The 72,089-nt window shown below is 40.2% G+C and overlaps 3 protein-coding genes across 6 annotated transcripts; 1 reads left to right on the top strand and 2 right to left on the bottom strand.

The window, feature by feature from the left end:
• Window positions 1–43,553: 43,553 nt before the first annotated feature.
• LOC115369235 (alpha-2B adrenergic receptor) lies at window positions 43,554–46,901 on the bottom strand. Its single transcript, XM_030065800.1, has 2 exons — window positions 46,517–46,901; window positions 43,554–46,082 (listed from the first exon to the last, which is right to left on the bottom strand). The coding sequence occupies exon 2, from the start codon at window positions 46,024–46,026 to the stop codon at window positions 44,434–44,436; it is 1,593 nt and encodes a 530-aa protein (XP_029921660.1). The 5' UTR covers window positions 46,027–46,082; window positions 46,517–46,901; the 3' UTR covers window positions 43,554–44,433.
• A 2,702-nt stretch (window positions 46,902–49,603) lies between these two features.
• LOC115369236 (low choriolytic enzyme) lies at window positions 49,604–52,883 on the bottom strand. Of its 4 annotated transcripts, XM_030065801.1 has the most exons (10): window positions 52,760–52,882; window positions 52,613–52,645; window positions 52,446–52,499; window positions 52,258–52,304; window positions 51,785–51,854; window positions 51,573–51,687; window positions 51,245–51,417; window positions 51,060–51,141; window positions 50,827–50,948; window positions 49,604–50,154 (listed from the first exon to the last, which is right to left on the bottom strand). In XM_030065801.1, the coding sequence occupies exons 1-10, from the start codon at window positions 52,821–52,823 to the stop codon at window positions 49,889–49,891; spliced, it is 1,026 nt and encodes a 341-aa protein (XP_029921661.1). In that variant the 5' UTR covers window positions 52,824–52,882; the 3' UTR covers window positions 49,604–49,888. The 4 variants fall into 4 exon arrangements, with proteins under 4 accessions (XP_029921661.1, XP_029921662.1, XP_029921664.1 ...); XM_030065802.1 differs by lacking the exon at window positions 52,258–52,304; XM_030065804.1 differs by lacking the exons at window positions 51,245–51,417; window positions 51,573–51,687 and having other exon boundaries at window positions 52,760–52,883.
• A 488-nt stretch (window positions 52,884–53,371) lies between these two features.
• zcchc9 (zinc finger, CCHC domain containing 9) lies at window positions 53,372–56,907 on the top strand. The gene is made up of 6 exons (XM_030065805.1): window positions 53,372–53,529; window positions 54,300–54,728; window positions 55,323–55,473; window positions 55,596–55,688; window positions 55,813–55,881; window positions 56,519–56,907. Exons 2-6 carry the CDS (start codon window positions 54,312–54,314, stop codon window positions 56,629–56,631), a joined length of 843 nt encoding a protein of 280 aa, XP_029921665.1. The 5' UTR covers window positions 53,372–53,529; window positions 54,300–54,311; the 3' UTR covers window positions 56,632–56,907.
• The last annotated feature ends 15,182 nt before the right edge of the window (window positions 56,908–72,089 follow it).

The raw sequence follows: 72,089 nt of genomic DNA, 5'->3' as shown, positions 1-72,089 counted from the left end.
GATGCAGATGCTGGTAAGACAGCTGGCCGGAAAAACGAATGGCTAATCTGTAAGATTAAGATTAAACATGTCAGTGTCAGCCATGCTGCTGTGTTGTTGTTGTAGCAGAATGTGTAACAGGAAATGGGCTCCACGCAGCAGCTTGCACCTCTTAGTGTTTGTTCCATCCAAATTTGATGTATTTTTTTCCAAGAATGGAGAGTAAATGGATTTAAAGCAGGTTATCTGGATTCAGGCCGACTTGTTGCTACTTGTTATCTGTGTTACTTGCTGTCAACAAACATCAGTCAGTCTCAGTCTCAGTTGTTTCAATAAACATGACAGTTTTCTGATTTCAGATTTGATTGGACACATCATCAAAATGCAGATTTAAAGTGAGTAACCTAAAGGCTGGAGTGCATCTCCGTGCCAAATGAATGCTGGAATTAGGCATCTCACGACCCTAAATAGGATAAGTGCTTGGAAATGAATGACAGCACTGTAATGAGTTACTTTTGATAGAGAATATCTCAATAAAGTAACTAATTACTTTCAAAAGTTATTCTCCCCAACACTGCTGCTGAGAAAGGATCAGGATGAAGAAACGTGAAAGAACAATTGAAACCACCGAGCAGAAAAACTGAAAAACTGACACAAACACCCATCGACTGCTTCTTTCAACGAGTCGTCAGCTTACTCAATCAGCCCTACTGCGACTACCTGGAGGTTGATATTTTTGATCAGTATTAATATATTAGTTGATCATATACCTTCCACTGTCCCTTAACACTGAATGTGAAGTCCTGTTGTACTGGAACCATGTGATTATGTCATGAATTTTACCAGTAGATTAAAAAAAAAAAAAGGAAAGAAATAAAGGCCCCGCTTCCTATAGAAGATAAATCATCTGCTTTCTAAGTGGAGTTTAGAGAAGCCCACTCGGAACATATACCCTATGCAACTGTCAGGAATATGAGTCATTTCATTATATAACATCCATTCCTACAGAATCATAATTGTGTAAATCTGGATGAATAGGGAGGGCCTGTCTGGCTTTGAAAGTTGTTAATTCTTTAGGCCTAATCTGGTGGCTGTCGGAGCAAAGCAAGGAAACCACTTGAGCTGAAGCTGAACAGAACAAACGGCAAAGCGAGAGAAAGAGAGTGGGAGGATGCTCCATTATTTTCTAAAACACAGTTTGTCGGCCTCTATGAGTCAGCCTCTCCTGCCATGTACTGTACAAAATGTTAAAGTTAAGAAACAGCTTTGTTGGGTTTTCTTTTTTCCTCCATTGAGGCGTCGTTAATTAAGATGATTAATCGATTGTTGCTTTGAGGCGAATATGAAAAACATCGCACATCTCTGCAATAGACGGCAGCTGTTTTATCAGCTTGAATATTTCGACTTTAGTGAGAAAAGAAACAATAGGTAACCATGGGTGAAAAGAAAATTGCTTTGGCAATCATGCCAGAAAAAAAGAGTAAAAAAAGATTAACAATGATTTGTAGCAATGATAAGAGCGTGGCACCAGGTTCACACCACTGCTACAGAATATTAATCTTGATGTGTGTGTGTGTGTGTGTGTGTTTGAGAAAATAGGTGAATTGTAAAACTATCTACATTAATTAGTACCTTTACAGTTTTCAGAAGTCCTTACAAGTTCCTGAATATCATGTAAATACACAATGAGATTTGACCAGGTCAGAGGGTTAATTGCGCATGACATCACAGCTTGTTGGAGCAAAGGAAAGATATGATAAGACTGTCAAATGATACTTTATACCGTAACTTAATCCTAGATTGCACCTCCTTATCAGTGCCCTTTCCCCAAGCAGCTGCGGCTCTGAAACAGGAGACTGATTGCTTCCTTCAGTGATGATCTGTATTATGCCGCGCCAAGTTTGTAAGAGAGAAATGAGAATTCTCCTTGCGTAATCAGAGATACTTTCCCAGAGCAAAACTGTCCGATAGGGAGTCGATAAGGAATATGGAGGGGGATAGCATCTTTGGAAAAAAAAAAATAGCAAAGGAAAGGATGAGATGGGGTTGGAAGCCAACAAGAGGCAGGAGGACTAATGAAATTAGACAAAAGTGGTAAGAAGAGAGGAAGAGTCGGTGGCAGTGCGTTAACAGCTATTGGTTCAAAGTTTACATGCATACGTGAACACAAGAAAGGTAATTACGGCCAAAAAATATTAAGTGGTGTTTGAAAGCACATCTTCATTTTCAAAGTGAGGAGAAATGAACAAAAACGGGAAGTCTTTTTTCTGCCGGCTAAAACCTTTCTATCTAAGGGCTGGGTTTGACAAAACTGCCTGTGACATACTGAGACAGAGGTCAAAAAATCTGAATAAAGGATGGATTCATTAAGTGGCTGGTTTTTAGCTGTCTTTTGAACATTTTTCAATTACGCAAAATTGCTGGTGGCCAGTATGCTAAACTACCCTTTGTGACTTATTCCTCTCTCCACTGAAATTGCAATTTAAAATGTGGACTGGTTCAGTGCTCCTCAGAGGTTTAGGGTGTACAGCCAGAATCTCAGAAGTTAGACACAAATGATACAATATTCATTTTGATCTCTTTTGATAGAAATTAATTCCAAAGTATCCCTGCGTGTATTTGTTCCCTTTACTAAATGGAAGATCAGACGCTTGTTAAAATGTGGCACCTAATCTGGCAGCCACTCAGTGAATTAGATTGAGAGAGGCACAGTCATATCCGCAAATGAGTTCAAGAAAGGGGTGCAATTAAAACTCATAATCCAGCTAACTCTGACAACACATGCAACTTGGAGTTTAAGGATTGATTAAGCTTGCTTTGGGGAACCAAAAATCCTGGGTGATCAAAGAAAATATGGTTTGCTATAGAAACCAGCAAAGATTGTATATATGTATGTGTGTGTGTGTGTGTATGTGTGCGCGCGCGGCTTGGAGCAAGTGATTTTAGTATTTTTAACTGGATGCTCTTGTATGTTGCACTTGAAGAATGTGCAGTTTCAGAGAAGCTTTGGATGAAGATGATGGCTGATAGCACCAGTTATACTACTAAACAAAACACTTGAATGAAATAAACAGCTGAGCTAGCAAGTTCACATAGTTTTGACTCGCGAAACCATCTGGCCTCTCTTAAACCAAAGAGTTGGTCCGACCACAAAATGGCTGGACCAATCAGCATCCTTTGAGGAACTACAGCTGTGATTTTGGTGATAACACCAAGGAGGTACAGTCGCTGCACTGCAACACAGAAACAACACAAGACATCAATGTAGATTTTTCTTGCAAAAACGGCAAGAATTGTATACCAACATGCTAACAAGCTTGCAATATGTTTACCTATATTCTTGAATTTAAATTTATCCTCTGTTTCACTGATCACCTAACATTTAGAAAGTTTTTCCATGGCCCATAGACAGTACCTAATCTCTCTATTAACATTCTTTATCAAAACATTACAAAAGCAGTGCAGTACATACTCAACCATCTTTCCATGAACCGGTTACATATGCCTTCTTGTTAAAAAGAGAGCATAACATTTGAACATATAAAAACAGAAAAACTGTCAAGCAAGTGCCATTTGTCCATTGTGTCTAATCCCAGCCTTACCCTACTGTTTTTTATTGCCTGACTCTAATGGGCATTTCATTGGTCTGTTGAGGCAGACTGGAGCCACAGATAATTAGATTCTGTAAACATGGCAAGGACAACTTGCTGATGATCTTTAATTCTGTCCTACAGACCTCCACTCCAAGTATGGGAACAGATAGATAGGGGCAATAAAGCTGGAGCTGCACAGCGGGTAATGCCTTACCTAGATCATCTCTGAGCAAAAACCAGTTAAAGTAATTTTACTGGTGGCCCTCATATAAACTGAACAGATGGGGCACCGTTACTTTTATCTCTACAAGGAGCAGAGAAATCCACTGAGCTCCTGTGAATCCACATGGCCTGCTAATGCTCTCTGCAGCTAAAAGGGTGAACAACTAAATTACCAAGAACTAGAAAAAAAAGCACTCAGAAGAGCACATACCCCCAACACTATGCAATGGTCAAGATATGCCAATTCCACATGATATTCACCAAAAGTGAATCACACCCACAGCCACATCCACCTTTAGCTAATTTGTGTGAAAAAATAATTGATTCTTCCTTGATACCTGATCAACCTTCCCACCAAGTTTCATGCAAATCCGTTCTTAACTTTTTAGGATATCCTGCAAACAATCAACAGACACATCCCACATCTAACTAGTAGAAATACCACAATTTCATATGTCTGCAATGAACTGGAAAATATCTATCAAAACTGAAAATATAAAAAAATATATATATATACTTTGGTGTATTGCTTGCTCCATCACTTTGGTGAAATGTTATTAAGTGAACTTTTATTTCCCCACCATGCATATATACTGATATTTTAGAAATAATTATGCAGACACTATTTGTTTGTATTATTTCAGTTCCATATCTACCAGTACACAGGCTTTAGTGTTGAAATCCTTTGTGCCATAATCCAAGATAAGCATTCATTACACTAGCCTAATTCAGATGTCAAAAGAATGATATATACTAACCCACAAATTGGGATGATAAAGAAGAGCAGGCTGTGCAGTTATAAATGCTCAGTGGCATCATACAGGCAGCACCATCAGTAGCAACCTAATCTAAATGTTACAGGGCTGGATGTATGAGTTGTGCTCTTCATTGAGATGATCAAGCGGACACCTCCCACTAGAGATGAATTGGGCCCATAACACACCTGTGCAGTTAAGGTGTCTCAGAATGTGTCTGGTGTCTTAGGTCTCACCAGCGGTTTGAACAAAGTTTAAATGCAAGCATTTTCACATTTTTTCCACAAAAAATGTTGTGTACGACACTTAAGGAGTTAGGGTTAGTTTTGTGAAACCATAGTGGAGTTGTAGGTTTTCTTATTAGGCAGCAATCCTTTGTTTTCAATTCTCTGCTACAGCGAATGTCGCTGTAAGCGCTGAAGAATGTTGCTGTTTTAAGGCCTGCCCTCTGCTGTGTCACATAGGTCCTCAGCATTAAAGCATTATTGGGATAAACAGATATTATGGAAATGATTGTCATTTTCTGTGTGTACATATATATATGTAACCTGCTAATGCACTTTTAGAATGTTGAGTGCTCTTTTCATTCATTTGAATAACCAGTCATCATTAACCACGGAGTAGTATATTTAGGTGACACTCTTGTTCTTGTAAGGATCTTGTCTCTGAAAGGGAGTATTGGGCTCACATTAATGCACACATAAAGAAAAATGAGGTAGCAACTTGCATTTTTTTGGATTTGATCTTTTAAACTGTCACACGAAGACTAGGCAGGACCCAAATTCAGGAACAAGAGACAGACTGAATGGCTGGCTGGTTAGGGAGCCAGGCAGGGTCAACAACAACAACTGGAATTAAATCAACAATAACTGCAAACAAAATAGTTATTAAAGTGTTATAAGTAACTAACTGAACTTTTTGAGTGTAGATATTTCCTATTAATTGATCCAGATATTTCCTTATTCCTAGATATTTTCCTTGTCCAACTGTAAAGCCTGGCTTACGTGGGCAAGCAAACAAAACAAGTTACTGAGGTGGAACAACCTAATTAGTGGTAAATTAGTTTTACATAATTCGGAGCACAACTCAACATCCCCTTTGTCTGCTACACCTGTGGGAAGACAAGGCGCAGTGATGCTTTCAACTCAGAGGCGGATTTTATCCCCCAAATAGTAAGCATGTCATGGTAGGTTGGCGGCAAGGGGAATAAATTATACACCAAAGTTAGGCTAAATTTTAGCAAGGGAAAAACTGGAATGGTTATTTTCATAGGGGTCCCTTGACCTCAGACCTCAAGATATCTGAATGAAAATGGGTTTTATGAGTAACCATGGCTCTCCCATTTTGCAGACATGCCCACCTTATGCCAGTCCCATGCAATATGGAGCAAAACCAAGCAGTTTGTTGCATATGGTACAACTAATTTTGGCCGATTCTAAAATTGTGTATTTCTGCATACTGGGGCCTAAACAGTCTTGGAGTTGAGCACGACTGCTTGCCATCTGATTGCTGAAAAATGCAGTTCTTACAGAAACATCCAATTCGACCATTATGACATATGCTTATCATATACATGCATTTCATTCTGCATCTGTACCTTCACAAACCAAGTTTTAGTTAAAATAAAGCTGAACCTTGTATGTAGCCAAGTATGAATTATTGCTATAAAATGTGTTTCATAGTCATTTGCGACTAAATCATACAGTAATGTGGGAATATATTAAGACAATCAATAGGGATATTATGGCTCATAATACTGACCTTGCAGCAAAGGGTTAGCAGTGCGGAGGGGCAACTACATGTGCACACACACATGCACCACACACACACACACACACACACCTGTGTAAGGGAGTTTGTTTCTCAGAGAGTGATCAGCTCCAAAAGGGCTGCCAAAGATGAGAAATACAATGCATACAATAAAAGATCATTTATTAATGGTTAGTTGAAGGATTGTTAATTTTTCTAGAAGTGAATACCTCTATCTCTCCTTGTTATATATGTGTGGCTGAGCAGGAGGCATCGCCCTGCATAAAATATATTAATCTTCAACAACGCTTATTAAATTTGGCAGCAGCATTTCACTGGCAGAATTTGTATTGGCCTCTATCATATTGCCAAGAGGTCTGATACTCTGTCAGGTTGTCTCTCATTCTGCTTTCCTCTAAGCTCTTGCTCTTTTGAGGTCTGGAGATTTGTGAATGAGAGCGTGAATTCATGCCAGTTTACTTTTCCATAAGTTTTCAGCACAGTAAAAACTGATTGCCTGCCGAAATACATTTCTCTGTTAGAGGGCATTGGTGTATGTTACATGAATACATGAGTACACAAGAGTGAACAAGTGAAGATAAGTGAAAAATAGAAAGATCTGATCTGTCAACCTCTCTGAATAAGTGAAAATCTGGAGTCAACTCTGCAGTCAAGCTAGTGAATAACTATGGGACTTGCCAGACCCTTGTCTCTCTAGCTCAAGCTCAATTCACCTAACCATTAATAATTCAGATGTTACTTGGGGATTGAGTATGTGATCTGTTTTTTATATCACTCCCTTAAACCTCTCTAGCTGTGGAGGCAATAGGAAATATTTTGTAAGCACATGGCTCATGGATGTGGCTTACCATCTCCTGAGGAGCTCTGTGACCCAACGTCCAGGGCCTCCACTTCCACGACCAGCGTCTTCGACTGGGCCAGCTGAATAAGGATGGGGGTCCACTGAAACTGTCTGGGCATCATTTACCAGGTTCTGCAAGAAAGCAGGGGCATTTTTGAGTTTTGGACAAGGTATTCAAAGTGGCCCATCTTCCATTCATCCCCTTCATGGATGTGGGTGATGTGGTACGCATTATGAAGGTCAAATTTAGTGAACACAGTGGCTCCCGGGGTTCATGAGAAATGTATACATGTAACCAAAGCCAAAGGGTGAGACAGACAGGCAGATGTTTCCTGCAGCCAAGGAGTCTTTATGTACCTCTCCATCGCCTCCCATTCTAGCTTGAAAAGGTTGTAGAGATGACTGCTAGTAAAAGGTGCACAACTCAGTAGGGCAACCATGTGGCAAGGATGTGGTTTGTTGCTTACTGAATACTGCGTGAAGGTCGTGGTACTATAGTGGAACCAAGGACTCATTAGGGGTCTCAGGACAGGAAAACTGGCAGGATACAGACTGGGTCAAACCAGAACACAGGTAAATAATAAGGAAGACTCCAGCTGATACCTTTTAGAGAGGACCAGTCAATATGGGGGTTTTGTTTGTCCAAGAATTATGGGAACATGTGGAGATTGCATAACAGTCCCACAAAGAAGGTGATGTTAACCTTTGAGCATGCCTCTCTCGGTGCAGGGACCCATGGTTCACTTGCAGCCTGTGAGCGGGAGCGGTTGTTAGAGGTGAACAGCTTACAGACAGGTTTAGCTCATCCTGGATTGTGGAAAAGTTTCCCCAAAGCTTGCAGAGACTTTCCATGGCGTTCTGCAGAGCTGGGCTATACTGACCAAGGATTGTCCCCTGATTGGAGATGGCTTGGAGGACTGAATCGAGGTGTGCTGGTTCATTGTAGCTTGATGATGCTGTCAAGTATGCACGCTGAACCCAAATGCAGACCAGGCAGGAGGGTAAGGGAATACAAAAGATTTTATTGAATAATGAGAGGTTGAAAGTATGAAGGCTGGCTGGAATGCAGGTTTTGATGGCGGTAGGAGAATCCTATCAGGTAAGTCCAGGTTGAGTGAGCTGACTGGCGGACTTGATGAGCTAACAAAGTGAGCTGGCTGGCAGTGCAAAATGTAGACAGAGGAGCAGAACAAAGCAAAATGCAAACTGACTTGCAGACAAGCAGACAGAATGACACATAAAAATGTAAAAAATGTCTGAAACATGCCTTGATGACATGAGGCACAGTGATCAGGCAGGGACTGGATGTTGCTGCAGGTTCTTATAGTGCAGGCGGTGATGAGCTAATGGCTGGCAGATGCATAGATTGTTGATTCGACAAGGTGTGCTGAGTGGCAGACGGGCAGGCAGTGGGAGAGTGAGGGAGACATACACCAAAAACAAAACAAAACAAAACAAAAAAAACGCCACTCAATCACTAAAAATGCTGAAAATAAACAAAAACACACTCACACAGCAGGCAGGCTGGTGTCATGGATGAGAATTTGTGATATATTTAATGAAGTGACTATTCTATGTGCTGCCCCAAGGGCAACGCGGACCATTTAGAACATTTAATGCAGAACTAATAGAAACCAGAAAAAACATTTAGCCCATTGTTTTTATATGCTGAAATGCTTAGCATCCCAGTTGTCCCTAAATAAACAGTCACTTATATTTTATATGATTGATGATGATTATCATGAGATGACGTGATACCTGTAAATATTTGTACTATGTCCTATGTCTTGAATATACTTGTATCGCAATATTTTCTTTTGTTGGTCGTTTTTTGCTATTATTATTATATATCATTTCCATGTATACATTTTCCCTCGTCTTATCATTATCTCTCATTAGTGTTGTGTCTTATCCTGTTCTTCTCAAGCAAAGAGAAAAGCAAGCTGTCTCTCATCTCTCATCTGCACTGTTAAACATTTACCGAAAGGTCATTTTATAGTTCTACATCAAAATGCCATCGTAGCTCTGATGTTGGTGTCTGTGGCCCCTGCGCAGCCTGCAGAGGCTGCCACCGTAGCTGATGTGCACTTCTCTGAAAGTCATGAAAGTCGAGTCGAGCCTGCAAAGTCTGTGATTGCTCCACCAAGACGCTTTGTGTTGCTTCTGTATTTTACAAGTTAATTTCTGAGTGAAGACAACATGATGCAGGTTGTATTCTCGCTTCAATTGGCTGGAACTGAGGAGGTTTGCAAATCTGTTCTGATTCTCCCAGTTCTTCCCCAAACTATTCAGAGTGCACAATGTCTCTAATTTCACGGTGAGAAATTTACCAAAACATTGCTTTGAACACCGTTAGTGTGTGAAATAGTGTATTCTCTGTTTCAGTGAAGACAATATTGCTTCTGTTTTTATGTGTTCTGCATTAATTGGAATTAAAACATCTTGTTTCAGCCATCACTTCAGTGTGTGTATAGATTCTCCTTCACAGAGATACAAATAGGCACACCAGTGTAGCACACTACAGCTTACACTAACACCTACACTGAAATTGTAAAGTGACAGATAGATAGACAGACGGATGGACAGACAGATGGACAGACTGGACCCTGTTTTACATGGGGATTTCTATATTCACAAGGAAACTGATAGAGAAACCTGAGAAACCTGAACAATCTGATTTATCTAAACTTGAGTGGTGTTTTCTTGATAGATGTCTGTGCAAGTCATAGACTACACAGACAAACACTGTGTTTGAACACAGGGACATTCATAAGCAGGATGGCAAATTAAGTTCTTGCTCCACCTACCACAATGTCTGGTGGATGTCTAAATTTTACAGCCACTCACATTTTTTTTACCAGCCACTTTTTTTTTCAATGACTATCTTTACATTACTTTTACAACAAGCATTTCTGTGCCTGCTGGGTGACTCGTGGATTTGTGTAGTTTTAAATGTGAGTTTAGTCAGGAGGACTACTTGCATCACTCAGCCTCTCCCTCACATTATTAGTCTGTCATGAGCACCTCTGTCCTGCATGGGCTCTTCTCTTCCTGTGACCTTCTGCTCCATTTTCCCACAGCCTCACTCAAGATTCTTGCTCTGTTCCTTTTAAGCCACTTCTGTCTAAGGCAGCCTCTGAGGAAGCCAATCAGCTTGAATGCCGTTCTGCTCACTTTGCTGAGATCCAATCAGAACCTCTGCCTCCCACTCACCTAGTTGTCACTTTGTCTTACATATACATCATTCATTCATGTTTGTGCTATCTTTCAGATCTGACATGTTGCTCGCCTCCCCACTTCCCCACCACCATCAAAGCAGAAGCTGTAAGGGAAGGATATCAGGCTTTCTCAAGGGATCATTATCACCATCTCCCCCTTTCGAATCCCATTCATGAGAGCCTATCAATCAATTCTTATTTGCTTAATAAATGTTTTCTCACTCAGCAAGTCTCTCGTTTATCTTCACAATAGTCTTTCCTGACTAAAATGCATTTGGCCGCCCCCTAGTCATTAATTCACCAAAGCAAACCCTACATTATCATGTCTTGGTCTTGTCCTCTTTCATCCTTTTGCCATACACTTTCTTCTACACTATGGCATTTATGGCGTCAACTCTCTCTCTTGGTATATCCCGTGGAAGAAAATTCAGAGTGGGTGGGTGGCGGGTGCGTATTTGCCACCCTATTCAGAAGTGTGTAGTGTTGGAGAGTCACTGGCCAGAGGTCAAGGATAGATTTAGTAATCATTCCACTGAACCTGAGGTGTTCTGGACACTCAGGTGAAGAGAGGTACTGATCACAATTTGTGATGATCTGGATTAGATGATGGGGTCAGCGGCCAAACAGGCTTGGCATGCCCTATGGGTGTTGAGGGTGCACTGGATCATTTGGCTCAAGACTTTGTCTGATGTGATTTCCCAAAAATCTTTTCCTGTGCCCCAGTGGATTTTTTGATGTGGAGTCTGAGAGGTTTTCACTCACATACTTCAATACAGAAGTGGCCACTACATGTTTTAGTCTGAAGGTGGTGAGTGCTGCTCTTGCTGACACAAAGAACACGATATGTGAGAGAAGCTATCAAGCTGAAGCAGTAGGACCTGGTTGGCACATGAACACCTCAGGTAAAAACGAGACGTGTAGTGATGGTGTTACAGTGACATTAGTAATAACAATCAGTAAGCTGGCCATGCTTGGAGACCCACATGTTAAACAATGGGGGAAATAGTATGCCAAGGGTTTAGCTTATTTTTACATTGTAGGTTGGCTGCCTTGCTCTCTGTTATGTGAACAACACAGACAATTACATAGACAATTGTTTTATCTGTGCAGATAATAATATGATCCATTAGGTTATCATTTTCATTAACCACTGGAAATTGGCAGAGGAATTTTTTTCACATCAAATGAGAGGGCCTTGCATCAATGCAGAGTATCAGGAATGGCAAATGCAGACACATCCTGCATTCTCTCTGATAATGGTAACTGCTACCATTTTGTCAAAAGATCAGCCTTGGATTCAAACCAAGCAAGCCCAGCATAGTCATTATATTTTTCATTCCTCGGATAAGCATCACTTTTTGTAACCCTGTTCAGTTTCCAAAATCAGTAAAAAGACACACAAACCCATTAGGTTTCAGAAAAAGTACTAAAGGAGAACTCCATCCACTTAACCCTAGTTCAGTAGTTCCTGTCTACATCGCAGGGCTTTTTATTTTTTTCACTTGAGCCCAGCTGCTGGAATGGATCCTGTTGATGTTTCTAGTAAGGGCAGCATCATCTTTATCTACATCATATGTCAAAAAGTGAATGAGGTACTGAGTATTTGTCATGATCCCTGTCTGGCCTAGGATTTTCCACCTTGGCCTTCCTTGTGTGTGTGGTTTGGGTATATCCTTGTCTCCCTCTCCCTGCACACCTGAGAGGCATCCAAATCAGCACAACTGCCAGTCATCAGGCCATTACTAGTCTGTTATTTAAACCCTGCACCAGCCACCAGGCCCTGCCGGATCACTGAATTTTTTACTCTGCCACAAAGCCTTCAACTACACCAGCCAGCCAGATCATTTCACCTGAGTCTGCCTTCTCTTCACCTTCCCAGTGTAACAATAAATTCATGTTTTTCACCATACCTGCCTGCCTGATCTGCATTTGGGTTCAGCTACATTCAGGCTTGTGTCAGTATTCTTAACCCTATAAAGCCTGAACTATGAAAGAATTGGCAGAAAATTCCATTTTTTTTTTTTTTAATTGAACCCTTTATTTAGTCCTATAACAAAATGTGTCCAAAGGTATACAACAGTATTTTCAAGTATTGATTAAACTGAAAACGGAATGTGTTATTTGATAACGTGTATCATATATGATACAAATGGCTTTATAGGGTTAAACTTTTTTTTTTCTGCAAGCTCCAACACATCCTCCACCAGATAGGTAAAATGGTCCACCAAGGACCATGTAAAAAGCATGTAATGACGTTGGAAGTTGTGGAGTTTACTGAATTTAGGCAGATTCCAGGAAGTGTTTTGGGGCTAACAGGTGTCTTGGACTTTGTAGCAGAACATGTCCCCATTTATCGCTCATTTATTGGAGGGGGGAGATGGTTGGAATTGTCTATAGTACACGGCATTATGGATATTTGAATGTTTTACTTTTTCTGCCACCCTAAAATCCGAAATATGGCTAAAATCCCTATGCACAGTGTGTGTTGTGTGTTTAGGGAGTGGTGGCCCTGGTTACAGTGGTGACAGCTGTTACAGTGGCTCAAGAGGTTGAGCTGTCATCTGGTAAACAGAGGGTTCCTGGTTTGATCCCCAGCTCCTACAGAGAGTTTGTCAAAGTGCCCTTGAGCAAGACATGGAACCCCCTGACCACAGAACAAGATAGGCAGCTTGACATCCTGCACGCTGCCTCTGCCATTGATACATGGCATTCATTCACATCCACAATGTGTATGAGAATGAAAAATGTTAGGAAACCATTCCATCCAGAATCTCTCTCTACATCCCTAAGCTCATATTTTGAGTGCAACACATTTGCCAAAAATGAGACAAAACACACAACAAAGTTAAGGATGAATTTGACTTATAGCATTACTTATTTTTAAAATTTTTGACAGATATTGTGATGTTTTCATAAATTCTTTTGGCCGCAGTAATAGTGTAGTGAAAATATGATATGGTGACAGCCCTACCAGATGGCCGCTCTTCCTCCCTTTTGTGGATTGAGCCAAAACTGGAGATAATGCTGGCTTTGATGTGATCCACCCTGCTCAGGGTGTCCTGCTCACACACTGTCAAAGTTCAAGCATGCCCTGAGGCAATTGCCACATACACTGCAGCCACTCTTTGCTGTGGTTCTCCCTCAGCTGTTTCACTAACTGTGCTGGCCTGTTGCCAAGGGTCTGCTCCAGCGGAAAGTGGATGACCTGAATGTTACATGCATATTTTTATTGAATGAGACAGAACAGAAACAAAAAGACAGTCCAATCTGGTACATCAGTGTTTCTGTAACAACAGCCACATTTGCAATAGATTATGGTGAATAGCTGATTGCTTCAGCTTAGCGTATTATAGTCACCAATATAGTCATTACAGTGATATCTTTACACTAGCTTCCTGAAACAGGATCAGTGTGAATTTGAGCTGGTGAAGCAGGTTGTCCATCAAGTAGAGCATGTCCACGTCAAGGATCTGGTGGGCTCTCTTCTGGACACTGTATGCTGTCTGTTGCCTCTCACTAACAGGGCAGGATAGGCTGACCTTGACCTTCCATAAATAATATAACAGCAGGGCAGCCAACATATCCTCAACTAATGGACCAGACAGAGGGTCAGCACTGGAGCAGACAGAGGGACCACGACAGGATGGACAGGGGGACAACTGATGGGAAAAGCTGATCCATCCTAATGGAAAAAAGGTACAGACCATAGATAGACACACAGGCAGGACACAGAGGTAAACACATTTGTGTTTACTTATGTGTTCAGTATTACTGATTGTCTATATGGTAGCCTACATATAAACAATATTTCATGCACAGTTGACAGGAGAAACCATATATATGGATGTTTATGTTTCCATGAAAAACAGTGGGAAAAAATAGGGTTCACAACTGGTTCCCACCTTCTTCATTTCAAATATTTATGTTTAATCATACTTTACAGGGGGAGAAGGGTGCTTTCTGTAACTTTCCACTGTAGTCTAGATGGAAAGGGGGGTCCACGTGCATAGGGTTTTTTTTTTTTTTTTTTTTATCGGGACCTGATTTTTCGAAATCCTTGAAGGGTGTATTTTAAAATTCTGCCAGGTACCAGGCTGAAATAACGTCCCATGGGGTTCATTTTTAACCCTTTCTTACAAAACCGTGGTACAAAACCTGAAAATGGAAAAAAAATAGAGAGTAGCATAACTTTTTAACTACACATGCTACAGGGACACATGAACACATTTTCCATACATTGTGGACCCAGGGAATCCATTAAAATGGTTATTATTAAGATTTGAGCACATTTTGACTCCATTTCAGGACAAAAACTACAAAAAACTAGGCGGAAATTGTCAGATCACATCTATATTTCTCTGTTTACTAAATATTTTGGGTGGATTTTTCTTGCCAATTATTTTTTCTCAATCCTTGAAGGGTGCACTTTAAGATTTTGCCAGGGACCAGGCTGAAGTAATGTCCCATGGGGTTCATTTTGAACCCTTTCTTACACATATCCTAACCAAACCCGAAATAGAAAAAAAGAGAATAGCATAACTTTTGAAGTGCTCATCATAAAGAGACAAATGAACACAGTTTTCCATACAAGTTTGGCCAAATGAATGCATTAAAGTGGTTATTAGAAAGATTCAAGCACATCCTGACTCTTGGCACACTGTTAGAGCGTGCCCTAAGGATAATTTTTGGCTATAGGGCCATCGCAGATTTGTCCCGTGGTAACCATGGCAACCATTTTTCAAAATGGCTGCCACCTGCTGTGATTTTACCTGTAACTCAGGTTCTAGACCACCTAGGATCTTGATCCTGGTGGCTAATCCTACATTTTCAAGGATGACGAATACAGTGGTACTATTTACAACATGCTAGAAACTACCTAACTACGTATTTCTGGCATTTAGTTAATTAAGTAATAGTAAAAACCATCAAAATATGTATTTCAGTAGAGTATACTGTACTGTACATGTATTCTAAGATGTTGACAGATACGCCATGAAATGTGTGTGTTATGGCAATGGCCAAGGTGGAACTATACAGCAGTACAGAGACAGGATACCATTTAGCCTAAAGGCATATTTAATAAAGCCTAGACTACTGGGTCTGCTGCCAGTTATGCATATTGGTACAAATATATGAGTGCAAATACAAAATACTATGTTGACTAAACCTAAATTTCTTCTGCACTAAGGGAACCTGTTCAGTGATTTTGCTCACATTTAGTCCTAATTTAAAATCTTTTTTTGTAAAACAGTAAAAGCTGAATATGATGAGAAAAGGCTTGACCAGCATGGGGAGTTGCACTGTAAGTAATAGCATCATCAGCATATTAATGTCACTTACAGTTTACAGATAGGCCAATACTATTTATATTAGTGGCACAAAAACACAGCTATAGCCAAGCAATCAGATTTAAGACCATCAGTATGAAAACACTGATGGTGTGGGCCTGTCTGGATCCCTTCCAGCAGCAGCCAGCAAATGAACAGCTCAAACCAGTGGCTGTGGGATCCAGCTGGTGCTTGGTCTCAGCCAAGATGAACATTAAGTGTCTTTTCAATTTTGGTGATGAGTGAGAGCAAATTCCTGATAACACTGTCTATTTCTCCAACACAAATGCTAAGGATGATACTTGAGGCTGCTGGATGACTGATTGTGACCACCTGTGTTCTCTTTCGATGCCCCACCCTTCGCACATGCTCCACAGTTTTTTTTTCTTACATTTTTAGAAAACTGGCTCTTTGTTACTGAAGTGATTGATGCATTAAAATCCAGCCAGTTTACCAGCAAGTGCCACCAGTTGTGTAAAACAGTGGCCACCCTTCAACAATAGCCAAACTGCTATTGGCTATTGTTAAATTTGGACATATAAGGGTTTTCTTTTTCATTCTAATTGGCATCCTGTTACACATGTAAATCTCAAGTTGAGTCTACTTTGGTCCATGTACACCTTTGGAAAATGCATGATTTTTGGTCTACATTCCTTTTGCTTTATTAATGTGCAGGACAGACAGACAATACAGATTTTAAAGAAATATTGTACACCAATGTCAAATACATGCTGTTTTAGAAGTATTCCAGAAAACAGAAAGCCCAATGGCAAACCACAATTTGCATTAAATTATTTCTTTACATGACAAATTTATGCCCCTCTATCGTACAATCTCATGATAAAGGCAACAGGACCAAACTTGGGCTTCTTTTTACTACTACATAGTTACATAGTTCATTTATTTATTTATTTGTGTCTACCTGTTTTGACTGTTTGTTTCTACATCTGTCTGCCTGTCTTAACTATGTCAGATGCCTCCCAGATGTAACCTGCTGCTCGTTATTTGCATATGTATTAGTTGTTATCGTACTTTACCTGATGTGTCCATCCTGCTCCACTGCTTGTATTTCTGCCTCTGTCACAGTATTGCCAGCGTTGTAGTTTTAGCATTCATTACTCTTATTTATTGTCAGCTTTTTTGTGTGTGTTTGTTCATTCTACTGCCTTATCACAGCATCCTGTGTTCACAACAGCATTTATCTATCTTTCAGCACAAAACAATCCCCCCAGCATCTTTGTAACAAGAATTTGTTCGGATTTGTCAGGCGTATCAAGCTGATTAACAAATACCAAATACATGTTAATAAATAAATATATAACAAATGGAGATATGAACTACACATTTCAATCTCTTACATGAATTTCAGTGGCAACTCTTCCACTGCTCACCCGTCTACACAGACATAGATCAACCCTCTCTATTTTTAAACACTGTTTTTGTTGGGTTGTGTTTTTGCTGCACAGACAGGCACATGATATGTCATTAGATTAGATGAATGAGCCTGTGAGCTGGTTGAGCCTGATCTTATGTCACAAGATAAGCAGGCTGAGGAAAATGTCCTAGTTCACTCATTGCCATAGATTCACTGAAACATAACAAGAGACTTCCAGAGGGAAAACGGGGATACATGTCTTACTGTACTGCACATACATCTTTCATGTCTGTCTCCTCCTGGGTCCAAGACTGAGTGAAATGAAACTCAGAAGATGTATCATCCTAAACCCTGCTTCTTCTCTGGCTTTTGGAAAAAAGGAAGTTGTGTTGTGGAATGGGCTCTTTAAGATTGGGTGTTATTGTTAAAAAAAAAAAAAAAAAAAAAAAAAAAGCAGGATGAATTCAGTCACGCAGTAGATTAGTAAGAGTCTAGAGGCTCATTCACACTTTGCCTGCTTGAATGCTGAGGTGTAGATTTCCACGCACGCACAACTCAATACCTTGTGACAGACATAACACCTCGATGGAAAGGGAACGGAGAGACAGCTTAATGATAAAGACAGACAACAATGTCACTGATTGCTGAACAAATTTCTGTTATATTTTTTCTGCTTCTCTACTGATCTCACTGTCTCTCCTGGGTACACTTTCTGCAATGATGTCCAAAGAAACAGCAAAGAAAAGAAGAGGCATGGAAGAATGGGGCAGTAGACTCTGTCTAGCAATTCATTTTTTTCCACATCTACCTTTACATTTATATACCTTATTTCCTCTGGAGAGTGAGAAGGGCCATGAAAGCACAATAGGCCTGTCCACCATTGCACGTCTTGATTTAAAATGACTTTTTTGCTTCCATCCCTTGGGTGACAGCATGTGTGAGGCCACAGAAAAGCCATGAATAAATGGAATATCTGTAATATATGCGTTAACAGGAGGGTGGCCTTTTTCCAACAAGATTTGTAATATGCTGAGAGGCAGACAGACACACCTCCCTTCGTTTCATCACAGGGAGATGATGACAACATTCGCGACTCATGCAGGTGAAGTCAGGACACCGTTACAGAGCACACAAAAGCACAGAGGGAGAAAGTCGTGCTGTTGATATATTGGTGTTTTGATTGTAAATTTCCTCCACTCGTTATTTCTCCCTCACAACCTTTATGCCTCAGCCTCCTTGCACCACCACCCCTGATCCGTCCCTATAGATGTAATAATGACTGACATCTGTGTGAAGTGTGCACACACCTCTTGTCCTTTTCCCCCAGATACCACCTTACTGTTCTTTGTCCTTCACTTTCTGCCTCACAGTTTTGCCTATCAGGCAGGTATTGATCTGATCCCCCTCTCTCTCCTCCCTTCCCTCTTTATTATTGCCCCAGGCTGATGAGCTACAGTGGCTACCAACCTTAGTCTAACCCCGGTAATCTTTTCATTACATTTTCTTCACCAAAAATCCATGCTGTCAATCACTTCAATTTCTTTTTTTTTTTTTAAGGAATTGAGCAGAAGAAGAAAGTGTTGCTTAGTTGACTAAATATTGAATTTGAGCAAGAGAATCGGAAATTACACGTTGTGTTTGGTTTCCAACTCGAGTCATTTTTGATAAGATGTCAGCAATACTCAAGTCAGCACACACACACACACACACAAACACACACACACACACACACACACACACACACACACACACACACACACACACACACACACACACACACAGTCGAGTTTCCACTTCAGAGGACATTACATTGACATACACTCATTTCCTGGAGATTTACCTTTACCTTAACCCTAACCACAACCTCCCTAACGCTTACCTTAACCTTAACCTAAACCCCAAGTTAGCTTACCTTTAAATCAACTCTCCACTCTAAAATTAATGATTTTTGCTAAGGGGACTTGCTTTTTGTTGCCATAAGGGAGGCGAGTCCCCACAATATGACTGTGTAAACATATTTACATCCCCACAATAAGTAATACCTGGCACACAAACACACACACACACACACACACACACATACAAACTCAGAGAAGCCAATGTTAAGGGACTTATTGGGACCCGATGGGTTGAGCCAGGTTCAAACAAAAATTTAGGAATTATGTTTGGGTTCAGTCACATCGGCGTCATTTCAGTGAAAAATGATGAACTTACTGTCTGTCCTGAGCAACCTCCTGTATAGTGCTGGAGTTTACGTGATGACGCTGAAGGCATCACGTAGCCTGTTTCCAGTGGACAATCTAACCTAGTGATGAAGGACGGCTCAGGTCGGGTTTGGACAAAAATATGCAGCCCAATCTGCACTCTCGTGTGTGTGTGTGTGTGTGTGTGTGTGCGTGTGTCTGTGTAGGGGTTAAGTTAATGAATCAAACTCAGGCTCTACAACTTTCTCAAACAAGGATAAAATATCCCTTTAAAGCCATATCTCATTTAGCTGTAATATTTTACAGAGCTCATTTCTATGCCTAATCCATATGATTATGTCCCTAACAAGAAGCATTTAGCTGTGCATTTTCCACTGTTATAATCCATGTCACTTTAGTTTTTAATAGCTTTCATTACATTTCTTTTCTTCTTCTTCTTCTTCTTCTTCTTTTTTTTTTTTTTTTTAGCTCAACACTGTGGAAGAAGTTAAATTTAATTGCCTTTTCAGCGGAGTCAGTGCCTCAGATTAAAAAGCTTTTAAAACCCACCTGTACACATCGGTTTTTGTATAATTTAATTGTGTTCTTTTATTAAATTTTTTTATTTCTTTTTATAGCTTTATTTTTTTGTATCTGTCTATGTTTTACCACTTCTTGAGATCACGATTTTTATTTCATTTTATGTGTATGACATTGTATTTCTTTGATCTCTGCACCTACAATATATTGTATGGTGATGTGTTCTGTGAAGCACCTTGAACTGGTTTTGAAAGGTGCTATAGAAATAAAGTTTATTATAATTATATTATTGATATAGCTGTGTGTGACTTGAAGTTGAATTAACAATAATAATTATTACTTCTCCAAATATGGGACACACAGAAACACAGTGCACTCTGAGTTCCTGACAGCACTGATGGCATTAGTCTTATTAGCATGTCTTGCATATTATCTCCCTACTTTAATCTAGACCAAATTCATTTTCAGTTCGTAGCCTATAATCTTGCCTGTCTAAAAGTAAATGAAACTCTCCTGATGAACTGATAATCTGAAAAGCACTTGTGCAGGGACTCTCAGACAAGAGTGTCATGCAGCTATGCTTGAATTACTGTCTTGCTGAGAAGAGTTGGCAGTGTAGTTTTTCTGGGGAATGGAGAAATACAAATGACTACCGTGCAAGTGGGACCCTTGGTACAGTTGTGCAAACTTAAGAATTATTATTCGGCGAAGGAAGAGCAGGAAGCATCATTAAAGGGTAGATCCGATCCATTCTGAGGGATGCCATAGTGACAGGTATGGTGCATGCTACAAAGCATTCAGTAGAAGAATAAATGCAATTTAAGAGCAGATCACTAGGCAATTTGAGGCTTTTTTTTTTTTTTTTTAAGAAATTCTTCGAAGAATTCAAGCATATTGTGTGTCAGAACTTCTGCAACAATAAACTAGAGAGGCAGCAGTCAACCACTAGGAAATGACTGGGGTACTGATGACAATGGGTCATCCAAAACTTCACAGTAATAAGTCTCAGCCTTTGCACATAGAGAGTCCAGCACACAATAAAGATGTCTCTATTAGTGGAGCAATGCTGCTCTTTCAAAGCCACCAAAATAGCAGCCAGTGCCCTTCTCTCTAAAACCAAGGTAATTAAATGAAAGTGTACCACTGTGTATTGTCGGCTGCTACATATGCCACAATTCCTTGCATTTTATACACAGAGCCTGCTTTACATGTGACTGTAGTTAAAAGTGGAATGAATAGCTTCAGGAATGCTGCATTTAAACTGCTGGAATTAAAGTAATTTATGAGGTTAGAGCAAATTATGATAAACCTATCAAGAGCTCTGTCATGGACTGACTTTAAATATGGTTTTAAACCACTTTTAAGTCAATAATTGTTTTAGATCCCGATTGTTCTTAACTATATCTTTTAACTGTGTAAAAGATTTTAGTCATTGGACATCAAGCTGAGCGCAAGCTCAGCTCAGTCAAGCTATTTTTCTGGATGGTCATTTTCAACCGGATTTTGAGCACTTTCACACATTTCCTCACCCACCTCTCTATCCAGTTGTGAGGACTGTGCAAGTTCCAGCTGATTCCTCATCGGGCCTCATCAATAATGTCCTCAACTGATGAAATCTTGAACTCAGTTCCGTTTCAGCTTTTGTAAACAATCTCCTCTAGCGACAGTTACCACTCCAAGACGACTTGGCCTCCCTAGAAGCGCCTAATGGTGGGGCTCCAGATCATGCTGGGAGCCTTCCACCAGCCTTGGAGCAGCTGCCTCCTGGGGCTCAGTTGCGAAAGGTAATCACTGAAGAATTTCCCCCTCTTTGAGCCGCATGGATCTGGTGAACATGACATCACGGAAGATCTACCATGCTCCAATGTCTTTACATCGCTCCAGGAGTTAGCAGACAACATGCCCTCCTCACTGCTTCCCGAGCTCACTACCATAGTAGGATGGTGTAAGAGTCCACAGCCCCGGTCTAGGAAGTGCTCCGGCCCTGGTTCCTAGTCCTCCATCAACTCCTTCACTTCATCTCCACAAGCTGCTTGCCCCTGGAGCAAATGCCGTGGCTTATCACCCAGCACAGCCAAGCCAGCTACCACCTCAGCTACTCTCTGCTTGTCTCCGGTCCCCCGGTCGTGACACACTGTCCCTGACCTCACTGAGATTGGCTACCGCTATTGCCCGCAAGCTCCCTTTACACCTTGCAATTTACACCAATCGGAGTAGCTGTGCACCTGAAATCTCATAAGATTCGCAAAGTTCATGTCCGCAATCACACACTGTATCCGTGGTGGAAAGGTTGAGGATTTTATTGAACTCACTCCCACACTTATTCATCTTCACCCCTCAGTCCACACTGTAATTGTCCACACAGGTGTTAATGATGTCATGTCCAGACAATCAGCCAACCTGCACCAGGACATTAAATCACTGTGCTGTCCAATCAAGAGCTTTGGAAAATGCTGTGCATTGTCTGGCCCATCCCCACTCTGTCAAAGAGTGTTGAACCTTTTAGTCGCCTGTTTAGCCTCCACTAGCGGCTGCAAAATTTCTGCTCAGCAGCAGGATATAATTTTATTAGCAATTCTGATTACTTGTGGACTAGGCAGGACTTCTACAAACTGGACAGTCTGCACCTAAATATGAAGGAAATCAAACCGTTAGTTTCTAATTTTACCCGTTTTATAGCTATTCATTATTTTTTACGCACACCACAGCATGACTGTTTTTAATTTAAAAGCCTGTTTTATAACACTGAGCGTCCTGCTGGCTTTTTGTGTGATGTTAAGCATTCCTGTTGCATTCCTGTTGTAACTAGCAGCAGGAGGAATGGGCACCTAGCAAGCCATCTCTCTCCCCCTGATGATCACACCATCCAATCTCATTCACATCCCCTGCCGGCCCGTGCTCACACCACTGCTCCACTCCCCATCTGAGAACCGTTTGCCAAATCATGGTCTTGTCTGCTATTCCCCTCATAATCCTGAATCTGTGCCAGCTACATCTCCGAGCTCCAATCCTGTAATTTTGCTTCCCCACAAAATAATTGCCTAAACAGCTCCAATCCATTTTGCCTAGACAATCCCCACTTGTGTAAAAATAGGAAGGGTTTAGGGTTGATTCACCTAAATATTAGAAGCCAACTCCAGCATCAGAAACTTGATCACTTGAATGTGTTCGTCTCTCAAGCAGATCCAGATATTCTGGTTCTCTCAGAAACAAGGCTTAAGAGTCGCATCAGTGATTTGGAGGTGGCCATAAATGATTGTAATCTCTTTAGAAATTACAGAATTTGGAGGGGGTGGTGGAGTGGCCATAAATGTCAAATCCTGCTTTTCTTCTTGTATTTTACATGCTGTTACTGTGCCCAAGTTTTTGAATTTATTGCCTTAAAGATAAATTGTGGGTCTAATAATTCTGTTATTGTGATTGGGATTCAGACCTCCTTCAGCTCCTGTTAGGTCCATTGACTATTTGGCAGATTTACTCTCCCGGTACACTTACTTGGAAAGTGTCTTGGGAGATTTTAACATTGACTAGTTCACTGCTGCTTCTTATTATTTAAAGGAGGTTTGATCTAGCCTCAATTTATCTCAACTGATCAAAGAGCTCACCAGTCCTAATCTGTAGAACTCACTAAGATCTACTCTAATTGGTTTAATTTTTTTTCTTATAGGAGTGACAAAATCACTACAAGTGGTATTTTTGATTTGGGAATTAGAGCTCATTGTCCCATTGTTTGCATTAGGGATGTGCACCTGAAGAATGTCTTGACAAAAACTTGGTTTTCTTTAGAAACAGAACTTATTTTCCCAGGGTTAGTTGGAAAAGGATTGTTGTAGCTGTTTTTCTCTTTGTTATGGACTACGGTGATGTGATTTCTAGGCACGCCTCTGTCTCTACTATTAAACTCCTGGATGCTGTTTATCATTCTGCTCTCAGGTTTATTATCGGTGATGTTTATAGCACTCATCATTGCATCCTTCACGAAAAAGTTGGGTGGTCTTAGTCTGAGAGACGGGGCAGACATATGTATTTGTTTATTCATAAGGCCCTTATCTGGAAGCTGCCTTCTTACATTTCATTTATGCTGATCTGGCCCTCTGGAGCACATCAAACTTGATCTAATGACTGACTTTCTCTGCAGGTTCCTCAAGTTTGTACTGAGCTTGGAAGATGCTTTTAGTTTTTATGCTACAACTTCCTAAAAATGCCTTACAAAGCTCCCTAAAGATGACTCTTAAGTAACCTTTGGTCAGTCATAATCATAAATTATTCAGCCTCTGTTTATTGAGTTGTCTTTGTATCTTGTGTCTTTTATTAATTATTATTAGTATGATTATTTTATTTATTTTTAATTAACTGTATTTGTTTTAACTGATTATTTTCTTTTACATTGTATCTTTTATTATTTTTGTGTTCTTGTTTTACTAAACATCACTGAAATACCGTACCTGTAATTTTGAATGGCCTATTTATTACAATTTACCCACATTTAACATTGCAACAAAACATTCTGAGAAGTGCAAGTGGATGATACTAAAGATCAATATCCCTTGATCTCCACATTTGAATTTTTGGTTGAAACAGTCATTTTGTAATGTTCTGCTTCTGTGGGTAACAATATCGTCATAAATCACAGAGCTGATAATTGGCTGTGTAAAGCAAACGTTTCCCCAGGGACTATTGTACAATGGAGAGACTGTTTCACTCTGCCCAATTTCAAGTCATCAAAACACAACAGTGCCGTTGCTTTTAGGAAAACTAATGTGGACAACTTTATTACAGTGATGGAAAACTGGTGTTAAGAAAGTTAGAAGTCTCTGAAAGTTTATTTTCATATTGTAGTGGAATGAATGTAAACCAGTGGAACACAGGAATACAAAGGAATGATATCTGAGATTTAAAATACTATGTGCAAGTAAATACATTTTGTAGATATTAGACTAAACATGCAAAAATGGTGGTATGGGTCTTTAAAATTGTTACATAAAATTTGGTTTATAGTTTATAGTTTATACTATATGAAACAGAGAATGGTTATGGGTGGAAGGTAAATTTTAAATGATTGACTCAGAATACACAATCATGAGATCATGCACCAAACCAGTGATTATTTCCATGGCAGCCATCTGAATTTCTTCAGCCAAAGAACAATGAGGAAACACTGGGAAGTTCTATAAAACGAGCAATAAAAATGAAATAAGTGTAAGAGTGTCATTGCACTGCATAAAAATGATACGAGTAAGGACTCTTGGGGCATTTTTAACAACAACAGAAGAACAGAAGAATACAATAGAAGTATACTGATGATGCGTCTAAGAGAACAACATCAAAACGGTACCTTCAGCTCCTTGTGAAAGCACATTCAGTTTTCTCAGGAAAAGACTGTAACGATAACTGACCAACCTTTCTAAAGAGAAAAGGGGAAGGAATAAGCTCCATGAGGAGATGGACAGTGCAGTAGAAAGAAGAAAGAGCAGGAACTGTTATATTACCGTACATTATTAAAGAAACAAAGAAAAATGATCACTATGGAGAAAGTACAACTCAAGAGGAAGTAGGAGTGGGAGAGAGATAAATTGTGGAGATGAGAAAGATAAAGGCAGAGCCCGCTAGAGAGATAAAGAGAGATTGAAACTGTTCCTCGGTGATTTTCTTCGCTTAACGCCTCTGCTAGGTCAGCACTTTAAGTAATGAATGGATATTTCTGGTCATTTTTCATGCTGAGTGAATATTGTGCTCTCATCTTCATTCATTCACACATTCCCTTCTCCGCTCACATACACTCAGCTGCAGGAGGAATATTGCCCTCTAACTCAACTCAGTGGTGTGGGCACCGCTGAGGTGCTATGGTTTGGCAATCTCTCCACCACATTATGATCTGTGTAATGATGAAGACCTGTGGCTAAGGTAATACGCTTCTGGAAACAGATTCTCTGTAATGCTTAAGTAATAATCTTTGAATCTGTCTCTTCAACTCTTCCCCCTGATCAGTGTTAGGATAGTAAGCAATGAGCATCTCTCTCTGTCATAAAATAGCAAGTAGACTCTCACAAACAGTCAGACAACTCTGTCGTGATTGTTTTTCCTGCCTAGCTCACATAAACAAATGCATGCATACATATAGACGGGTGACAAATAAAAGGAAAACCAACATAAAGAGTTTTGTAAGGTGTCGGGCCACCAGAGCAGCCTCAGAGCTCCTTGACAAAGACTGTCCAAGTCTCAGGCAGTCTACTGGAGGGATGGAACAAGTTCTTCCCAAAGAACCTGCACAAACAGAGGGAAATCTACATATTACAGTAGGGCTGCAGTGTGTAAAGACCGTAAACACTAATGCACATCTGAGAGCTAAGTGTCTCTGGTCTATGGAGATGTGCAAAAAAGAGATGCGGTCAGATGTGGACAAGACTACCAAGAGAACATTACAGGCCTGAATGCCGGACCCGTGAAGTGAGGGGGTCCGCTGGCTCTGTGGGAGGCATTGCCCACTTGACCACTTGGAGGGAGGGCTCACTGCAAATCAGTACGAAGTGATTCTGACTGATCACCTTCATCCTGTGATGACACGGCTACATCCTGGAGGAGACCACAGGGCACCAGGGCTCACTGAACGGTTTGATTAGGATGAAAATGCTGTAAATCATGATGCTATGGCCTTCACACTCAACACTTATGGGAGACCTTAGCCTCTCCACGACCATAAAATCAAGGGACTATTTTTTTTCCAGAAGAATGGAGCTCCATCCCTCCAGAGACTTGGAGAATCTATGCTAAGTAGCACTAAAGCTGTTCTGGTGGCTTGTGGTGGTTCAACACCTTCCTAGGACACTTAATGCTTATTTTTTTCCTTTCATTTGCGACCCGCCTGTGCATACAAATACAGAACAAATCTGGTCATTGGTCCACTGCACACAATTCCCAGGCACTATGTATAAAGTGTGTGAGTGTATGTGTGTGTGTGTGTATGTGTGTATTCATGTAGGTCTACATATTGCCATGATGACAAGAAAATGATCTGGCTGTCTCAACCACAGCTGTCAGCAAGTTACATTAGTAATTTTGTGCCTCACTGGGGTTCCTACACGAGTCTCAGAACTAGATCTGCCTGAGAGGAATCTCATTTGGACATAAACTTAAAAATAACTTTGAATTGCTTAGAAGTTGTGGGATAATACCCTCTGACTGCACCCCAACTGCTTCACTCTTGGCCTTTGGATATTTACCATCAATTTAAATATGCATAAATACTGTATCATCTCGTTCAGGGTAACTTGAGAATCTTTTGATTCTGTGTTGAAAGAAATCGAGTCTCATTAATAATCAAAGTTGCTCCGTGAGAATTGCTGCTGTTCTGTTATATAAACTTGAAGATTTTTCCTACAGCCGCTTCTGTCAGCTTTGTGCTTTGCTTTCCCACAGTCTTAAACCTAATACCATGATTGCATTTTATAGTTCTGTGGTGCCCAGATTACATACAGCAGAACACACAGCACAGCACTATGACGAGGTTATGGATTACGTAATTTCTATGATTGAAAAAAATTTTGCAAATTATTTGGAAGTAGTTTGTCTGAATGACAAAGTGCAGTTGCAGGGTTGGTACACTAATGGATCAATTAGTGGTTAGAGAGAGGGCTCTAGTGATCATTCAGTCACAAACTAGAAAGATGGTACTCAGTGAGTGCATACTTATACTAACACTATGCAATTGTCAAGATATGCCATTTCCACATCACACAGTTGACCAGTTTTTGTCAGTTCTTAATTTTCATGCCTTTATTTGCAAGTGATTTATTATTTAATAAATTCAAACATTAAACAGTTGTGTGTGTTATAGATGAGGAGCATCTCTGCTGCTGGAGCATCTTTTCATGATAGGCCACGCCCACTGCCAGGCCCCATTTTGTCCAGTCATCATGAAAAGTTAATTTGTTCTGCCATAGCTCATGACCAAACTTTCCACAAAATGTTGCCGTGTTTTGTGAATCCATTTAGCCGTAATGCACCTTGTTGTGAGAGGCTACACACACTGCCATGCCCCATTTAGGCCAATAGGCATGATCAGCTCTTTCCTGCCCCATGAACAAACAAAACAAAACAAAACAAACAAAAAAAAATCAACCATAAAGTCATGCTTGATATATGTAGTCCCCAAATGCTTTGTTTTCCAGTGTGGTTAGTTAGAACTTGTCCTTTTATGAAGCTCATGGCAACAACAAAGCTCATAAATGCAATGCTGTTTTTTCACAAACCAAGAAGTGGGAGCTTCCAAATTATCCCATGCATCAGATGAGGCTGTGAACGCAGCATTATGCCTTTTTACAATTGCCCCCTTTTGACCAATCTGCAAGAAAAAATCAATTTTTAAGATATCCTGCTAAAATGGACAATCAAACAAACAGACAGGGCAATAACATAACCAAAGTCCAATGATTTTGGTGGATTCAAACGATTATTGAATCACTCAGATTGAAAAAAGAAATCATGGAAATTAAGCCTTGTGATAGATTTGATTATATGGCTACATCTCAATGATATAAAATTCCAATCTTTTCTCTGCACATTAAATAATGCACTTGGCATTAGTTTTTCACCATTACATAGGATTATGAGTCAGAAACCAGGTTAGACACTGTTGCCAGTAAAAGTGCTTTTTGTATTCATGGCCAAAACAAATTTTCATCAAATTGATCATTTATTTATATACTCTTGCTTTGCTTTTTCTTCATTCTCATTTATTTATACACATAACATTAGAACTGTCCCAGTGGTTTTCTCACTCCGTTCCTGAGACAGTGAGCAGTTACTTTAGAGTAACACTGCATATGGACCTGTCTGGATCAGTATGGTAGTACAGCAGCAGAGCTCTTCTCTGCTCTGCTGGTTTCCTGTGGAGGTTATATTGTTTTTAATTTTTTGAATATAAATTTCTGTGTCATCTACCTCTTGCCTGGCATGTTCATTTTGAAATGCTGACCCTTTCATAATTAGCATAAAAATGGTGCTGAAATTTATTTGGCATTTCAAATCCTATCATTTGCATTAACAGTGACTAATGAACGTATGCCATGAAGGGGCAATTCCCGTGTAATCAGAGTTTTGCCTCATTTCCTGCATTTCTCTCACCGTTTTATATTATTGCACGTTGTTGTTCAGTGCTTTAATAATGCAAGGAGATATTAGCTATGTGTCCCTCATCTTTGTTGTTTTATCAAATATATATGCATGATCCTGTGCAAATATCATGAGTCACTCCCAGGGGGCATCCATTTAAAGCCATAACTGTGCAAAATCAAGCTTTATTTTCATTTCATTTTATGGGCTATAGCTGGTGGAGGTGTAATGTGACATTGAATGGATTACCATGTAAAAATAGAGCACACACATAAGAGTTGTACTCTTAGGCGTTGGAGGAAGGTGGAGGGCGAGAAAGCGGAAACAAGTACATGAGTGGTTGGAAAGAGGACGGGTGCTCTGAGGGGATATAGGACATACACAGGGAAAATGATAGATCTCTGCAGCTGGGAAGGGACGAGAAAAGACAAAAGGAGAAGGACAAACGATGAGGGATGGGGAGATTGAGTGAAAAGGAGGGCAGATGTGAAAAAAGCACATGCCTCCCTCACCTCTTGGCCAAAAGGAGGACACAAGAACAATAGAAATCTGAGGAGATGGAGGGGGAAAAGCTCAACCACCTCATCGACTTAAAATACAATGAAGCAGTGAAAGCTGAATGAAGGACAATGGTGAGGATGTTCCGTGTATCCACTGTTGTTCTCATGTTAGTACAAGAGCTTTAACTTGTGTAACTGAGATAAATCTAAACTAAGATGAAAAATTACACTCCTGTCTTAAAACACAACACCGTATTTCATTCTATACCTTCTTTTTTCTGCCTCTTTCTCGCAGTTAAATTCAATTACCGCTAATGCTATAAGTGCAATTTAGTGTTTCATACCAACACAAACTTAATAAGCAATTACTGTAAGTAAATACTTATACCAATAGCAGCATGAATAAGGGATAAGCCATAACGCACTGGTCTGGTGAAAAATAATAACCGACGCAGCCGAGGTTTGGCTTATTCATTTTCAAAAACATACAACCTCAGGGAGGATTAACCCACTTATTACATGACGGTAGTAAAAGCAAACAACATGCAACAAAATATTTTTTCCAAGATTAGGCGATGCCACTGGGTTTGTGTTTCAAGGTAGCTTTTGTAGCTGAGATAAAAAAAAAAAAAAAAACGACAGAATGCTTCAATAGACCCTTCGCACAGCAGCCATTTTGACATGAAATAGCAGGTAACCTGTCAATAAGCTTCATAAGTGACAATAAGATCCAGTTCCATTTTGGTCTAACACGGCCAGGATCCAGCTGTTGTTCATGTTGGCTAAATGGTACACTTGGAAAGGAACAGACCTTTAATTAAAGGCATTAGTAACACCTGTATTTACCCTGCTATTTCATGACAAAATGTCATAATGCCTGCCAGATCCATTGACCAATCAGAATTGAGTATTCAACATAGTCGTGCAATAAATAACAATAATAAAAGTCAAGAAAATGATGATAATGTTAAATTTATTTAAGGATGGCATATGGCAAATTATTGATTCTTCAAATAACATGACGGAATAATAACAGTGATGATTATAAAAATAATTTGAAAAAAAAAAAAAAACAGCACATATTCTTATGGGTTAAAGTTTGAATAGGGGACTACAGAGTTGATTTCTCTCTTAGATGATGGCACGACACATCCTGAGCGAAGAGGTGCTGTGTTTCGAGGGTTTCTCCGAAGAGAATACACATTTTTTCCCGATCTTTAAAATTCTATCACTGTCGCTTTCTCTCTTTCACACCCTCACCATCTGTATTAACACACACACACACATAAACACAATTTTTTCTTAAGTAGATGCTAATACATGCAGAAGAGTGATTTAGAAACATGTGCATTACATAAATAAATTATTAGACCACCATACTCTAGACATAATAAACAACTGATATAATTTGTATGCAAATATGAATCCGTCTGTCATATAACTGTGGAAATCCCTAATTTATTGCCACCATCCACTATACTATCTACTGTGGTCTCGCTGAGTTCTTAAACGAAAACTCCATTTCTTCAACTGAAACATTAACTGGATTAAACTGTAATGTGAAAGTGGAGACAATAAAGAAGACAAATGCAAGTGGCGAGAAAGTATTTTTCTGGTTCAAAGCACTCAGGCCAAACTGAGGGAAGAAGGCTACAGTTTGAGTTGCTGCGTCTAACCTGTGATTGCTGTCTTTTGTTGGAGAAAGGGTCTATGGGGAAGCTGGTAAATTATGAGAGAGAGAGAGAGAGAGAGAGAGCAGGGTGTACACAAATCTAAAACCATGGCTACCACATAGTGCCTCTCCTCATTTGCTACTCACTAAAGTCTGTTCCTCATGGGTGAGAGAGCAAACAGCCATCTCAGCGTCTTTTACTGCTTTACAGTTTCAGCTGAAATCCCCCGTCCTCTTCACCACATGCATGCATGTCCACTAAGGACCAAACAATTACAATCCCGGCCAATTATTGGGCCCGATATTACAAATTTTCCAGTAACTGGTATTGAAATTTTGATTTACATGATGGCTGATATGAAAACCGTTAAGACACAGTCCCTCTGAAAGAGAGCAGTACAAAAGAGATTGGGTGGGGCAACATCTCCAATAATGTGGTTACAATTTTCCGTTCCTTTTTCTTTTTTGGATTTGTGTTTAATTTACTTATACAGATAAGACAAAAACTCTGTGTTGTAGTGTAAGGCCCTTACTTGCTTGCCTTAAGGGCCAAATGGTTCTGATTTTTGTTTAAGTTTTACAACATTTATTCAGTGGATTTATTCACAAGAAACCTGACGTTGGTGCTATTTTTTGTCTAATTTTCTGGTAACTTTCTTTTTTTTTTTTTTTTACTGATGTAATAATGTTAATTAAACATTTATTAATTCAGAAAAAGGTTTGTGTTGGCATTTCTAATACTGTAAATTTTGACAGTGCAATTTTCAAATTTGCTGCAAATGAATATCAGCGCTCAATATCAGTTATCAGTGTCTTTGATTACTAATAATCGATATCAGCCTTGAAAAATGAGTATCATTTTGTCCCTAATGTACATTTTACCTTATAATTCAAGTTTTGCGTGTGTTTGGCTGTGTGTGTATAGGGAAATGGGACATACCTTGCTCTTCTGTGCATGACTTTTTATATCACGCCCCAAAGAGCAAATGGCTGCATCTGATGTACCGTCAAGAGTCAGTCAGGTATGTGATGGCACCATTATGGCTCCTGCAGCGCGTTGCCTGCTTTAAATGATACAACGACAGCTGCACAATGGCCGTCCTTGATGAGGCAAAATTAATGGCACCCACGTAAGGTCCCATAGGAGAGACTCACACAATGTGGGAGTTCTCCAGAGCCAAGCGTGGGCCGTACTCTAATGGTGGCATATTTAAATCACACTTATCTTCCTTGTGAGTGAATCATTTGTCTGACAGTGCCTGTTGTATCCGAAACTGATCAGAGGCAAGGCGAGGCAGCGGCTACCACGGTCGTACTCAGTGAAAACTGAGTTTACTCTAATTCTTCTGAATCATTTGTCAGTTTTTTTTCTGTAAATCCCTCATTAAATTATTGTCAAATGCATCGATTAATCTACATTCCTCATCACAGCTTCTTGTATTCTGTATCTAGCTTTTGTTTTTATACTCACATAATATCAAAAGTAAAGTTTGCCCATATATCTGGTTTCTTCCACTCTGAGGTCAGCAGCTGCGATTTCATTCATCTATTCTTGGCATTTTCATCTCTTTTTTTTATGTGTTGACAAAAATGTCATTATATTTAGTCGTAGTTTTTGTCAACAAAGGTTTGTTTTGGTTTTATTTTTGTCTCATTTTCGTCCTGCCAAAAGTGTTTAGTCATAGTCGTACTCCACAAAACTAACAGCGGAGAGGAAAGAGTAAAGATGAGAGGAAAGAAGTCAAAGCCATATTGTGCATAATGCAGTTGAGTCAAACCGGTTCCCCGATGCTGCGTCTGCTCAGCTGCTCAGAAAACCACGGGAGGATTCTCAGAACTGAATGTGATAAAGGTGCCCTCCCGTGAACATGAAGCCAAACCAGAAACTCTTTTTTCTCCTGCGAATAAATTCACACACATAATTGGTGTAAGTGTGATAAGTGCTCCTCAGTTTAGAGTGAAATTGCCTACTCTGCATGCTTTTTCGTCTCACTTCGTTTTTCAGATGTATGACACATAACGTGAAATATTTACTCTGAAACTTCACTCAGATGTTAGAGGTGACTGGGTTACCTCCCTACCCCCAACATTTCCAAAAAACTTAGGAGAATCACACAGCATCCTGGCCCTGTCAGCACTGATTAGATGCTAAACTCTGTCACACCACCTCAGTAAATCAGCAGTCAAACCTGGCAAATTTGCTATTTTAACTATGTTTTTACATTTTGTGGGAGTCCATTTCATGCAAAATATTTGTGAGTCTCTCAACTGAAAACAAAAAGGTTTAGAAAAAAAAGGTTCCAGCTGATCCTGGCCTTCCTCACCCCCTCTGTTTCATTTATTTGTTTATTCATTTGATCTATTATACCTAAATACACACGGTACCACCTACCTTTTATCCTCTTCTTCTTGTCTAATTTTCACTCTTTTTTCACTGCTGACTCCCCCATATCTCACCTCTCTTTTCCCTTTCTCGCCTCTTTCTCTGACTTGTTCACCTCCCCCTCTCCATGTAATGGGATGAGTCGATGCTAATGCTTTTACTTTGTGCTTTACTATCTTTTTTTTTTTTTGAGAGAAGCTTTGTCAACAAGAAATACATTTCAGCTGCTGATATCTCTTTATATTCGTATAGAATGAGCATCAGATAATTCCACATGCCAGAGGACTGAGCTGGAGGAAAAGTGTTTCTGCTTTATACCAAGTCATTATAATCCATACAGTCAGTTTTAGAGTTTGAAAGTTCGACATGTTATATTTGAGGCCAACCCCCAGGATTTTAGAGGACATTTTACAGGCAAATACACTGTAGTTCATATAGGGTACTTCAGCATATTTCACATTTTTAATCTGCTTATCACAGTTAGAAAAGTATTAGCATAACTTAGATCTTCCTCTATATGAGGATGTGTGTCTGTAGTCAAAAAATGATGAAGGCAGATAAAATGTTATCTGCACCACTGTGGCCTCTGTTTCCTGCTGTTTTAGTGAAAGACTGATGGAAGTCGTGGCCTAAGGAGGCATGTTGGCCAGTGACATGATTATGCTTCACCACTTGTTGACTTTTTAATGGGACTGTGCAATGTCTGCATACTGCCAACTGCCTAACAAAGTTAGTTCATTTTAGTGCAGATTTGCTCAGGCATGATGCGGCAAATTATAGACAACAATGCATACATGTTGTGATTTGACTGGTATGAAGGACAGCTGACGTATTCAAACTACTTATGTAGTTAGTGATCATGCGCTTCTTCCACAATGTATGTCACATTTTCCACCATGTTTGTCATTTGGATTCCTAAAAAGGACTGCTCTGTGGTTTAGATTTTTTTTTTTTTTAACTTCTGTAAAAAAAATTAATAAACAAACAATAATAAAATAATTTCATAATAAATAAATAATAATTGAATATTTAATTTATTTATTTTAACAGTAGCTCATAAACCTGGTGTTTTCTGCAGCTAATAAAATGGTGAAATTTGTTACCACAGCAATGTTCAAACATTAGCCTATTTTTCTCAAAAACATCCACATTGTTTTTATTTCATGCAACTCATGTACTTGCAGTCTGTAATATCAGTATGGCATAGCTGCTGCTACCAGGACTTTCATAATTAAATGATGCTCACATGAATGATCACATTCACAAACAAATCAGACTGTTGAGGCTAATTTTCCATGTAAATAATGTTGAAGTTATAATGACCTATACAGTTCAACTCGTGATCCAGTCACGGAAAAGAGTAGGGGACGCAATGTTTAGGCATTATTTCAGTCTGCGGCCTCGTGCCCATGACTGAATCACAGTCATGATGAAATTCAGTTTAACAGCACGACCTTGAGTGTGATGTTGCTTTTAAACAACAGTTCTACAAACAACATATTTCATCAAATAATGGTAATAAGACACAACAGATTATGATTTAATCCATTTTTTGACTCTGCCAACAACTGCCTGTAAAGCAAAGATTCCTGACCCTGATCCTAACCATAACCAAAACCACAGCCTGGGAGGCAGCCAGTCAACAGTGGGGGCAAAGAATGAAGAAAGCGTAGGGCAACCATATTGTCAAACCCCAAAATCAAGACTCATATGAGCTTATGCATGCACCATAAAAAGGCATTTTCATCAGGATGGAGGACGATTATCTCTGAGCACACCTACTGAACATACATTTCAGCACCATGGACAGCACCACAACAGACAAACAAATTGTTTTGTCTGCCAAAATTTGCCAAAACCTAGTTTATCTGAAAACTGAATAATTACTCTAGTAAACACAAAACAAGGATTGCATTGGTGTAATATGAAATGTACTGATTGTCAGATATGTTTTTGAAATTAAAAAAAAAAAAAAAATGTCTGTATGTGCAAGTGCAGGCTGCCAGCTAAGTGCCTGACTTCTCTGTCGGCTAATCTCACCAGCTTCTGAGGGTCGTAGCGTTGAAAGTAGAGGTCAGATTGCTTAAAATCTGGCACCAATAGATTTAAAAATGCTGAACATATTTGGTGTATAATATGTTCATGTTTGATAATTTGGTAGTGTATGCTGAAAACCAGCACATTCTGGCATTTTATAGATATTTGTCGGGACTCGGGACACCCAGCTTGAAACCAGGACAATCCCGGATGTCTGGTCACTGTAAGAAAGCAACCTCTGGTTTCAACCCTTCTGTCCTCCCACATGTCATCTTTTTATCATCGGTCGTAATTTAACTGCATTCATTTTAAATGTGTCCATCTCTGTGCCGATGCGGTGCAAAGTTTGTTCGTGTAAGCAGAAACATTACAATAAAACACCAGAGTGCTGTTATACTGTGTATCAGCACACATGGAACAACTCTTGCACAACAGCTTAGTAAACATAAGGGCTGTACGAATTAGGAGTATCAAAAATGTGAACCACTGGCTCAACTATGATTACAGAATATTCTTGAGTTGGCTAAGTCCTTAGTCCTGCACGGCTCCCTCCCAGTGGCCAAAATGAAAGCAGCGACCCTTATATTAAATAAGAGTGAAAGTCGGTCATTTCTGTTCAAATTTTCAGATTCAAATTCACCTGGAGACCACAAAATGAAGGCCAGTGGGTTGCATGTGTCCCAGTCCACTCTGGCCAGGCCCAGCCCATTTGTCGGGCTATTTTCTATTTACCCAGATTTGTCTTTTTCTATCATGCACTGATATTGAAGGGAGATTTTCCCATATTTGAGCCAGATCTATATGCCTCAACTTAGCCCCATTCATTTTCATTTTCATAATAATAGTAGTCTATTTATTGTATGATGTTTCTTTACCTGTACTTTAACTGTTTCTGATCTAATTTGTCTTTAGGGGTATCTGATTGTGACCCCTGGCTGATCGGCTGACTCTAGCCTTACCCTTTGTATATAAATGTATTGTATTCCTATTGTCCTCTTAATTCCTGATGAAGATCTTTGACAGTATTGCACTTTAAATAAATATTGAGCAGGTATTTCACATACTTTTTTTTATTTATGCACTTGTAACTAGGACTCTCAATTGTTGTTGTTTTTTTGTTGTTGTTGATGCTTTTTTTTTTTTTTTTTTTTTTGAGTTGAGAAGATTGCCGTCGTGCAGTATTACTCAACTATGAAAAAAATAAATGCTGACACGGTAAGTTAAAGGTCAAAGTGTTTTATTTTAGTGTACAAATTGAAACCAAATTTAAATTTCTGTGTCAGGACAATTCTGGATTCTTTGTACAATACAGATTAAGTCAAAGTCTGACCGACAAGTGCCTCGTCAGCTGAGCAGACACCACACCAGAGAAATATTCAAACACTGTCCAACCTGAGAGACCGCAATGAAACCAAGCAAGTTGAAAAACTGCAAAACTGCAAAATGTCCATAAAAAAATCTCACGAGATGTATATGTAAGGAGAACTCAGCTGACCCCAGAAGATTACTGCAACATCAGCAGAATGCATTGTCAAGAAAGACTTCTTGACTTACAACAGCATGAATGCATGAGGATAAACTGCAACCCATGCAGGGCAGTTTGCAAGCAGCTGCGGATGTAAATATTCATACAACACTGGAGTCAACACTGGAATTATGTGCTACACAGGGTGTAAGGTTCTTCTGCTTGACCTGATGATTTCAGTTTTGTTGTTGGTAAACGCATTTAGCGAAAATTATGTCAAGATTTATATAAATTTAAAAAAAACAAAACAAAAACAAAAACAAAAAAACAAGCAGAGGTAACAGTACTGATGTTTTGGAATGAGCCTTTATTGATAGTTTTGTTTCCATCTCTGCAACTTAACCCTGCAATTGAATAGTAGTGGAGTGAGTGAGAGAGAGAGAGAGAGAGAGAGAGAGAGAGAGAGAGAGAGAGAGAGAGAGAGAGAGAGAGAGAGAATTAATCTTTCTGGAAAAAAGAAAACACTTAGAGCCTCTCGTCTTTAAAAAACCCCCAGGGAACTGTTATTTTTAGTGTACAGCTACTGAGAACCACAGCTGAACAAACTGAATCCTGTCTTATACACAGATTAAAGGAAAGCTGCAGCAAAGCAGAAAAAGATTAAAAAAAAAAAAAAAAAAAAAAGGCAAATGTACACAAATATACACAATGGGCGACTATTTTCAACGGCATTGAGATAAAAACGAATGACAAGTCATATAGCATTGCCCTGGGTTTATGTATGAGTTTTTGTTTTGTGAGTGACTCTGTGTGTGTGTGTGTGTGTGTGTGTGTGTGTGTCCAGTCTCCTCCTATTAGTTTCTACAGAGATGGGGTCTGACATTTAACCATGTCACAACAAACCCTCGAGCAGGACTTCCACTTTCTAACAGGAGAACACCTTTATTTGTTTTAACCAAAGAGAATTGAATTATAACACACACACGCACACACATGCACACACACACACACACACACGCACGCACGCACGCACGCACGCACGCGCACACACAATCTCTCATAAAAAGACCTTAAAATATTTCTCAGCCCACCACAACTCATTTTACAAGCCTCCTATCCTTCAGAGATCTTCAGCTGCACATTTTACAGCTTCAGCATAAGTACATTTCAGGTTTAGTTCTACCAGTCCTTGTATCGAGGAGTCAGAGACTAATTCATCATGTGTGCCACCCTGAAATGATGTGGAGCTTAAACCTTTCACCTTGTAGCAGGGATTGTAGTTCCACCCTCTTCCCCCTCAGCTGCTACCTGCTGCAGCACCTGTCACTCTTCTTGATGAGCTCTCTGCCTTGAAATGGCACCTAGCCTGAGGGAACTGGCATCCATAAAGCAGCGGCACCGTAATCATTTCCAAAGTGCGGGGCCAAAATGTGTGTGCGTGAGTGTGTGTGCGTGAGTGTGTGTGTGTGTGTGTGTGTGTGTGTGTGTGTTCAGTGGCGGATAGACCAGAGATGCAGCACTGTGGGTAGGGGAAGCCTACCTGCCAAAATGGCCCCTTGGATCCTGTGCTTCCTCCACCACTACTGAAGAAGAAGACGTGCAACAGAAAAGAAGCGATGACTTTGCTCACCAGTGTTTTTAAAGTGATGTCGCTGCATGTTAGCTTTTGCTGTTTTTCTCATTCTTGCTGTTCTCTGCCATAGTCGCTATTGCTGTGTAATCCCTGTGCTGTGATCAATAGCCTCACATTTAAGGGCCATACTAGTGATTTGCAATGTGTGGCCCATTTTCTACAATTTGCAAATCATGCAGCGGCACTAAAGATTTCACAACGTAAAATCAAAATGCATCGGTTTTCAAATGTTCTGCCTCTGTAGCTAAAAAAGTCGTCACCATTCACAAACCACAGAACTGATGACTGGCTGTGTAAAGCAAATGTTTCCCTAGGGACTTTTTTATGGTGGAGGGACTGTTTTACTCCCAATTTCAAGTCATCAAAACACAACAGTGCTGCTGCTTTTAGTAAAACTAATGTGGACTGGAGTGAAGAAAGTTTGAAATCTCTGAAAGTTCATTTTCATATCGTAGTGGAATGAATGGAAATAAAAGGGAGGAAAATGATATGGGAGCTCTAAAATATGACCGCTTACTTTGGGAAAAGATTAGCCCTGTCCCCTGTCAGTCGAACAGAGTGTCCAGTACTGAGACGTCTTTCTCCTTAGATTTTATCTGGCTGACATTTGACTTTCTGTGGTTGCTGCTCTTTTCTTTGTCTGTTCAGTCATGGTGACAATCACTTTTCCTGCTCTACCAACAAACCAGGAAAAGTGAAAAAAGAAGAAAGTATTTTCCAAGTAAAGATCTACCAGACACTGGAACAGTAAATGTAATAAATAAATAAATAAATAAATAAACTTTGGAACTCGATTTAGGTTGAATCATAATTTCATTAAGGGCAGCAAAATTGACATAAATTTAGATAAAATGTCGTAAATTGTTTCTTTAAAGTCTGTCAGAAGAGCTCTTTTATTGTCCTATGGCACCTTGCTCTGCATTAACAGCACACGTTCTAATAAATTAATCAATACATGCTTATGTGTATGTGTGTGTGAGAGAGAGAGAGATAGAGAGAGCCAGAGAGAGAGAGAGAGAGAGAGAGAGAGAGAGAGAGCCAGAGAGAGCCAGAGAGAGAGAGAGAGAGAGAGAGAGAGAGAGAGAGCCAGAGAGAGCCAGAGAGAGACAGAGGTGTGACTGTAAGGGTGGGTGAGCGACTGAACAGGTGTGTGGGTGGCTGACTGTGCGTGTGTGTGTGTGTGTGTATTTGGCTCTCTAAAGGTTTATATTTGCATGCATTCTTTTATTCAAAGTGACTTTCTTAGAATTTGATATCAGCTTACTCTCATCGTTTTTGTAGGAGTTGTGCTCCTGTCAGGTCCAGTGCACACAGACACACTTTCAAAATCACTCCATATGTTAAACATCTCATTCGGCAATTACAAGCAATTAAAAGTCTGCAAATACGGGCTTGATGTCTGTGACTCATACGCTTGAATTAATAGAGCCTTTTCTCCGCAGGCATTTTGACATGAACTAGCAGGTAAACACAGGTGTTACTAATGACATTAATTAAGGTTCTGTCTCTTTTAGGTCTAACAGAGCCAGAGTCCTGCTGGTAGCCATGCTGACTCACTGGAAAGACTCCACTACACTTCAGTGGAACAGACCCTTAATTACTGTCATGAGTAGCATCTGTGTTTACCTACTATTTCGTGTCAAAATGGCTGCTGTGAAAAAGGTGCATAGGATTGATTTGCCTCAAAATCTTTGACATCATACAACTTTAATTACAGTCGTGCAAGCACAGTGTTTATGACCAAGCATTATGTAGGCTAATCTGTCTAAATTATTCACATCATTTTGTGTGTCAAGTGATCACGCGATTTTGTTCACTTGCACACAGAATGGCTGATTCTGTGGAATCAGCATGGCCAAAATGCAGAGGCAAAAATAGACAAAGAAAAGGTACAGGCACAAATGAGTGGACACAGTTATAGCCACTGTATAACAGTGGTTTTCAGAGTGGGGTTCAAGGACCCCCATGGGTCTCTGAGGGTCTTCCAAGGGGTCCTCAGCAAAACAAGGAATAGTTTAATGTCCCTGTTAATTTAGACTCATGTCTACAACTGTAATGTAGACACATTTCTCTCCAGCATTTTTCTAAAATTATTATTATTGTTATTATTGTTATTATTATTAGTAGTAGTAGTAGTAGTAGAAGTAGTAGCAGCAGTAGTATTTATTATATTATTTATTTATGTACTTATGTATTCATGTATTTATTTATTTCTTGTTTGCAAATAATTTCTGCCAATAATTGTCTGGTAATTTTCTTGTTACGTTTTTCTTCCCCCTAAATCTTTCATAATCTTCCAGTAATTTTTTGCTAATTTGCGGATGAACTCTTGCCCCCATATCTTTGAGAGAAATCAAGTGAATTTGTTTGGGTTTCAAAGGGCTAATTTTACTATGAGTGAAATCATCAGAAATTGTCATGGTCCCCCCAAAAAAGTGATTAGTGAGATGTTTTATTCTCACCTTATTCTCTCATTAATACTTAATGCAAGCAAAAATATTTCACAGCATGTCATCAGCATTAGTGTCTGTGTGTTTTGTGTAGGGAATTGTCTAAGATGCCTCAGAATAGCAATTTCCCAGCAAACAAGTCAAGTCTGGTTGTGTTTAATGTGACATCTGGCAATAAGGCGTTCATCTCTCCCTTAACCAGCTGATACATGAATTAATACTACACATCCTGACTGACATAAACACTGTCACATGTGATAGCAGGGGCACAACATCGCATATTAAAAGAGGCATTTTAAAACACCTCCAATGCCCTAATGCCATCAAGCTTTGAGGCTACCATCATGAGTAAAAACACAAGGCAGCAAAGTGAGTCTCTGCAGACAATATGATGTCGATGGTCTGTGCACAGCTGTGCTCTTATCAGGTACTGATAAGAGCTAGAATAATTATACCAAACACTGAGAGGGCTCCTTTTCATTGCTTTCACATCTCCTGTGTCTTCATCCTAATAAGTTTATTTGAGCTAAAAGGGAGGCAAAGAGAGATTGTGTGTGTATATGTGTGGTGGCATGAAACCCTCTTAAGAATAAAATGGATCCTTTTATTGCCTCAGCACCATTGTACAACTCATGATGACTTACTTTAGGTCGACTTTAGCTGAGGTATTTTTAAGACTCCATCTCGGAATAGTGTGCTGTATACCATCTTCTGTCCAAAGGCTCCTTGGAAAAAAGGACAAGGCTCATTCTCAAAAAAAAAAAAAAAAATGTTTTGATAAAAAGCAGTGATGGTAAATTGTATGATTCCATTATTCTCTGTTCTGTAAGTGCTCTCTGTCAATCCCACCCACTCTCCCCTGAAATAACAAACAACTGCTATCAGTTTTACCACATCCTTTATTCAACCCTTATATTAATAATTTTCAAAAACACAGCACTGGGACACAACAAAACAGCAGCATAAGATAACTGCATTGAATACAAAGCACAAGTCAGTGGTCCTTTTGACATACTTTTCCAAACTTAAAATTGGGTTTTATTGTAAGCATACAGCATACTGTACAAATGCAGGCTCAGCAAATTGATTCCTTATTTGACACTGCGGAACACATAAATCAAAGTTTTGCAATATTTTATACATATGCATTCCAAATACAGATGGAAAATCTATTTAGGACCTACAAAATGTTCTCAAAGCAAATTTTGAAGATATAACAGATGACTTGTTGCAACACAATTTAAAGGGCCATACCAGTGAGTTTGACGACTGACCAATATTTTACATTGCAACAAACCATTTTGCCACTGATGCAGGGGTACAAAAGACAACATTTAATCAAAAGCCTAGATTCGAATATGAAATTTTGATTGAAACACCCACCTTATAATTTTCAGCTTCAGTGGCTAACAAAGTTATCATCATTCATAAACCACAGAACTAATAATTCAATGTGTAAAGCAAATATTTTCCTGGGGACTATTACTTTTCTGGCAGAGGGACTGTTCCGCCCAATTTCAAGTCATCAAAACACAACAGTGCTGCTGCTTTTAGGAAATCTAATGTTGGCAACTTTATTATGGTGATAGAAGAAAGTTTGAAGTCTCTGAAAGTTCATTTTCACATTGTAGTGGAATGAATGGAAACCAGTGGCTGGATAAAAGGGAAGAAAAATGATGTGGGAGTTCTAAAATACGACTGCTTGCTTTGGGAAAAGATTAGCAGAAATGTGAAGTGTATACATTTTGTGGATACTAGGCTCAACATGTGAAATCACGGGTATGGTCCATTAACGTGTCAAAGTCATCAGTGCTATTTTACATGGTAACAGTAATAGCTGCTTCACTCAAGTGAGTTTTTATTGGTTCTGAAGTGATAAAGGATACATTTCTAAACATGCGACTATAAAACGGGGAGCAACAGCAACTAACCCGTAACATATGCACTGGCCCCTTAGAAAATAGAGCGTCAAAACAGAAAATTAATGTTACATGGGTAAACAGGTAGAAGGAGAGGGGTACGCAGGGAAGCTAGGCTCTCAGTGCATCCAAATATTTTTACTACATTCAATTCATATCTGTAGTTTCCATCTTTCATGCAGCCTCTTGTTCAGTTTTCCTGTTATAGTTTTCCCATGAAGGTATCTTGCTATTGCCTTAAAGACCATACCAGTGATTATATATGTTTAACCTAATATCTACAAAATGTACACTATACTTCACATTTCTGCTAATCTTTTCCCAAAGAAAGCAGTCATTTTTAAAAATGTATCCAGCCATTGGCTTCCATTCATTCCACCATGATATGAAAATGAACTTCCAGAGACTTCAAACTTTCTTCACACCAGTATTCCATCACTGTAATAAAGTCGGCCATATTCGTTTTTCTAAAAGCAGCAGAACTGTTGTGTTTTAATGACTTGAAACTGGGCAGAGTGAAACAGTCCCTCCGCCAGGGAAAATAGTCCCCTGGGGAACGTTTGCTTTACACATTCAATTATCAGTTCTGTGGTTTATGAATGGTGATGACGATGGCCTCTGTGGCTCAGTCGCAGAACATTATTAGGTGGGTGTTTCAACCAAAAATTCAAATTGAAAAGCAAGTCATATGTTGTGAAATCTTTAGTGTCCTTACATGATTTGCAAAGTGGATAGATATTCAAAAATCACTGGTATGGTCCTTTAATGAGCAGTTCCCAGGGAGAGGTGTAACATCCCAGGGATCACACAGAAAGAGTCCACTTCTCATCCCTCTGTGTGTTGACTAGGAATAATATACTGTACATGTCCAGTGTAACAGCTTTGGATGAGGAGAAAGACATAGAAAGAGAGATGGAGGGGAAGAATACTTGCATTTGCTCTGAACCTGCGTTCCTTGTGTGCCCGTTTTATCTCTGATAAAGGACACTTAGTGACATTTATCCTCTTCCAGTAAGCCCCTTAAGCAATTCTCCCCACTCTCCTGCATATGCACACACACCTTCTGTTTGTTCTCCTCAAGTTACCAAACACAGACCCTGTATGCAATTGGCCGTCACTGCAAAATAAAATGAAATCATTCATCTTTATGGTCGTTAAAGACACAATCACATTATATTTATAAATAACATTGAATGTAGTTGGTTCAGCCACTTGAAAAATACAGTAATCGCAAAAGTCAGCGTTACACATTCAAAGTATTGACTGTGGGTTTTTTGCAGTCCTCTCTTTCTCAGTGCACCAAGTTGACTCACCTAACAACCTCAAAACGGGAATTAAGGAAATTTGAGAATTAATTCCTCAAATACATCAAAGAAATTTTAGTTTTCATCTTAACATAACAATCCTCCTGTCCCAAGGTTGTCCGAAAAACATAGAAATCCAGCCTCCTTTGATCCATACTAGAAGAACGTACCCTTTGTGTCCCTACAGAGTATCTTCTTGAAGGCCTTCCTGAAATCCTTGTTGAAGATAGTGTATATGACTGGATTGAGGCAGGAATTGCAGTAGCCTATCCAAAAGAAGAATTTAAACAAGGGGTCGGGGAGGGTACAACTCTCAGGGCAAACTGCCTGCAGAGAATAAGAGAAAAAGAAGGGGAACCAGCAGACCACAAACACTCCCATCACTACGGCCAAGACGAAGGTGAAACGCTTCTCCCTGTTCAGCATGGCTTTGCGGCGTGACATGGGTGTGCCCGACATCCTGGGTGCTCCCTCAGGCACCAGTTTGGTGCCAGATGACGTAGCCACAGTGTTTTTGCACCGATGGGCCAAAATTAGAACCTGAACTTTGAATCCTTTTCCTTGAGATGACCCCACAGTCGGCTGATCAGCCTTGTTCACCTCATCTAGCCCTTTGGCATTCTCTCCTACAGCGCGTTTCTGCCCTATCTCTGAGTCAGCCTCAGAGCCAGACATCGAGGTGTCATCATGAAGCACATCTGTCTGGGGCTTGCCCCCTCTGTTGGGATGGGATTCTTGGGAGGGCACAACTGGGCAGAGTTGGCTGTCTTGATGGGGGATTGAGGGGGAGGAGGTGGATGTACGGACTGGAGCAGTTCCTGAGAGGGGAGGATGAGTCTCTGGGCTGATAGTGTTCTCCGACTGGATGTGAGGAGATGACGGGGAGGGATCTAAGCCAGACGGACGCTTTGATGGGGTGCTTTTTTCTTGGTTGCCAGTCTGATCTCCTGGCTTTTCATTCTTTTGTGACTGGTCAGCTAATCTCACTGCAGGTTTGGGGGTTGTGGCATTCCCTGCCACCTCTTTATGTTTATCTCCAGGTGGGCAGCGTGTGTGTTGCTTCGCAATCTGATAGATCCTCACATACACAAGGATCATTATCACACATGGGGCAAAAAACGAGCCAATGGTTGAGTACAGAATATACCAGCGCTCGTTGTTTAGTTCGCATACCTCGGCACCTCCATCGCTCTTATCCAGGGAGAGAAGAGGAGGGAAAGAAATTACTGCAGAAATCAGCCATACAACAATAATGGCTGCCTTGATGCGTAAAGGAGTACGTTTGGCGCCGTAGGAGACAGGCCGTGAGATTGACAGGTAACGGTCCAGTGCTATTGCACACAGGTGGACAATAGAGGATGTGCAGAACAAAACGTCCAGCGCCAGGTAAATTTCACACCAAAGGGAACTAAATGCCCAGTAGCCCTGTAGTTCATTAGCCAAGGAGAAAGGGATGATGAGAGTGGCCACTAAAATATCTGCCGCAGCCAGAGACACTAAAAAGAGATTCTGGGGGCCCTTGAGGGATCGGGAAGTCAGAACAGCAATGATAACTAGGATGTTTCCCACAATAGTCAGGATCATCATGAAAGTGATGGCTGTGGCGAACGCTGTGCTGGCTTGAGGGGAATAGGGCGGGGTCCTGATGGCGCTCTGGTTGCAGGGTCTGGTGCTAGAGACGAGGCTGATGTTCCTGTTGTTGAGTTTGCCCGGCTCGGACAGGCAGACCGCATCTGGGGCAGCTGCCATCGTGGCCGTGAAAACAAGGACAACTTCGTTAATGGTCTCCTGAGACAGCAAGGAGTCTGTGTGGAATGAGAGACAGAGAAAAGGGCTGCCATAAGCCATAAACCAATGAGAAATAGGGCTTGTTCAGTAAAAGACTAGATTGATGGGCTGGGATGGAGAAGCAGAAATGCTCCCCATAAAGGTTAAGGTTTCTGATCTTTTCATTGGCGATGAGAAAGGAAAAAAATATATATATATTAAAATTAAAAGAGGGAGACAGAGAGAGAGAGAGAGAGAGAGAGAGAGAGAGAGAGAGAGAGAGAGAGAGAGAGAGAGAGAGAGAGAGAGAGAAACTTATATAGCCATGAGCCATGAGTATATAATCCCTTACACCCTGTATTTCTGTATGCTCTCTTCTTTTGCATTTATTCAGTAAGTTGTTCATAAAATCAGTCTTATGCAAGATATTTAAAAGAAACACAAAACAACTCAAATATATTGTGGTACTTACTTATATGTATGTGGTAATATAGTCACCGCAGCAACATCACGCACCAGCTGTTTTAACAGTTTCAATAAAGAACTTTAACTTGCTCTTGTCACAAGTAGCTTATGCGATATTTTTAGGATCCTTCGTAACAGGTTCAAGTCACATCGGTTATCCAGCAGTGTCGGGCAGAAAGTCCACTATGAAGGCTGTAATTTCCAAACTGTAAAAAACAGTGGGTCGGCAGAGAAGAACAGATGGATCACAGGACGAGTCGGGTAAAATAAATAACCCATATCCAGTTATGCAAAATTTAAGCTATTGGTTTTGATGTGAAAAAAACAGCAACATCGCACATGTAAAGTTATGAGGACGCCAAATAATCTCAGGAGATATATCCATGGTGTCTGTTCTGGCATATCACTTCACTCTGGGCGCTGGAGAGACATTCTACAGACACAAAAAGATGCAAAACGGCCGCTTATGCAAAACGGAAAATGCAAAATCCAAAAAAAAAAAAAAAAAAAAAAAAAAAATGCAAAACGCTTGATACGCTGCAACATCACTGGCACTGGAGTCCAAAGTCACCACACCGGCTGGGCAGCCGTGCGCTCTTTTTATGAGGCTGGAGCGCAGCGTGCGCCTCTGTGCGTCACACACAAATGTTACTGCGCGCACGCGTGTGTGCGTGGATCACGGTCTCGTGTATTGATAAGATTGTTTTATCTTGAATTTTACATTTTTTGATATAGCCTGAGATCCTAAGTTTTCATCAATATTTCTGTGAACTTACAACTTATAATCTCTTTTTTCTCTGTTTTTAAATTTTAAATGAGCCATGTTTGCAGTTTATGCCAGCTCCTTGTCATTCTGGCAACGTGCAAACATCATCTTTTATTAATCCTAATTAAACTGTGCGCGGGATTGGTAGGGGCAGCTTCACCTAAGGGAACCTGCGATGCAAATCTTAAATAATAATATAATGTATTTTGATAGTTTTTTTTCTTTTCTTTTCTTTTTTGCGTCAGAGCAACAGCAGTAAACCTTTTGTCGTATTGCGCCCCATAACAATTTCCCTGACAGATATTGTAATAAATATTGTAATGAATCCCAAATACCAAAATAACTTTTGGGTACAACTGCATTCTGACCTTGATATGATTTTTAAAAAAAATCCTCAACCACTGCACATCAGCATCTTAACAATAGAAAAATGTCTGTTGCAAGTATTTAATATTTTTATCAGGAAAGCATAAGCTTAACTCTCAATCTCTCATGACTGTCCTCTGTTTTGTTTTTTTCTCCTATGGTGATAGGTCAGAGCTAAATCAAATAGAACAGAAGATAGACTATAGAGACAGTAAGGTTAAGTCATCTTTTCTAGGCCTCCTCAGAGACCAGGAATAAATTCAGTTGCAAACAGTTCAGTGCTAAACTCTATACACTGAGTAGGTAAGTGTTCAAATACCTTATACCCAAAGCATTCAACTGTGTCCACTGCACTGCGCTGGATTCAAGCTGCCAAACAAATCAGCAGCTTAGGAAGAACAGTGGACCTTTTTCACATTTTTTTTTAACTTGAAATAGCACGTAAACCAAGGTGTTTGGCTCCATGTAAGTTTACCAGTCTTTCCAGTGAACCAGCACCACCAGGACTCTGGCTACACCTAAAAAGAAAAGGACCTTAATTAATGACATTAATAACACCAGTGTTTACTGCTCCTCACAGCAAAATAACTGTTGTGAAAAATACTTTTCCATTAAGCTGAAGCTCCAGCAGCAGTCCTGCCGGTTGTCTGGTGAAAACTGTTTTTCATTTAACATTTAAGGTCTGACTAATACATAGCACAAAATAAATAAAAACTCATGTGAGACAGTCAATGTATGAAAATAGATGATGCAAAGTGCAGCTGTGAATATTTCCAGCATATAGTCTGTCTGTAGTCATGTTTGTAGAATCACATGTTTAAGCCATTTTCAAATTAGAGGACATATCTTTGAATCTACACATTTTAATTAAACAAACACTCGGTGTGGCTGATTGTTTCTTATCGATAGCACTGACTTCATTGTTTCTTCACTAGATGGTGAGATTTCTAGCTCTTTTCTACTTCCTCTCCAGCACATACTCAAGTTTGGAAAATGCACCTGAACCCTGTACCTCCCCCTGGCATTTTCAGCTGCTTAATGATGGAGGACAGTTGTGGAGAGTGCAAATGGCTTCACAGCATAGCTTGGCTACAAAGGCTAAAAAGTCTTGCCATCAAGGCATTGTGCCCGAAACTTGTGTAAGAAGCTTTAAAAACTGATGTCTGTAGTGACATCACCCACTTGGTTTTGAGGGGGTCTGGAGGAGTTTACAGTAGCAGCCACGTTGTCATTTTTTGGGAGATGGAACAATCTAAGCAAAGCAAAAGGTGAGGAAATAAATATTGGTCACAGTCAATTCAAGACAGAATGAAAGCACTTCACATTTAATGGATACACCCTCTAATTGGCAATGCATGGGCGACCAGAGTGAATCACTGCACAGATGACCTGTCAACAACTACAGTAGGAAAACACAACACAACCCCAGTTTATAATCCTTTTATCCTCTTAATTGCACAATTATTTTCAAAATTGCACCCATTAGAAGAAGGAAGAGGCTACTGAGACCTTAACTTTCTATTGAATTTTTTTTTTTTTTTTTTCTTCCAGAAACTGAATAGTGGTCCTATTGTCTTGTATTGAGTTGGCATTTCTCTGGAGCCTGCAGATTTCCAGATTTTGTTTGTGGCCATGACACACACATCCTATTAAAAACCACAATAATCTATTAATTAAGAGCTTTCACCAGAACACCATTATGTAGATGGGAAAAAATTCTCGATTGCACTTAACTTTAGTGTTTACAGTAACCTACTGTGTATTATTACACTTGAAAGAGAGATGTTTTTCTCAGCAGTTTGAAGCTTTCAACATGACCCATTAAAAGTGGATAATTTGAGAGATGTCAGCATTTGGAAAATAATGTTTGAGTAGACCTAAATTTGAACCTTTTGTATTGTACGATGAAAACTGAAACATTACCTTGAAGTCCAAACAATAAAGGCAAAGAAAAAATAAACATTCAACCAACAGAATAAGCTTTATTATTACAGGTCAAACAGCATGGATTCTGCAGTGATGACGGGTACAAGGGAAGCCTCAAACCTGTCGCAGTATGATGCAAAATGCATTAACGTTGTCGAGTGTCTCTATACAAGGTATACTTAAATCTGAAAACATTTGTACTTGCCTGAGGTATTTGTTTAAAGAGTTCTGCAGTAATGCCAATAGGACTCTTGTTCAACTCTGGGCAGCTGCTTTCACTGTGCATATGTTATTGTGCCCTCTAGTGGTAGTGTTCCTTTGCTACATCCTGGAAGGATGAGATTCAGAGGTAGTGTTTGAGTTGAGCAGAGGACTGGTGGAGATGTCATCCTGGTTGAATCCACTGGTGGTGTTGGTGGCAGACGACCCGCTAACATGTCTGGAAGCACTCTCAGTGCTGTTTTGTCTTGAGTCCTGTCTTGTTTCGGGTAAATGATGTGTAGTATTATCATTCTGCCTTCCAGCGTTGGCATGTCTAGGTCCATTTTGTTGGCTCCAGTCACCTGCTGTCTGATTTTCTTTAGCATCTGGCAATGAGTCAAAAGGTAAGAATTAAACATGAGAAAAATAAAAGTGCCAGCTGGAACCAAAAATTGTTCTTGATAGTGATGCCATGAGAGAGCCTTTTTTTCTGGATGCATAAAAACTGTCCAGACCAGAGTGCTTTTGAAGAACCATTTTTCTAAATGCTTCAAAGGTTCCTCAAAGAGCCATAAAACAGTTCTTTGAGAAATGAAAAAAGTACATGGAAACAATTCATTTTTATCTCTCAAAGGAAAAAATAAAAAGGTGTCAAGTGGAACCAAAAATAGTTCATACTGGTGCTACAGAGAACCACTTCTGATTCCACAACAAACCTTTCAGAACATGTTTTAACAACATTTTTCTTATACGGTTCTTCAACCAATCCCAGAAGGGGCCTCAAAGACTCTTATAAAAAATGTCTTTGATATAATGATGAAATTATTCTTCAAATAACTTTAAAGAAACTTCTTTAAAGAACCTTTTTCAAAAATGTACCAAAAGTACGATCCAATAAACTAAGTAGTACTTTGGTAGTCGATGGGTCTTCATGGACCCACACACTTTTAAAGAACTGTTTCAGAAATATTGTTTTTCTGTGTGTACACAGAGATACTGTTACTGTACTGTCAGGTGTAGAACTATAAAGAAGAAACAGGTTAGGTAGACAAACACACCACAGTTGTAGAGTATGCGAACCCTCTGAATGTCCAGCTTTGACATGTAAGTCCTCTGTCCCATTGCCTTCTCATTTTTCTTGGACATGATGGTGGGCAGGTTATTCACTGAGAAAAAGTGCCTAGCAAACACAAGAAGGGAAACATTATTCACACTGTCCAGAGCAAAAAGCAGGTCTTCCAGTCATGGCCTCTTTACATGCAATCATGTCTTAGCCTAAGTCATGCTTTACCTTCCATAGTGCAGGATCGAAGTGAGGTCATAAGACAGATTGAAGGTGTTGCCATTCTGCACTTGGAAGTTCCTCTTCTTTCCTGCAAGAAATGCCTCTTCAGTGAATCAGAAATCAGACAGCGCCAAATGGACGGTATCCAACATTAGCTGACAAATCATCTTGAATGATGCACGCCACAATACCTTTCATAATGTTTTGGTAAAGTATTGAGATGTATTGTCCACGGTCTGCCCGTGTGTGTTCATGATGGAAGCCCAGAGCGTGAAGAATTTCATGACAGATGTTGCCCACTCTGCAGGCTGGCGCAACAAACACAGGTTGCACTCCGCCAATGAAGCCCACGTATGACGCACAGCTAGGAAATACATGAACGAGTTGTTGCGCACTCATGCTGCAAAAGGAGCTGAACTAAACTGTACGTCATCTCATCTAACCTGGTCTGAAAGATGGCTGAAGGCAGATAATTATTAATACAACACTCGAAATTCAGTTTTTTTTTCAGCTCCTCACCCCTGGCTGTTGATGAAGTGCAGGTAATCTGGTTCATTGGTGCGACTGTGGAAGGAGAGACAGGTATGCTCTGACAGCATCACCATGGCCGACAGGATATCATCTCTCCTGCTCTCTGGAAAATGTAATAACTATGAACTATGGGCTGTCAAATGGACCAGTGCTGTCAGATTTGAATGGCGTGCACACAGTAATGTCAGGACACTGCTGACCTATTTCTGGACTGATGAGATATGGTATGTCCACTCCTGGCCATGTGGCACCCACAACATTCCGGTAAGACTAAGGAAGGAAAAAAAAATAATAATAATAATGCTATATAGATGCACACAAACGCTTGAGCAGGTAATGAGGTTAGTTCTTGTCCCATATTATTTCTCCTATTTTGCATCCTGGTCTTGGAATAACCTTCAGGACTTACTAAAGTTGTGCAATTGCAGTTCCTAAGATGGATTTTGTATTATGTCTCTGTTTTTTTACATGCTCTATTTTTCAGTTGTCACTTATCTGCTTTGTCATGCTGTGCTTTGTAATTTTTGTAGCCCTGTAATGGTGTGCTATCTTGCCCAGGTTTCCCTTGAAAGAGATATTAATCTCAAGGGACTTCCTGGTTAAATAAAGGATATAATAAATAAATTTGTGTTGCGGATTCTGATGCATAATGAATAAAAGCATTTTCACTCACTGGAATTAAAATGTCACCCTCCAAGACATCACTACTGTTTGTCAGCTCTGTAGAGTGTGATGAAAACATTGTAAACGTTAAAACAACTTTGTCTTGTGTCTCCCCTTGTTTCTAATTACTAAAGTAAGTAAGTACTACGTGCATCAGAAAGGCTGGAAATCTGTGCTGAAAGGCCACTGTAGGTTTACCTTGCCCAGTCTCTGGGTTTTTCTCCATGTAATGTAAAGTCCTAGTGAGCCAATCTTCATATAGTGAGATATCAAGACAAGTTTGTAGGTTAGAGAACAACATGGACATATTTGGAAGTTTAGAAATTTCAGCATAGTGTATAATCCTGCAAACTGCAATGAATTACCTGTATCACCTCCCTGGATAGGACTGCAGTTAACTGCAACAAAAGAAATGGAGGGGATGGGGGGAGGGGGGGGGGGGGGGGGGGGGGGTTGTTAGGTTCCAGCTTCTATCAGTGGTAAAATCCAATTGTTTCCTGTTATTTTCTTACCATCTTTGAGATATGCCACAAAAGTTAGAGCACAAAACAGCAACTGAAACATGGCCACAGACATCAGATTAGAAAGTGGAAATCTGTCCGTCGGCTCCACCCCTTCATTAATCACACTAACAAAAATCACATGAGTAAACCTAGATCATTTACACCTGCAGTGAGGTGAGGGTTATTTTAACTCATGAACGGGGACATGCAAGTTTCAGCCAAAGGGAATATTATCCCACAGTGTATATTAGGCAGTATTCAGAAACCCTTGTTTTTTGTTTCAACTGTAGATTATTTTGGTAGTGATATATTTAATTGTATGGCTTTTTGTTTTGTGTCTTTTCATTTGAAATTAATGCTTGTTCAGTATGTTCTTGTGGACCTTCAGCTAGGCCATGACTAGCCTTACACGAAACTAGCATTACAGTAACCTAATAAGCCCTGGTCCTGAACAAAACCTCTGGAAAGCTCACATTTCCATGGAATACATCATGTGAAAAATACCAATAGGCTGTAAGATAGGCTGTGTTAACTACTAAATACTGTCCAATGTGTACTACAATGTATTTTATGGCCTTTATCATTCAAAAGAGCCAACTGATCAATGCATAAAACAGATTTAGCCACCAAACTGTTTGTGTTCAGACGTGGGCTACACTTTCCACTATGAACACTGGGGGGCAGTAACCTTCTCAGTGACGGGTGTGTCAACGCGTAGAAGAAGAAAACAAACACTTCCGGTCAAAATACTCGTACACACATGTATCACCCTTTCTAGCGTGAGTAGCGATGAACTTACAAGATCTGTCTAATGAATGTTATTTCGCCTCTGTATATCGTCAAGTTGTAGGTTTTCATTAGGAGTATTTGTTGGGAAAGAGCTGGTTACCTCTCCAGCTCTTTCATCACAGAAATGTTATTTTTCATGCCGTACGCCGCTGATGTTAGCCTGCTAGACCTCAGCACTAGTTAAATAGCAGCTATTCTCATGTTAAAAGACTTTCAAAATGTCAGCAGACTTGGATTTTATGTGGAAACGCCACGGCCTGATAAGTTTCAGCAAATTCAGAAAGAAGAGAGACACTTTTGGTCAATTAATAACAATTATTTTCGTCTATTGTGGCATACATAAATGTAAATACACGAGTTGAGGTGACGTTTGTGATCTTTACGGTGTATTTCAATAACCAGACATGTTATTTTTTATTGTATTTAGGGCTAACATAGCCATGTGAATCGTTTGTCATATGTGTTTGATGTGTATGATACTTTTGATCCAGTTGTTAAATGTATTGAAGAATATTGCTGTTTAGATTAAAATGAGTGGACTACATGATGTGGACTGCATGATTTTCCTTAGGGTTGCATTATGTTCGCAGCATCACATTCATAGGTTTGTCAAATTAATTGTTCAAAAAAAAAAAAAAAAAAAACTGTCAGGATTTTTAGTTTGGGCTTGTAGAAAAAAAGAGAAGCTTACTCATCCAGTGGCTGGTGTCCTCATGATCAGTGATTTGATCTAACACCGGCTTTCTGTAACCTCAACCAGAAATGACCAGCCATGACTCGGTGGGCCAGAGCCAATAACATCCATAAACACAAACCAGCAGACGCCGCTTCATGGAGCCAACTCAGAGGAAGAGGAGCAGGAGGAAGTCACCCAAACTCCTCTGGAGGCTCTAAAGAAGGACCACAAGGCCAGAGGAAGGGGGCTGGAGGGGGGGACCCTTTGAGAAGGACTCAGCCTGCTGGCTCAGCTGTGAAAAAAGCCAACCGGAAGAAAAAGGACTATGACAATGTAGATGTAAATGGATTCCTGGAGTATCTTCAGCAGACAGGGCAGCCTTTGCCCAAGAGTAGTGGAGGAGGAAAGGAAGGAGATCAGGAGCTCAGGGAAGCGGTAGAGACGGCCCTAAAGAAAGACAAGCGCAGGGAGGACAGGAGGTTAAAGAGGCAAAACAACAAGAAGAACAAAATGGTGAGTCATTTCAGATCAAATTGTCCATGTGTAAGCAGAGATAACTATTCTTTCCCATGTCCCCCTGTTCTTCCACTCATTGTTCTCATTATTTCATATTTTTTAGATTTTTTTATTTTATTTACTGGCACACACTCAGTGTCCACTTTACTAGCTCCACTTGGACAGTTTAACACAGTTCAATATAACAGCTCTGCCATAAATTCTACCTTTTAATAAAGTTTATAATGCTCAGTTTTGGTTCACATTGTGGAGAATGTGTAAATTTAATTCTTTGTTTATTATTGAGGTTGTAGTTTGCAGAGGTCTTCTACTGGACTACATTATATTAAGAAGTGTTTCCAATTTTTTTGTCCTCCCTGTTTATATACATGAGGGAGGACAGAATATTAGAAACAGCTCTTAATAAAATGCAGGCTAGTACAACAGCACCAGTAACTATGAGCTCAATGCCAAACATAAAACTGAATGAACACCTTTACCTAATTACAGTGCATAATTCAGTAAAAGGCAGCAGTAAATAGTAAAGTTTTAACACAGGAAGCCAGTTGTCAACGTTGACTTCTTTTCAATCTCATTCTCCCCCCTGTCCAGCTCTGTTTTAACTGTAGAAAGCCAGGTCACGGCTTGGCAGACTGTCCTGAGGCAGAGAGGGATGAGGAGATGGGCCGGGGCATCTGCTACCGCTGCGGCTCAACAGAACATGAAATACAGAAATGCAAAGCTAAAGTGGATCCTGCTCTCGGTAAGAAGACTGTGCCACATTTCCAAGTTGACATTTGTAAGAGATCAATTTTAGTGACACATTGTCATGTATCATGCAGTGTGTAATACCCATTGGTAATTTATTTGTCATCTCTGTTTCAGGTGATTTTCCGTTTGCAAAGTGCTTCATTTGTGGTCAGACTGGGCACCTGTCACGGTCCTGCCCAGATAATCCCAAAGGAATGTATGCACAAGGTAATCCGTTCAAAAAGTTACCTTTGTTTGTACTGGAAAATGAAGCACAATTTTTACACATAATGAAATTAAGAATTAGTTTAATTATTAGTTTATTTCATTCTTATGATTTATTGGTCTGCAGGTGGATGTTGTCGGGTGTGTGGTTCAGTTGAACATTTCCAGAAGGACTGTCCAGAGCACCAGGCTTCAAGTGAGTCTTTTCTTCATGTCTTGTCTATCCATCGTACCTGTGATCTTGCATGTTTAATCTAGGCTAATATCTATAAAATTTATATACTTGATGTTTCTGCTAATCTTTTCCCAAAGCAAGCAGTCATATTTCAGAAGTCCAATATCATTTTCCCTCCCTTTTATCCAGCCATTGGTTTCCATTCATTCCACTATGATATCAAAAAGAAATTTCAGAGACCTCAAACTTTCTTCACACTAGTATTCTTTCACTGTAGTAAAGTCATCCACATTAGTTTTCCTAGAAAACAGCAGCACTGTTGTGCTTTGATGTTGACAACTTTGTTAGCAACAGAAACAGAACATTATAAGGTGAGTGTTTGAAATCAGATGTCAAATATGAAAATGGAGGGATTTTAATATGTTGTGAAATCTTAAGTACTCCCATATGGTTTGCAAAATGTGAGTAAATTGTAGTAAATGGGCCAAACATGGCCCATTTACTGGCTGACTGGTATGGTCCTTTAAATCATTCCCTGCCTGTCTGTTTTGTACTGTGTCTGCTTTGTTTCTGTGTTTGTCCAGATACAGTTTCTCAAGACATGAGTCGTTCTATTTATTTATGGTTGACTAGACCCCCGTGTGTTTTATCCCTCCAGCTAACTCGGTGACAGTGGCCTGGCTCTCCAACAACATGAGTGCTGACCATGAAGATGTTCATGTTCCTGTGAAGAAAGTCAAGGCCAAGCAAAGCAAAGTGGTGGTTTTCTGATCTGCCAAATGCTTCCACAGCTTTATTCAACAGGACTGAATGCTGGGGTGCTGCACACAGTGCCTTTCGTTTTGAGACATAATTGTATTAGTTTGAGATGGGACATTTCTTCTGGCCACCTGATCCACACATTTCAGAACGGGTGTGCGATCTAACTTCAAATCCTGGACTCTTCATTGGTTGACAAATATATCATTCACATACCTTGAGTTTAATGTCATTATTTTGTGTTTATTAGATGTCCTATTAATAAAGGATTCTTGTCTATATACAGTACAGGCCAAAAGTTTGGACACACCTTCTCATTCAATGCGTTTTCTAGAAAACGCCCCTGTAAAGGTTCCTGAACTCTCTCCTTCGGGGTAGTTCCGATGTTCTTTCTATTTTTGCTGCTTTGTCGAAATTTGCTACCACCGCATAAGCCAACAGGTTAATCTATTGATATTGGCATTAAGTGGGCAAAGTTATCTTCTCTCGTGTGTCTAGGTACAAACACACACACACACACACACACACACACACACACACACACACACACACACACACACACACACACACACACACAGAGGCTCCCTTGCTGAAACGTTAACGTTAGCTCCAGCTGTAGTGTCCCCCGAAATATGGTCAAAAAGAGCTCGCTTCGTAACACAGAGAAGGCGACTTTATGAACGGGAAAGTGAACATAATGTCAAAAAAACATACTGATACCTATCTTTGCGCATTTTTAAGTGGTTATACGGAAATGCGAGATCTTTTCTAGTGGGTATACACAGTATACCTGCGTATCACGTAGACTACACCACTGGCTACCGCTACTTTATGCATTCATAGAAGACTACTGATCACCTCACTAGCACTGTAGGATGAATGGCAGCATATTTAGACATACTGATCTAATCTAATGATGCTCAGCAGATGGCTTAAAGCTACATGTGCTGCTCTACCTGTGAACTACATTGACAATTTCCATATTTTTTGGGAACACAGGCACCTCTTTAAGCCAGATGGATTTTACCTGAATAAGTCAGGAGTGCGACTGTTGGGTTCCAACATTTTCTACTTTGTGCATCAGACACCAGCAGCCCCTGCCAAGGACAAGCGGCAAGACAACCCAAAACAACCGATAAGTCGGTGCTGTGGAGAGGAACTGCTTGTGCCTGAGATAAGAACGGACCATGGAGGACAGCTGACCCAGAAAGAGGTGTCAGCTCCAAAATCAGCACCTTCACCCCAACTAGAGGAGTTTGCCCCAGCCCCAACTGGAGACTCCCAGTCTTCACCACCCCAGTCCCCACCTAGCCCCCCACTTGCTCCTTCCAGTCCTGACTCCCCACTTCTGGATTTCACTGACAGGATGAAGGACCTTGTTAGCATTGGAGTCCAACTTAAGCCACGTCAAATCCCCATATTTTCTCCCCTAAACCCCCCTCATCGTCATGCCCCTCCCATTCCAAGTAGGGTTAGGTTAGGGTTAGGGATAGTCGGAAAGAAAATGTGTACATCAGCGGGATTGAGGAGGAACAGGCCGGCGAAGAGACTGAGGACCGACTTGTGGAGAAAGTGTGTAAACTTGCTGCAGCTGTAAGCACTACTATCAAGGAAAGTGACATCTCGGATTATTCTTGATATTGTTATTGAAAACCATTATATCTTAATCTGTGGCGATATAAATGCCCACACCCAAGAAAGAGGTGATGTTGGATTACGTGGTGATAATGTGGACCTAGTTGAAAACAATGGGGAAAAAATTAAGCACTGTGGGTTATTTGGAAATGCAGAAGGTCAACTGATGTGCATGGAGATTTCGGTAATTATGGTAGTGTATTGCTGGAAAATCTCAAGCTTTGCATATTAAATGGTAGATTTGGTGATGACTTAAATGTTGGAAAAGCAACTACAATTGACAACAGTGTAATTGATTACATGATAGGGTCACCGTTTGTTCTAAGTAAGGTAAGAAGTTTCCATGTACATGAGTTTGACTCTTTGCTCTCTGATAAGCACTGCATTGTTGAGGCATTCCTGGATGTAAACCATGGAAGAGATTGTCATCAGATAAACATCTTAAAAATGGATACATGGGCCCCTTTAGTCACAAACACTGAAAAGCAGGTGCAAATTGGTAAATGGGATAAAGAAAAGGTGGATGAGTTTGTAAAGAATATCCAGCATGACAAGGTAGATAAACTATTGTGTGACATAGACAACCTGCCAGTGGATGAAACAACAAAGAAGGCCTGTTACATCATGATTAATAAAATAAACCAAATAAAAGTAAAATAAACCAGAATTTCAAATCTCTGTGATAGTCCTCAGTGGTCATGCATGTGTGGGTGTCTGGCTGCATGATTTTGCGGCTGAGAAATTCACAGCTACAATGTTGCCACACATATTGCACTAATTACATAAGGATCCAGGGAAAAGACATAATATGTACCAATCCATACATGTGCCAAAGTTACACAACAGAAAAACATGGAGCTACTGTACATTTTTTGAGATCTTTGAAGGGCTGAACAATGTGTTCATCCAGGTACATGTTTGAGTACTGCTACACCAGTTCTGTTGTTCTCTGCCAAGTGCAATCAAGGCTATAGCTCAGACACACCTGCAGGGGGCAGTATGACAAATACTGAGAATCAAAGGTTTGTCTCTGTTCCACTATATCATCCAGCATATGAACAAAGATGAGTGCAATGTATTCAAATGTAATTTTTAATTTTGTGTGCAGACTGTTTTTTTTTTTTTTTTTTAACTCTTCTCTCCAGTTTTTGATGTCACCTGGCTGATCCTCTTTGGTTGAGAGGACTTTATCCTCCTTTACCCCCCCAACTCCCCAAACCCCCACCCCACCTCTATCCCAGTTTTCCTAGTCTCTCTCTCCTATGAACTGACAAACTGTGAGACTTATATTATTGGGAACAGTGGAATTTATTTGTAAATGTCTGGGTTAAAGGGATAGCTTATCCATTTTGAAAAAAATTGACATTATTTCACATCCCCTCTAGCTGTTATGTGGGACAGAAGTGTTACTATCTTACTCTCATCATCACTGAGAGCTGGATATAGGCTGGATGCTTCAAAATGGGGACACTCAACCCAAAATGGGTTAACTATCCCTTTAATGGATAGACCAGGCCATTAGAGAACTGAACCAAGCTAACAAAAATGGTGAATTCATCCTTTTGTAGCCTGGTGGAAATAAAGCTTGAGAATATGTGAATGTGTTATTTAATCAAGATTAGAACATGGATTTTTAAAAAAAATAAACTTAGTTGTTTTGTTTATAGTTTATGTAATTTAATTTGAATGCAAATTATATATGCCATTTTGCCGTTTTTCCACTTTTTTTCTCTCTTTGTTCTCAAATTCCAACCCGGGATGTAGCCCTGCCCAGATTCTCTTCAGTATTAAACCGCTGCTTGTCTCCATCCACTTCAGCCCCTTTCCTCTTCAAGTTCTTTCTGTTCCTGAGTCCAAATTTCTGCAGATAACTGTTTCAGATATGTCATGTGAGCACCTCTGGGTCTGCAGTTAGGACTGCGGCAACAGAAAAAAAATCTTTCAAAGTAGCTCACCTTGTAGCTGAAAGTCTGCAGTTTCACCACATCAAATAATCCAAATAATCCAACAAGACATTTGTGAGTTTGAAAAAGATTGAAAAGTGGCTACTGGTCTGTTACTGCTTTTCCACTGTCAGATACCGCTTCTCTCCAGCAGATGCCGCTCCCTCATCTCCATCCCCATTTTTTTTTTGTGAACTTTCCTTTTTGTACAACCAAACAGCTGCGAAACAGAATTTGAGCTCTCAACATCCTCAGAAATCACTTGGTGTTGCTTTAATGTGTATTGATTAATTGCAATAGCAGCAATGCATCTTCTCCCTCCATCCTACAAAAACAACAGCACTGTGTCATTTTGTATACATTCATCCCCCTTGCCTGCTTTAGGCTGTATAGCTCTATTGATGTGCCAGTAAAGCATATCTTCAGTCTGTTCATCACAGTTGTGGGCCTCAATACTTATTGATACTGCATGACAGACAAACACTGTTATGTTCACAGAGACATGAAGACAATATGCAACTAATATCTGTTGTGGAATGCATTGTTTACCACAGCCCTGAAGTCAAGCCTTTTTCCCACAGAGTTAAGACACTTAGCTTGTTACACGACATACAAATTAATAACAGCCGCACAGACCACAAAACAGAGATACATAGGGAAATCCATGACTGCAACACTTACTCTGCAATTAGTGTGTGTGTGTGTGTGTGTGTGTGTGTGTGTGTGTGTGTGTGTGTGTGTGTGTGTGTGTGTGTGTGTGTGTGTGTGTGTGCGTGTGTGTGCGTGTGTGTGTGTGTGTGTGTGTGTGTGTGTGTGTGTGTGTGTGTGTGGGCAGGGGCTGTAAATGTGTGAATGTAAATGTGATTTAAGAGAAACATGTTTGGGCTGTGTATGCATTGTGTATATGTGCTTGGCTTAGCTCCATTCAGGCCTTAGTGCATCCTCTAAATGTTTTGCCATTGTTATTAGCATGTGCTTGCAAGGCCGCCTCAGTACTCTTCACATGTGTGTCTAACCACAGGTATGTTGTCTTTCCTGGAACAATGCAGTGGCCAGTGGCACACTGACTGTGACTGTTTAAATCACATACATTTGGTTTCCTGTCTGGATCGTGTCAACATGGAGATGCGGTAACCCTGACTATGTAGCTGATGTGAACATGTTGAGCGTAAAGAGCCTTTTATGTTTAGGGTTACGCTTTCACCTGTTAGTGTGTCTGCATGCCTGTCAGCATGATATATCAAACGCTTATGAAGAGAGTTACAAGATTTGGTGGATTAGTTAGTGATTTACAGTGATTTTCAGTCTGGGGTAAAGATTTCTTAACAGTAACTATGACATAAACTGTTTCAGCTTTTCAAGTGCATGGGTGTTGCACTGATTTTATATAATAATTCAAATTCAGTTGAAAAACTTTAATTGATCCTACCCTGTAGCTTGTAGTCAAGATACTGTATCAATGCACAGACACACACGCACACACACACCTTGCTTTCTTTACCCCTTTAGTTTTGGACCAACACACTCTTGAAGACATATAAAATTAAAGCAATTAGTCACAGACTAATCCTGATGATGTCCTCCATCATCTACAATATTTTAGCCTGGGGCCCTCTCTTACCTGTATTGTAAAATTGTAGCAGTTTTTGGCTTAAGAAATAAATGTAGCATTTGACCACTGAAATTAGCACTACTGTATTAACCAAATATTTATATTAATAAATATAGTGTTGTTGTTTTTAAATCCACCATTCTGAAAGACATTATAGGGGACAAACACATATTTTTCACATGTTCCCAAGCTTTGTGACTGATCACATTGTATGGGACCGCCATCTCCTCATTGTGTGTTGTGTGTCTTTGGCCTCACAGCATATGCCCCAATGTTAACTGGATGCAGGTTCAGGAAAGCTCCTCCTATAAAACTACATAATAGAGTGGCATGGTAGCTCATTTTCTCCGAAAGGCTGAAGGCTCCATACTGTTGTCACAGCTGACACATCTCTTTAATTTTGCCTGTATTTTGATGGCTGTACCTTTCGATCAGCAGTGGTATTGGGCATCATTTTCAAACATATAAAACAAAGGGAACAAAGGGTGTTTCCACTTATTCTACTGTTAAGCTTCCCTGGGGAAGGCTATGCGAGGGGACTCGAAGGGTGACTCCAGAGGGTTGTTGAACCTTGGATCCAGGAGAAGCAATGTGGACTAGCTTTTTATCCCCTTGCAGATGGGATCATTATGGATTTTGATTGTATGTTGTGAAATCTTTATTACCCCCACATGATTTGCAAAGTGGTTTGTTACAATATAAAATGTGCATAAATTGCAGTAAACTGGCCAAAAATCACTGGTATGGTCCTGTAACAAAACTACAGTATCTGTGAGCAACAGATTGCCACCGGCAACACCATTAGCCTTAACAAGTTGGGAGGCTGATATGCAATGTCAAGTAATGTGCACATAACCCTTCTCTTTTCCCCCATAAAGCCTTATTTTCATCGTTCTGATGAAACTGTGCTAGTGAGCAGCAGTGACTATACCTTGTTTTCAAATTGTGTTTTGCACGGCATGGAAAATTGATTTCTCCGGAAACAGCAAACACACATTTCTTTTTTCTTTGCCTGTTAAGATAGTTTAAAAAACGTGACATGATGTGACAACATGCATGGTTGCAGCTATTCTGCTGCAGTTATCAGAACAAGGAAACATATGGACTCAGGCATGATTGACAACAATTCACCATTAGAGGGCCTCATCAGTCCAGCCTGTGGTTAGGAGGGGGCTTTGTAAGGCTAATCTGGTGTTGGCTCTGCTCTGGCTTGGTTCTAAAGTGACTCTTAAACATGCGTCAGTGGCACAGGCATGTGTTGGGAGTGGCAGTGCGTCTGATGGAGATAAGAGCTGTGGTTCTCATAGTGGAAGCCTCAGAAACAGCAGAGAACTTGACTGGACTGTTTTCTGGTGTTCCTCCAACTACGTAACTGTGGGAAATTTGGTATGATAAGACATCTGTTCACGTGCCAGAATACAGAGCAGACATGAAGAACTATATGCGTAGTTTGTGTGTGTGTGTGTGTGTGTGTGTGTGTGTGTGTGTGTGTGTGCAAGCGCAAGCGTATGTTCCCCTTTGAAAGAAAAAAAAAAAAAGGAGTCTTACATCAATGATGATGCAAAAGCTTTTTGGAACCCCTCAACTCAATCCTTAAAGTGGTAGCTCAGATTTTTACCTATATAGTGGTATTTACTGGTCCATGCAAGCATAACACATCCACCAAGTTTGAAGTGTACTGCTCCAGAATGAATGAAATTGATACAGACCAGAAAACAACATGATTTTGAATGAAAACTGAAAAAAATGTTTTGAAGAACGCACAACAACAGTTTTTTTTTTTTTTTTTTTTTTTTTTAGCGTCTAAAATGGCAACAACAGTTTTCTGCTGTAGTACTGCCACTGGACATGCAGTTTAGAAACTTACTAACTGAGGGGAATAACGTGACAGCTAAAGTGTGGGTAAGCCCACTGACTGATGACATGTCTGGCAACTAATACTGTCTGGTAATCAGCTACTTTTGCCTGCTAAAACCACAACCAGTCCCTCTATTTTAAAAGTCACTCCTTATTTTACCAATTACAAATAAACCACAGGCCAAGAGGTGGTCCAAGCTCCTGCCCTGCCCTAATGAATGCATTTATTCCATCAGGAGGAGAGAGACTTATTTGGCATACACGTGGTGTATGGGCTTACAACATACACAGATGTCTCTGTTGGAACCAGGTGTGTGTTCTCATTACACTTGCCTGGATGACAGAAGAGATTTCTTTTCCTGCTGATTTGGAGCCTGGTAAGTATGACGCGGAGAGTCCCCCCTCTTCGAGCAGCTTGCACAATAGGGCCAACACATAACGTCATTGCCGCAAAACAACTTATGATTGGGTGCCTTAGCTTGGCAAGAAGGAGGCCCTGATCTTTTCAAAAACATCACAAGTCTGAGATGCTCCCAGATGAAGGATAAGGATCTGACCATGCAGCCTTTCTGCTTCAATGTTCATCTAATCCCATGCAAAGAAAATGCCACTGTGGACTTCCTCTTTTTACTGTCCCAGTGAGAGTCCAGAGGGAGGCGGGGTGTGATGGTCGCACCTTTAGCCACACAATAACAAATGCTTTGTCTACAGCCAAGACTGACTGAAAGACCTCCTCTGATCCTCTCCACAGCCTGGTTTCATTCACTGACCATTCACATTTGCTGTTACATTGCACATATATAAACCTAATTATTTCTATAAGGTTAAAGGAGAATTCAGTTTGCATTAATTATAGGTTACCACCAAAATCCTTTGAAAAATATATTTTCATGAATCTTGCTTCAATTTTGCTTTTATTGATTTATTGCAATATTAATTTTATCATTAAGGCTGATGAAAATTTCTTTCACTTATTCTAGTATCTTCCACTGGTGGCATTAATGCTATACAGACACAGAAACGAAGTTGCCTCTAGTTAAGCACACTGAAGATATGTTTTCATCAAGATGAAAATAAAATATGTGCATCAGTTTTATGCTTGTCTCTTGACCTATTATTTTGTGTCTTTAATCTAACAAACTATTAAAGTTTTATCATTTATTTCTTTGTTTTTCGATCGCTTTTTCTTATGTTCACACAGATTTCATGTTAAATAGAATGTTTTTTTTTTCTCCTCTTTGTCCCTGGTTAAATAGAAGTGAAGCAAAATAAATACAAAAGGGGGAGTGCCTCCTGGAGGGCACCCTCAAAAGACCCCTGTGCCTAGTTTCCACAGAGGCTGAGGAGGAGAAGTGAAATTGTGGCCCATGGTGATCAGGACCTGAGCCAGACAGCTGCACACTGCCAGCTCACATCTCACTGAAGTTGATTACGCAATTTACGCAAACGTTTCATCCACAGGCAAGGATTGTGGATGTGGATGTGTACGTGCATGTGTATGCATGTGAGTGTGTGTGTGTATGAGGTTCATAACAAAAGCACAGAGGGTTCATTCACTCATGTCTCCTGGTTCCAATTTAAGAGAAGCTGAGAGGGGGTCTTTTTCTCCAGCTATTGTCTCTCTGTCGCAGAATTGCCCAATATCCACCCCTGCCCTATTCCACCCCATAAAGCACTCATGTAGACACATCTGCAAAGGTAATCAATTTGCTATTGAGATCAGCTTTTAGAATAATAGCTGCTTTCCCCTTTTTTTAATTAACTGATATACAACTGAGGATCCTTCTGATTTACATTAGCCAGCAGCTTAAAGATCATCTAGTATGTTTTGTGTCAGTTCACCCACCACCAAATAGACACAGGAAACTGTCTCTGCAGGGCGACTTAATAATCTTGTTTCTTTAGCTGGCCTGAGTGCAGACTCATCCAGTGCTCTCATAAGCCCTCTAAAACTAGGCCAGCCCTAATGAACTTCACTGCTTACATTTATGGACTCTGTTTTAACTGCCCCCCTTGTGGGAGACAAGGTTGATGGTGAGAACAGAGGGAAGAGGAATAACAAGAATTAAGAGGGAGTTCTCTGCCTTTTGCTGATGTAGCAAAACTTCACAGCGCCATCACAGGTTAATTGTCTTGACCTAGACTCCCCTCTGAACACCACTGGGACCTACAGTATGGCGATTTAATGAAAACCTTGTTGAGTACACCTTCCTGTTTCTTTACGTTATTGAGAGGGTAGTGAGCCTCCACTACCATTCCTATTGACTTTGGAAGAGGGAGGAACAAGGCACCAAGACCCCCAGCACCAAAAAAAATTGTTTTTAGTTTTAGAGACGACACACAGATGATGAAAGCTGCCAGATGAAACTTACTTGAGCAGATAAACCACACAGATTATGTCAACTTTTACCACGCATGTGATCAGCAAAAGTCAAAAAGCAGGAAAATAAACAGAGTGGAGACGTGGAGACATATACTTTTTTAAAATGTAGTTTAATATAGTTTTTTAAATGAAACATGTGACATGAATATCTATCTTTTATTGCTGCATTATTCTTAATGGTATGAATGGCATGTACATTAGAACACAGATGTATTCCAGTTAATTAAACTGAAAATGACCTGTCCATCCATCCATCCATCTAGTAAGAGACAACTATAGGGTTTGACAGTATCGATTTCATGGTGTACTGTATGTGCTCCAGTCTATAACATTAGGTTGGGACTGCAGAAAGATTAGGTCACTCCTGGATTCCTGTCCGGCTCCCTGCAGTCATTTCAATGCAAATCTAGAATATGGTCACTGCTGTTACCAATTCCAACATTTCTGCCTGCAATTATGGTGTTTGTTTGGTTTACAGGCTTTGCAAGGTGCAACAATTTATTTCTCTAAAACAGAAATCTGTCTGCATGCCATATGTTTGTACACCACAGAACTTGAATGGAATAGAACGGACATTGAACTGTTTGCAGTGGTCATTTGGCAAGTTCAGAATAAAATGGCAATTGTATTTAGTTGCCACAGTGACAACAACAGGTGTGTCACACTTTCTTGAGAACTGAGAAGATATGTTGTGCTGTGGCTGCTTGCTGAAAGTAATAAATCAACGTTAATAGTTAACACCAACTCCAAGTAGCGTGCAGAAGTTAGCCAGGTGCAACAGCTACAGTTCTTTGCAATGGGAACGATGCACATAAAAATGGCAGCCGCTGCAACCAAACTGACTCCATTGGTGTCACTGAATCAGGCTATCACTCTTGACTTGCGCAGCAGGCTTAAATAGACTTCTCTAGCCTGCTTACACACTGACACAATAGTGTTAATTACTCCAAGGCCAAGATTTGTGGCTAAACATTCAGGCCAAACAAGCCCATTAAAACCACCACAATTTACTCTCTGAGGCAAAATTGTAGCCAGTGTGTGTGTTTGAGTCCCAAAAATCTCCAGGCCAACTGCTGCTATTGATAGTGCATTAGAACTGTTTTTTTTTTTACTTAAGCACAGGGAATATTATTTACCTATTTGCTGGCCATTGTAAATAGCAATAAAAGTGTATTTTTTAAGCTGCTCTCTGTACCTCTGCTACAACAACTGGTGCAAAGACTGCATATCTTCTGACTGTTTTTGGTGGTCGTTGGAGGAGGGGTATCTATGTATACCTGCTAAACTGAGTAGCAAATCAGTCATATCTAAGGAAACTGCTATGAATACAGGTGTTAGAAAAGCCATGTACACAATAGGACAGAGACAGACTTTAGCCTTAGTGAGTACCTAAAGTAGAGGATCTGTCCTCAGTCGAATGTATCTACCAGGAAACCAGCTTGTTACCTTAAGATTGAGCTGGAAGTCATTACTATGCACTCTGTGGGTGTGTGCGCGTGCACGTCATGTACACATGCTTGCACATATGTCTACTTGAGGCTATTAGGTGAAGTTTAGGGCCTGTGAGTGGAGCACTGCTAAAGACAGGCGGAAGGAAGGATCCCTGAGTAGCACAGAGGAGAGAGAGATGAAAGTGAAGAGTTTGTGTTAATGACGGTGGAGGGGAGATCAGACACTGAAGGCCGCGTTTGGATCGGTCAGGAGTCTATTGGAGCTAATAAGGCCATGCTGTCTGGCCAGGCCTTCTGGTGATGCTAGGAGCCATTTGGAAACATGGTTCTATTTATCTGATGGGTCCCAGTAAGATCTAAAGGCTCAGTGTGGGTCATAACACGAAGAGGGTTGGTTATCACTGCTCTCTGCGATACCAACTCAGAGTCACTCTCTCAGTCATACACAGAGCAGTGTGAAGTGTTATTACTAACAGCTCCAAACTAATTTGCTCTATAGTCCTCTATAATACATAACAGGGTAACTCCATAAACCAGAAGCATGACAAAGTGAAATGAAAAAACCCTCAATGCAATGCCTTGTCCATGTTGCAAAATAGTTTGTTGCAATGTAATTGTATTGTAGTAAACAGGCCAAATGTTCAAAATCCCTGGTATGGTCTTTAACTATTGTAAAGTATACAACTTTCTCTGTTCCCTCTCTGCCACACACCCACTCTACAAGTTTGGGCCAAGCAAGGACCACAGTCTCATCTCCATTCTGCCAATCTAAATAAATTACCCAGGCCCCAGAGGGAGCTGGTTTGTTGACCTTATCTATCGCCAGTCCCTCAGAGGTCCACAACGATCAACCAAAAAGCCTGGAAGACAGTGAATGAACTCTTTATTCTGAACTACTGCTTTGGCTATGAGTCTGGAGCTGACCATGTGTGTATGGTCATTAACAAGTGGTAGTTTGGCATGTTGTCAAGACTCTGTTTAAAGAATGGTTTGAGGATCCTCTCTGTTGCTGTGTTCACAAGCAGGCTCTCCAGAATAGATACATTCTGCTAGACATAAGTTGGGTATCATTCAGCATAGTTTTAATGGCCGGAAACCACAGACACTCTAAAATCCTGAGAAACTCATGACCACTGATATTCAGTTACAACCAGCCAAGATAAGGAGCACTTCTTATAGAGTTGTACTAATATGCTTTTACCAAAATTGAGCTGCAATACTGGAAATGCAAAACCTAGATAAATCACAGCAGAACCAAGAACAACTGTATCATAAAAATGTTGGATAACTGTGTCACCATATGATTTATGGACAAATTAAATGCACACTGAATCTCTTCTCACTTACACAGTCAACTCCCACTCACTCTTACTTACACAGTCAAAACCTGGACAAGGGCTGACCTCATTGCATTAGGAAACACTGGACTTTCCCTTCAAGTATGTTGGACTATTATAACAGCAACTGCTTATGTTAATAACAACAATTGCAAAAAAGCAGCCACAGCAATGTTTACACAGATGTCTGGGAGCCAATTTGTCTAAGTGATTGAGCCTGGATTATCAAGGCCCCTGGGCAGGATGGAGGAGGTTGTGTCCATTGTGACCACCACCATATCTAAATCAGCGCCAGTACCTGGAGTTCAAACCCAATGCTGGCCAAATTTTCTGTTTTTTCATTTTGTCCTGCAGACAAGTCAGCAGTGACCATGACATCCCAAGCTTTGGGACATTTTGGCCTGTTCGGGGTGAAGTGCTGGGCCAATCAGATGTGTATTCAAATGTCAGAATAGACTAAATGCATGCTTGAGCTCACTTCTAATTTCTTTATTCTGTTGCAATGGGCGGCATGGTGGTGCCGTGGTTAGCACTGTCGCCTCACAGTAAGAAGGTCCTGGGTTCGATTCCCACCTAGGGTAACCCAGGGTATCCCACCTTTGTGTGTGGAGTTTGCATGTTCTGTGTGGGTTTCCGCCGGGCACTCCGGTTTCCTCCCACTGTCCAAGGACATGCAGGTTAGGTGAATTGGAGAAGCTAAATTGCCCCTAGGTGTGATTGTGTGTGTGGATGTCAGTGTCTGTCTGCCCTGCGATGGACTGGCGACCTGGCCAGGGTGTTTCACTGCCTTCCACCCTATGTGTGCTGGGATAGGCTCCAGCAACCCCCCGCAACCCTTGTGAGGATAAGCGTTTTAGAAGATGAATGAATGTTGCGATGTATCAAAAGTTGGCAGTGTATATATTTATGTTTTCGTACATGGTGTTTGTTTGGCACCTAATAAATGAGTTTTGATGTCAAAGCCTCGTCCCACAATGACTCTGTCAAGTCATGGAAGTAGCTTGCCTCTGCCGAGTGCATTATATCCATCCGGACACCTCGGACTGGATTATCCTGCTTATACCACTGTGACTTGCCAAAGAGTTTGAAAAACAGCATTCAGGTACTTTTTCTGGAACATCTTGGACACAAAATGAATAACCTAGTTAATGTAGGCACAGGGCTTTTAATGTTTTCTGGGCTTGCTTCTGTTTCAGTTTGTTGTTGGGGTACTCACCAAGACCATAGTAAAAAAGATTAAAAAAAAAAAAAAAATCCCATTCAAACCAAGGTTTTGCTCTCATCTTTGGCACTTTCATAAGATTTAATAAGATCTACAAGGTCTGATTATGACTGTATGCAATCTGCCAAACAGTGCTTTTTTCTTCATAGAATGGCAAAGTTTTAGGTTTTGCCTTTCAGCCAACATGGATTGCTCAGATATGAGGGAAAGAGTGTCTAGCACCATGGGCATGCTTGCCATGGGGAGCACCAGGAGTTTCCTGGAGGAGCTTTCAACTTATATAACTGCACAAGAAAAAGTCCCTGGCTGTCTTGCTAAAGTGTTCCAAGAGGAAACTGTGTCATTAGCTAATGGCACATCTATTATAAGGCATTGCCGGACATTCTGTGTAAATAATTTGTATTGCTGTACTGTGTATGTTGTATATTTTCCGTCATTTTTTTCAGTCATCATGCACATAAAGCAACATCTGCCTATTAAAATGACAAACATATGAATTGTATACCATATGCACACTTTCTCCTCCCCATTCTGGCTCTGCTTATGTTCAAACTTGGAAGCATAAGCTTACAAAAGGTTTTGTAATGCCGAAAGCAGCGCTGGACCGTTTTTGTTTTACTACAGGCTCTTGCGATTATGGAACGCAGAATAATTCATCCAGATGTTGATTTTCATAAAATGCAACAGCCATATGTAAAATACCAAATTTATTTGAAACATATTGTGTGGGATGGGGTGCAGGGAAGGAGTATCTGTGGTGTTGTGGTGGGCCAGTCTGGGGTAAAAGTCAGATTGTGTGTGTGTGTGTGTGTGTGTGTGTGTGTGTGTGTGTGTGTGTGTGTGTGTGTGTGTGTGTGTGTGTGTGTTTCTTTGTTTGTTTGTTTTCACCCCTGTCCATCTAAGTCTTGAGGGTCTAAGAAGGTGGTTCTTACTCGGTAAAGGAATCCATTAAGCTTCCTATTGTTGTTTGCGGTTTGTATGTTATTAAGACAACAGGTTGATGATTGCCGTCTCTGTAAAAATAAACAGCCACTAATCATAACTCAGGAACCTAAGAATAAATTAAAGAAAAAAGGAAAAAAAGACTAAATAATAAAGACATTTTTTTCTTTAAGATGACACTTAAGGCCCCCAATTATCCCAGCTGCCTGCATCTGATCTAGTAAGTGGAAACAGGACCAGTGTGCATCTTTGTCTACATGTGTTTATGATGCATGCCTGGAATGTTGAGACAATCAGTGCTGTAAGACATAATAAAATAATTCAGTAAAGTTACAAAATAATTGAGACAAGAGGGGCAGAAATGATGCTGTGAGTGTAGATGTAAATAAAGGTTCAGTGGAACTCACTGCTTTTAAACAGTCCATTTCTTGCAACACACCAGGATAAGCTGATGAGAACGAGCTGTGGGAAAGAGGCAGAGGAGCAGCCCACAAGTCGGCCTTGCAGTGCTGACAGATTGACAGGGATGTGGTCTTGTGTGGCCATGTCTGATGATGTTGCAAAAAAAGGATTACTAAGGTCACAAATAAAAACCCTACCCTAAATCCTATCTGGAGCTATATGTGATCTGCATCATTGCATATGAATAAAAAAAAATCCTATACCTTAGAGTAGGAAAATAAATAGGACAGGACAGAGATCTCACTGTGGCTAAGACAACGTAAGAAATCAAAGAATACAGGTCAGTAAGCTATCTACAGTGTGAATAAATCTACATCAGTTTGCTGTGTTGTGTTCCATTCAAGGTTGGAGCTTGCGCTTTTCCACTTCTCTTTGGGCAAATTGAATCGCAGGCAACTTGACTTGTATTGGATAAGAGGCGAAACGTCTTCCTAAGACAAATACAAGTCCAGTTGCCTACGATTCAATTTGCCCAAAGAGAACGATGACCTGGATGAATGAGAATATCCATAGACGCTTTCCCACTTGAAATTTCCAACTCCCGGCTTCCAAATGTTCCCGATGCACGAGTGTGAATGAAGAACATGGCTGAATGTGAAAAGGCCTTGCTCTTTATGTAGTTAGAG

The sequence above is a fragment of the Myripristis murdjan genome, chromosome 12, assembly GCF_902150065.1.
Source record: "Myripristis murdjan chromosome 12, fMyrMur1.1, whole genome shotgun sequence".
Classification (NCBI taxonomy): Eukaryota; Metazoa; Chordata; class Actinopteri; order Holocentriformes; family Holocentridae; genus Myripristis; species Myripristis murdjan.
This window is presented reverse-complemented; position numbering and strand designations above follow the sequence as displayed.

What these genes read in the sequence shown, in the direction of transcription:
- LOC115369235 (XM_030065800.1), bottom strand. Translation starts at nt 46,026, where the DNA reads ATGGCAGCTGCCCCAGATGCGGTCTGCCTGTCCGAGCCGGGCAAACTC.
- LOC115369236 (XM_030065801.1), bottom strand. Translation starts at nt 52,823, where the DNA reads ATGTCTGTGGCCATGTTTCAGTTGCTGTTTTGTGCTCTAACTTTTGTG. An exon ending in TGTGGCATATCTCAAAGATG is followed by an intron (nt 52,646 to 52,759) that starts GTAAGAAAATAA and finishes CTTTTGTTGCAG; the next exon opens with TTAACTGCAGTCCTATCCAG. An exon ending in TTACCAAAACATTATGAAAG is followed by an intron (nt 51,142 to 51,244) that starts GTATTGTGGCGT and finishes CATTTCTTGCAG; the next exon opens with GAAAGAAGAGGAACTTCCAA.
- zcchc9 (XM_030065805.1), top strand. Translation starts at nt 54,312, where the DNA reads ATGACTCGGTGGGCCAGAGCCAATAACATCCATAAACACAAACCAGCA. An exon ending in ACAACAAGAAGAACAAAATG is followed by an intron (nt 54,729 to 55,322) that starts GTGAGTCATTTC and finishes CCCCCTGTCCAG; the next exon opens with CTCTGTTTTAACTGTAGAAA. An exon ending in TCCAGAGCACCAGGCTTCAA is followed by an intron (nt 55,882 to 56,518) that starts GTGAGTCTTTTC and finishes TTATCCCTCCAG; the next exon opens with CTAACTCGGTGACAGTGGCC.